This window comes from Thamnophis elegans, chromosome 1 (assembly GCF_009769535.1).
Source record: "Thamnophis elegans isolate rThaEle1 chromosome 1, rThaEle1.pri, whole genome shotgun sequence".
Taxonomy (NCBI): domain Eukaryota; kingdom Metazoa; phylum Chordata; class Lepidosauria; order Squamata; family Colubridae; genus Thamnophis; species Thamnophis elegans.
This window is the reverse complement of record NC_045541.1, coordinates 113,452,092-113,524,180: the sequence shown is the minus strand read 5'-3', so window position 1 is coordinate 113,524,180 and position 72,089 is coordinate 113,452,092. Positions and strand designations below refer to the sequence as shown.

The 72,089-nt window shown below is 42.3% G+C and overlaps 3 protein-coding genes and 2 pseudogenes across 3 annotated transcripts; all 5 read left to right on the top strand.

Annotated features, from left to right (window-relative positions):
* The first annotated feature begins 3,897 nt into the window (after positions 1-3,897).
* Positions 3,898-6,086, top strand: LOC116505832 (annotated as a pseudogene).
* Positions 6,087-33,444: 27,358 nt separating this feature from the next.
* LOC116512939 (disintegrin and metalloproteinase domain-containing protein 20-like) lies at positions 33,445-38,446 on the top strand. The gene is made up of 2 exons (XM_032223643.1): positions 33,445-35,475; positions 36,338-38,446. Exons 1-2 carry the CDS (start codon positions 34,398-34,400, stop codon positions 37,444-37,446), a joined length of 2,187 nt encoding a protein of 728 aa, XP_032079534.1. The 5' UTR covers positions 33,445-34,397; the 3' UTR covers positions 37,447-38,446.
* Positions 38,447-42,667: 4,221 nt separating this feature from the next.
* Positions 42,668-44,851, top strand: LOC116505825 (annotated as a pseudogene).
* Positions 44,852-51,907: 7,056 nt separating this feature from the next.
* Positions 51,908-54,010, top strand: LOC116505817 (disintegrin and metalloproteinase domain-containing protein 20-like). The gene has a single exon (XM_032213236.1). It carries the CDS (start codon positions 51,908-51,910, stop codon positions 54,008-54,010), a length of 2,103 nt encoding a protein of 700 aa, XP_032069127.1.
* Positions 54,011-59,537: 5,527 nt separating this feature from the next.
* Positions 59,538-61,721, top strand: LOC116505811 (disintegrin and metalloproteinase domain-containing protein 20-like). The gene has a single exon (XM_032213222.1). It carries the CDS (start codon positions 59,538-59,540, stop codon positions 61,719-61,721), a length of 2,184 nt encoding a protein of 727 aa, XP_032069113.1.
* Positions 61,722-72,089: the final 10,368 nt, after the last annotated feature.

The window sequence follows — 72,089 nt, the reverse complement described above, 5'->3', positions numbered from 1 at the left end:
TCAGAGCTAAATAACAAATCTAACATAATTTTTGATGTTTTGCTGGTAGATTATGGTCTCCTCTTAAATATGAAGATCTGAGGTTAGTTAGACTGACATGTTATTGGCCTGGTTATTTGGTTCATGGATAGTCTAAGAAGCCAATCTGGAAAATTTCAGGAAAGAGTCCATGCTACGAAATCAAACGATGAAGGAACACTCACGGTTGCTTAGAATGCACAACACATCCAGTATAATCACAAGAATTAACTCTCAATTTTTTAAAGGGCACTTGAAATTTCAATGTATTAAATTAAATTAACATGCAGAAAGCTGTACTAGCAAGAAAGTACAATTACTACTTTTATTACTACTTCTGCTAGTATGTTTTTGTTCTCACTAAGAATTAGTCCAGCCAGTCACAATAATAGGTTAAACCAGTTGCTGAAAATCAGAACATTTCTTTTCAGGATTGGTAAAAAATTTGAAGGATGCTTGTTCGTGTCTATTCTATCATGGATCATTCAAATAATAGAGCATCTCAACTATCTTTCAAACAAGCAAGGTCTCCGGCCTGTATTGGCCCATTTATGGATTGTTTCCCACCTTCCTGTAATGGAGGGGGCTCAAATTCAAAATTTAGCAATGAATTAACTATTCTTTGGCTGTCAGTTTTTGTTCTTGCTCTATTAAACTCCATTATATTCCAAAGAATTCCATTTATTGTTACTATAGTCAGAATCTTTCAACTTGCGATTCGTACACATCCTTCCTTACTTTTTCTCTAGCCCACAAAAGTTATAGTGGACTCTCTTTCCACGAATAAGGTGTCAGAGGTTCTACTTTGATGGGTTTCTTTCTCTCGATGGGAAATGGATATGTATATTTCATGCCTATTTGTGATGCTGTTGAGGAAGAGCTTGGCTGGGACCGTTGAAGAGAGATGGCCTCCAGGCTTTAGGCGTATTTCTTATGAAACAATCATTCCCAGGCAAGTGACACCCAAGTCTGGACATGAGGAACCAGAGCATGTAACCTATTTACTGCAGATTGGAGGGAATAAGCAAGTGGTACATCTCAGACAGAAGTGGGGTTTGGTGCCTAAACATTTCCCTGTGTTCTACTATAATGAAGAAGGAGATCTCCAGATGGAGCAACCTTTCATCAGAGGTGATTGTTTTTATCGTGGCTTTGTTCAGGACAAACCCTCTTCTCTGGTCACCCTCAGCTTTTGCTCAGGAGGACTCAGAGGTATTTTGCAATTAGAAAACAGAACATATGAAATTGAGCCAGTTGAGGCATCTGATAACTTTCAGCATGTTTTATATTCTCTGGAAGAAGAACAAGGTGCGATCTCGATGAGATGTGGACTAACGAAAGAAGAGGAATGGTATCAAAAGGCGATTATGCCAAAAATGGAAAACCTACAGGATAGAAGTGCTTCCAAGTGGTGGCCAAACACTAGACATGCAGAGATTGCTTTTGTGATAGATCATGAACGATATTTGAAATTTAACAGAAATAAAACTCTGGTTGCTATGGATGTAATAGATATTCTTCATATAGCAAATTCAATGTATGAGCCACTGTCTGTTAAACTGTCTTTAGCTAGGCATATTGGAAGCAGATAACATCTTGAATGGAAAAGCCAAAGAGTCAACAAAAAAGGAATACATCAAGAGGGTCTGCAAAATATTAAAATCAAAGCTGAATGCTGGAAACATAATTCAAGCCATTAATAAATGGGCAGTTCCAGTGATACGCTACTCAGCTGGAATCATCAACTGGACTTTGGCTGAACTGAAAAACCTGGACCGGAAAAGACACAAACTTTTGAATATGTACCAACTTTACATCCACGAAGTGACATCGACAGGTTGTATTGCCAAGAAAAATAGGGGGCAGGGGGCTATTGCAAATCCATCAAACTGTAGAAGAAGAAAAATGGAGTTTGAATAAATTATGTGAACCAAAGTACAGAAAAATTGCTGCAGGCTGTGAAAACAGAAAACAGCATAAAAACAACAGAAACAAAGGCAGAATATAAGGAAAATAGCTGGATGACAGATTAAATAGATGGAAAACCAAAGTTTGTATGGACAGCACTTGAAAAACATTGAAGGAAAATGTGATGCCAACTTGACATGGACATGGCTTAGGATGGGCACCCTCAAGAAAGAAACAGAAGGTTTAAAACTGGCTGCTCAAGAACAAGCACTACAAACTAATGCCATGAAAGTGAAGATACAGAAATTCACTGACAACCCAAACTGCCGACTTTGCAATAACAAAGTTGAGGAAATAAATGGAGAGGAAATCTATCTCAAAGGGCAAGATATAGAAGAAGAAAAAATTAAAGAATTTATGGACTATGAAACCTTATCTGCAAAAATATTGATAACACTGCTGACAATAAAAGATAAACGGAACAAAGAAACAGAAAGAGGGCATCAAGATTACATGAGAGATCTTACAAGCAAGGAGTTGCTAAGTCCATACAAAGCTGATCAAGAAGATGTTTAGAAGGTTAATACCACAAATGGCAGAAAACATGAGACTGTTTTGTCATTGGAAAGATACAGGTTGATAAATGGAAGAGTATAATTTAAAACTAGTTAAACCTAGTGAAATTTAGTGATAATAGATATAGTCAAATAAATAATTGATAATGTTACTATTGTATACAATGTGTAGTGTCATGATGAGTAATAATTGGATATGAATATTGAATGGTACCCATGAAAGGAAGATTAGAAATCCCTTTGGATTATATATAAAGGTTAATAAAAAAGAACTAAGTTAGATACAGTTAAGTTTTGATTATTAGGGGGGAAATGTTATGATACAGGATATAGTCAAATAAAGGAGGGATAATGATGACAACCTATATATATGTATGGGTACAATATAAGGAAACTGGATGAAAATTGCAAACAGTTATCTGGAAAGGAGGATTAGAAAAGTTTGCTATTAAATATTATGGAAGTTTAGCTAGAATAGGACATAAGGATTTAGTATTAATGGAGGAATTCAAATAAATTCATGTTTATTTATATCTTCCCCTATGCAGAGCTTCTGTTTAAAGCTCTGAAAACTTGAATGAAATTTCAGTCGTGTCATGATTCTTCATACCAGATGATCAGAACTAAATAGCAAATCTAACTTATAAATTTGATGTGGATTTGAAAATCTGAGATTAGTTAGATTGACATGCTTCCCTCCCTCCCTCTCCCTCTCACACTCCCACCTCCACTCCCTTTCCCTCTCCCTCCCCCTCCCTCTCCCCGATTGCCTGTTCCCTGCCTGACTAGCTGTCTGGTTTATCTTCAATTCAATAAGAATGAAAATTCTTAATTCAAAGATTGGGCCATTTGGTATGTAAAAAGCCTCAGTACTCCCCCCCCCCCCCAAATGACTTTTGTGCATGGAGAAAAAATTAAATGACCTTGAATTTGAAATTAGAAGGTTCAAATTTTTGGTTTTGAGCTCTTACAAAGCTACACCTCTTATAATTTGATAGGCTACTTCACTTGAACTAATTGACTTCAATTCACACCCTCAGCCAACCAGAAAAAATATGCAGTTCATTCCTGCTAGATAAACTAGACAAAAGTAGGATACAAACAGAAATCAAGCTGTTTGGAGTTAACCTGGGAACTTCAAGTAATTAAACAATGAGTCATCATAATAACATTTCATACATCTTCCTTTGCTCTTGTATTCTACATTTGTTTGTTTAAACTCCACCCACATTCCAGAATATTTCATTTTCTGTTGCTATATACAGAATCCTCATTTTCAAATGTTTGAGTCTGTCCTAACATCTCTCTTACACAGACACTCATAATTCCCCTATAACGATCTCTGTTGAGATTCCTTTCTAAGAATTGTGTCAGTTTCTATTCTTTTTCTATGAAAATGAGTACCTGTCTGATATTGTTGAGTGTGATATTGCTTAAGATTGTCCAAAATGCAGCTTCTGGACAGGCACCTCCTCAGGGCTTCAGATATGCCTCTTACGACGTGATCATCCCAAGGAAGCTGTCTCCCAAGTATGGGCAAGAAGAACCCCAGGATGTGAGCTACCTCCTGCCCATTGAAGGAAATCCCCATGTGGTATTCCTCAGGCAAAGAAGGAACTTCATCCCTAAGGTCTTTCCTGTCTTCACCTATAATACATCGGGAGATCTCCAAGTGGATCATCCTTTTATCAAGGATGATTGTTTCTACCATGGATTTATTCAGAGAAAGTCCCCTTCTTGAGTCACCCTCAGTACATGTTCAGGAGGCCTGAGAGGTCTCATACAAATGGAAAATAAGACCTATGAAATTGAACCAGTCCAGGAATCTTCTACCTTTCAACACGTGGTGTTTCGGTTAGAAGTAGAGGAAGAGGCTCTCCAAATGACTTGTGGAGTTGGAGAGGAAGAGCAGAGCCATCAAGAGGACATAATACTTGAAACAGAGAATGTTGCCACCAAGGATATTTTTGGTAAGTCCTGGTGGCCACATATAAGATATATCAAAGTGGCAATTGTGATTGATTATGAACTATATTTGAGGTTTCACAGAAATGAATCTTTTATTACGATGCAAGTTCTAGATATTGTCCACACTGCAAATTCATTCTATGATCCACTTTCTGTTCATCTGTCAATAACAGGCTTAGTGATCTGGTCACAAAACAACCCCATAAACATTACCTCTGCAGCAGGTAGCACACTTTCACAGTTTAATATTTGGAGAAGAGATCATCTGCTTAAAATTTTAAAAAATGATGTTGGTCACTTATTATCATATAAGTATTTTGGGGGAACAGTAGGACTTGCTTATGTTGGAACAATATGTAGCGGTCACTGGGCAAGTGCTATTGAATCCTATAGAACTTCCAGTTTGTTTTTAATTTCTGAAATATTTGCCCATGAACTGGGACACGTGCTTGGAATGCAACATGATGAACAATTTTGTTATTGTGAAAAGAGTAAATGCATTATGGCAGCCGAAGCAGTAGAGACTGATAAATTTAGTAACTGCAGTTACAAGGATTATTTCCGCCGTAGAAACACTGGGTGTTTATTTGTCCCACCAGACACTAACACAACATTTAAGTTTGAATCCTGTGGTAACAAAAGAGTGGAAAAGGGAGAGCAGTGTGACTGTGGGTCACAAACACAATGCAAGTCAGATCTGTGCTGCCAAGCTAATTGTATATTGCGCCTGCGGCTGTTTGTGCCTTTGGACTGTGCTGTGCTAACTGCCAGTATTGTCAACGTGGAACTGTTTGCAGAGAGAAGATTAGCAGTTGTGATCTCCCTGAATATTGCAATGGGACTTCAGAGCACTGCCCAGAAGATGTGCATGTGCAAGATGGTGCTGTATGCAATGATGGCGCGTATTGTTATCATGGGAAGTGCACGACTCATGATATGCAGTGCAAAATGATATTCGGTAGTGGAGCAACAGTTGCTTCTGAAGCTTGCTTTAGACAAGTGAATAATAAAGGTGATCGCTTTGGCAACTGTGGCCTTAAACATGGAATTTACAAGAAATGTGATACTGGGGATACCCTCTGTGGCCGTATCCAGTGTAAAAGTGAAGAAATTCCTTCTTTGGAGGATCACACTACAATAATTCATACTTCCATTGGAGATAATCAGTGCTGGGGTACTGACTACCACACTGGGATGAAGGTAGATGATATTGGAGCCGTGAGAGATGGCACCCCTTGTGGCAATAACACGTTGTGCATTGAGGGGAGTTGTGTCAATGTGTCCATTCTGAAATATGACTGTAATGTCACAATGTGCCACAATCGGGGAGTTTGTAACACTCTCAAACACTGTCACTGTGATATTGGATGGGCCCCTCCAGACTGCAGCAATATAGGTTATAGAGGTAGCATAGACAGTGGGCTACTTCCCATTTCAATAGAGGCTAACGGTATTGTGAAAATCTCAGCTATAGCTGGAATATTCTGTGCCTTTTGTCTCACAATTGTTTCTATTGTTCTGATTATCTGGTTCAAAGATAGGCTGAGAAACCAATTTGGAAAATTTCAGGGAAGAGTCCATGCTACAGAATCAAATGATGAAGGAGCACCAATGTAACTCACCCTTGCTAAGAATGCACAACCCATCCAGAATAAGCACAGGAATTAATAGTCAAATTGAAAAACAAAAAAATTGAAACTTCAATGTTTTAAATATATTTCCCTGTCATTTCTTTGAAGGTGAAGAAACCTTGTGATATAGTCTGTGAGAATGAGTTGAGTAAATCTCTGATTTGTAATGAAAAATAACTCCCCAAGACAGCCTTGAAAACGAAGCGTCTGAACTGAAGATAACCTCAAGCATTAGCCAACTATACCAACTGTACATTGGATGTGAAACAAAGATCAAGAGGCATTGTTGATTATAGAGAATTTGGGCTGTCAACAGAGCACTGCACATCGACCCTTCTCTAATTCTGCCCTGTTCAGATTAATGATGAAATTATTATGGACGTTTAGTATTGTGAAGCCACTCAATGACTACTGGAGAAAGACATCTCCAACATGGCCCTCTGCGTTATTCAGTTACAAGTGGTCTCATCTGTTCCACTATGATTGATCTGTTTTAAATAAAAGGTTGTTTAGGTTTTAGCCTAGCTCTTAGTGTCATCAGTGTGCCCAGCTACCCTTTCTCACACACTGCAAAAAACACACTGACACGAGAGAGAGGGAGGGAGAGAGGGAGAGAGGGAGGGAGAAAGATTCATATAAACGAACTCTCATAGAGAGCTACGTCTGGTAGAAGAGCCCTTCATTCATCCACCACCAATTCCTCCTCTGGCTCACAGCTACAAGAAACATCAGTCACTTTATAATGATAATAACTTAGCAAAGAAATAGAGCCATGTTGCTTCTTCCTTCTTCTTCCCTTCTCAGGACACCTACATGGCACTTGCTCTTGATAAGTTATTCCAAAAACATACTCAAACTCAATGCACCAGTGAAGACAGCCCCAGTGTGTGTCCCCCCCCCCCCCGCTTTTCCTCCTTATTGACAATCTTAACTGGACAAACTCTCTCTTTTCCAAGAGAGATTTTCCATCCAAAACATCTCACACTAATTAAATGAAATGGTAATAAGGGACCCAAGAGATGATTTCTTTCTCTTTTAATGTTATTTCCTTTGGCTAAACTGTTATTATGTGGAATTAGGTAGGGTTGCTATCTAACATTTTGGATAGGATAGAATTGTTTATTGGCCAAGTGTGATTGGACCAGTGGTGGGTTTCAATTTTTTTGGGAACCTACTCTGTGCGTGTGGCCTCCTTTGTGGGAGTGGCTTGCCGGCCATGGGACCTGGTAGGAGTGGCTTGCCAGCCATGTGTTTTCTTTCTTTCTTTCTTTCTCTCTCTCTCTCTCTCTCTCTCTCTCTCTCTCTCTCTCTCTCTCTTTCTCTCTCTCTTTCCTTCCTTTTGTCTCTCTGTCCCTTTTTTCTTTTTTTCTTTTATCTCACTCTTTTTCTTTCTTTTTTCTTTTTTTATTTATCTATTTCTTCCTTTCTTTCTCTTTCTCTCTCTCTCTGTGTCTCTCAGTCTGTCTCTCTCTGTGTGGGGGGGACAGTGGTGTGTTTCAAAAATTTTTGGAACCTCTTCTGTAGGTGTGGCCTGATTTTCGGGTACACTAGTGGAACCTCTTCAGTAGATTTGACGAACCGGTTCTACCGAATAGGTGCGAACTGGTAGGAACCCTCCTCTGGATTGGACACACAAGGAATTTGTCTTTGGTGCATATGCTCTCAGAGTACATAAAATGAAAAAGAAAGGGAAAAAATACATTCATGTGGTTGGTTGGCCACCAGGTGGCTGGTTGGCCACCAGGAGGCGCCTGAGCCTTGAACCAGTGGGGAGGAGACAAGGGAGTGTGATCCTGACATCATGCGTTTGAGCAGTGGGGAGGAGACAAGGGAGTTGGTCCTGGATGCCCAGCAACGGAGAGCTAATAGGCGTAAGGAACAGTTACACAGTTACAGGAGATAATTGCACTCAGCTGGTGTTAATTACGCTCCTCTCAAGACTATAAAAGGAATGATTGTGCGCACGCTCAATGCAGGAGTCAACATATTTACTAGAACTGGAGAACTCTTGTGGCTAGCTTGGCTGGCTGGATTGCTGCCAAGGACTGGTCTGTGCTGGATTGCTGCCAAGGGCTAGTCTCTGTGTTAATAAATCCTTGAAGTATCTTTATAGCAATAGCAATAGCAGTTAGACTTATATACCACTTCATAGGGCTTTCAGCCCTCTCTAAGCAGTTTACAGAGTCAGCATATCGCCCCCACAGTCTGGGTCCTCATTTCACCCACCTCGGAAGGATGGAAGGCTGAGTCAACCCTGAGCCGGTGAGATTTGAACAGCCGAGCTGCAAAACTGCAGTCAGCTGAAATAGCCTGCAGTGCTGCATTTAACCACTGCGCCACCAGGGCTCTTTATCTCGGCGTGCTTTGGTGTAGGACGGGGGGGGGGGGGGGGTCAGAACAACGAGCCATGATGAAATTCACAATTTTTGTGACATTTTTGAGGACATCTTCAAATTTTTTGCTGCTTTCCCTGGCACAAAGAGCTTCTTGATGTATAATACAATGGAACTGGATGACTATGCAGTTTATTTCTTTAACAAACAACTGTATGAAACCAGATGTTGCCCGCACCATAGAAGGTGCTCCATCAATAGTAATTGAAACCACTTTTTCTGGTCTTATGTCTTGTGACGAAAAAGCCTCCATCATAGCATTGTAGATATCTATCCCTTGTGTTCTTTCAGGCAAAGACACCAGTTTCACCAGCTCTTATCTCATGATGTCACCAACAGCATAATGCAAAATTACTGCTACCCTTGCATGAGTATTTACATCAGTGCTTTCATCCAAGCACATGGAGTAACAGGCTGCCTTTTGTAAGTAAGAGGTGAGTTGCTGACTAACATCAGTTGCCATGCGCTGGATTCGAACTTTAACAGTATTTCTGCTAAATAGAACCTCAGAGATGCACTTCATAATTTTATCCTTGCTTGGGAAATCCTGAAAAAGGGAATCACTTCCAGACAACATGGCTGTTTTGATAATATCCCCATCAGAGAGGGGCCATGTTCTGCTTAGGCACAGTGAAATTTGAAAACTGGCAGTTGTCAGATGATTTGTTCTGGGCAGAAAATTGGAAAAACTAAGAGTCTGGGAATGATAGTTCCTCGCTTTTCTTTCAATAAACTCTTTTCTTTTCTTTCAATTGCACCACTTTTGTGGTTGGTGTCAAAGTGCTGTCTGACACGTGATGTGCGACACACAACATTTTCATTGCACAAAGTACATAATGCTTTCCCACTGTGTTCAATCACTCCAAATGACTCTGTCCCGGCCTCTTAGAATGATCGTCCACTATCTGATTATTATTATTTTTTGCTGTGCTTATTTTCAGATATTCAAGACTTGGAGTGTACAAAAACACATTATTTTTAAAAAAAATGAGGGATCCAAATCAAACCTATCCCTGTACTAAAAATAGCTCACACTATTAGTTAATACTGAAGAAATTCCCTGAATCAACCAATCTACAGCAGTGATTCCCAGCTGGGGGTTCTTTTGAATTTGCTGAATAGGAGAAAGCAATTTCACAGAAGAGGGGATGGAGAGGTTCGTGGGATGGTTTGTCTGGGGAAATTCTCACTCACTCCCAGACCCCTTTGGGATCAAGCAGAACACCCGCAGCCCTCCCCTGTGTCCTCAGGCATTGGAACATTAGGGGGGGGTGCTTTTCAAGGAGCCACAAGGGGGCTGAGAGCTGGTTTTTATCCCACAAGTAAGATTTGGTCCAACATGAAGGTCTTTTATTTGCTCCTTGTACTCTTTGTCTTTGCATTTTTATCAGTCTTTTAATTCCAGAAATCAGGCTCTGGATTAAATGGTACTCTAGACAAAAGATGGAGAAGAGTATCTTGCTTTTAGACATGATAATAGCTGTCTGTCATGCCTATCTGCCAGCAGCTCCTTTGGGGGAAGGAGAAGAAGAGTGAGAAGTCAGGAAAGGGAGGAGACGACCAGGAAAGGGAGAGAGAACCGGAGAAAGAAAGGCTGGGAGGAGGGAGGGAGGGCTGAAGGGTGTGTGTGGAACTCATTTGTGAATATTAACATGTGTGCTCTGAGCGGAGACAGACATCCCAGAGGCACTGAAGCAACCGCCGCTCTTCCCTCCGGGCAAATGAGGGGTTTCCTTGCTATAACTTTCAATGACCCAACAGCTGCATGGAAGCCAGATGTTGGGAAATCACTCCTTGCTCGGTCCTCTACAGAGCAGGAGCCTCCCACCCGCACTACTGAATCAGTGATCTCCTTCGAATAGCACCTGGAGGCTGTTAGGGGCTGGATGGGGAGCAACAGGTTGAAACTGAATCCTGGGAAGATCGTGTGACTGTGGGTTTAGGGCACTTTGGTCCATGGACAGTTGCCATTTATGGTCTAGGAGGGTGTGGCACTTCCCCAAATACACCCACTGCATAATCTTTGAGTTCTCCTGAATTTGTGACCTGCTGAAAGAGCAAGTGGCAGTTTTGGGGAGAAGGACCTTTGGACAACTACGAGCTGTGCACCAATTACACCCTTTCCTGGACCAACCATCCCTACTCTCTATCACTCATGCCTTAGTCACTTGTCTTGACAATTGCAATGCGCTCTACATGGAGCTGCCCTTGAAAGCCCTCCAGAAGCTCTAGTTGATTCAAAATGAAGTGACCCACATGGTTTTGTGCAGATTTCTACATGCACATGTGTTACAGGAGCTGCATTGTTAGCCAACTTGGCTCCAGGTTTAATTCAAGGTGCTGGTTATCACCTTTAAAGCCTCCTATCAATACAGGGTCTTGGGGATCACGGGGTAGTGGCCTCAGGATTGACCTGACCACAGGTTTTAAGAGGCTGCTATGGGATAACAGGTGTATCTTTCATAGCAGTCGGGGCAATTTTAATTGCACTGTGACCAGGTTGATAATCTTCACTATGGGTAATGGCCCCAACTTTTTGCTGGGGAGTTTTAACTTCAAGTCTTTTGTGGAGAGGTAGACCTTTCCCCCCATCTGGAATGGCCATTGTGGGGTTCAGTGTTCATCTGCCTGTTTCTTATAGGTCTGTGCTGCTTTAGTAGTGCTTTCTTGACATTTTCCAATGCTTCTTTTAGCATTGACAGCTAGTCTGTGAAGCTGATTGAGGAGGGGGGGAATCCCTTGGGTATTCTAGCATTGGGACAAAGTCCATGCCACTCACTACTTTGAACGAAGTTGGTCTCATGCTACTGTGAACAGCATTATTATACGCGATCTCAGTGAAAGGCAGGAGGTTTGCCCAATTGGACTGCTGATAGTTTGCCTGACACCTCAGGTATTGCTCTACCATGGTGTTCAGACGTTCTCATTATTAGCTGGATGAAAAGCTGAGCTAAGCCACTGGGACACACCTATGTACCGCAGGAACTCCCTCCAGAACAACCATGAACTGGACCTCTCTGTCTGAGATGATTCTTTGTGGCACTCCATGCAGGTAGTAATGTGCTTCAGGAACAGTTTGGTTAGCTGATGGGTTGAGGGTAGGCTGCTGCAGGGTATGAAGTGTGCCTGCTTAGAGAATAAGTCTAGCACAATCCAGATCACAGTGTCCCCCCTCAACTCTTTGCCAACTCCACTATAAAGTCCACTGCAATTTCCTCCCATGGCCTCGTTGGCTCTGCCACTGGTTGTAGCAGTCCGGGGGGAGGGGTCTTGTTCCTGTCAGTGTTCCAAATGTCATCCAGAATTAAATCAGAGTTCAAGGCATAGCTTTCATCAACATTCCAATTTGATAAGAGAGACATGTTGGTACATCTGAGGAAAACCTGATCCTGAAAGCTTCCTGGGTTTACCACCCAGTTGAAAGTTCATCCTCTTCCCCCACCCCCACAGGTCCATCACATGGTCCAATCTTCCATTGCCATGCTGGCATTTCCACCCATCTAGTTCCGGTCAATTGCAGAGGTGCAGAGACAAAGAATGACCTTGGGCTTCTAGAAACAAATGTTTTATTTTGACAATACATTCTACTCCTTACTATTCCTCCTCCCAATTCCCCACTAATGAAACAGCGTGGTAAAATAATAGAGAGTGTGGCAGGCCAAAGATCCTAAAAGGAATATGAGTGCATGCCTGGTGTTCCCCTTAGTGAATTATGCCCATCAGGCTTCTAGGTGTTTCAGCAGCTGAGCCCAGGGCAGGGGCGGGGGGGGTTATTAGGGAAAGTCTCGGACCTCAGGAAGTCACTATGCCTCAGGCGGGTGTGAGTCCCTTTTTGTGAAATGGGACCTTGGAGTTCAGGTGGGCCTTTTTGTTATGTACCTGTCTCCCTGCTACGTTTCATCGGCCCTGCTGGAGCTGCTGGATGTGTTAGCTGGATTGGCGGTTGATTTCCCCAGGCTTATGATCCTGGGGGATTTCAATCTGCCTTCCATTGGCAAGACACCTGAGTCAGCTCGGGAGTTCAGGGCTTCCATGATGGCTATGGACTTAACTCAGTTAATTCAAGACCCCACCCATAATGGGGGACACACACTCAACCTGATTTTTGTCTCTGGGCAGTGGATGAATGATCTAGATTTAGGGGATATTTCTATCCAACCCTTGTCATGGTCGGATCATTTCCTCATCAGGCTTGACTTCCATACTGCTACCCCTCACCGCAGGGAGGCAGAACTGACTAGATGGTTCCGCCCCAGGCGCCTGATGGACCCTGAAAGGTTCGTGATGGACCTTGGGACTTTTCCTGAATCCCTTGCTCACAACTCGACCGAAGCCCTAGTGGAAGCCTGGGATAGGGTGGCTACTGGGGGTTTGGATCGTGTTGTGCCTTTGCGGCCTCTGACCCAGTGTCGATCCCGGGTAACTCCCTCGTTTACCTAGGAGCTCCGGGAGATGAAACGCTGGAAAAGACACCTGGAGAGCGGTTGGAGGGCCAGCCAGTCCGAATCTGATCGAACACTAGTAAGAATTCATATTAAATCCTACTTAGTGGCGATAAAAGCGGCAAAACGGCAACATTTTTCTGCTCTTATTGCAGATAACTGCCCAGCCACCCCGTTTAGGGTGACCCGCTCCTTACTTAACCAAAGAACTGGGAAAGGCCCCTTGCAGGGTAGGGCTGAAGAATTTGTTCAGTATCTACAGGATAAAATCACTCAAATCCAAACAGGCTTGGACTCTGACTGGGTAGATTTGGGTGAGTCGACGGGGATGAATCTGGTGGAGACCATCTGGGATGAGTTTGACCCTGTGACCCCCAAGGGCATGGACAGGCTTATGGAGATACTCAGTGCTGCCACTTGTGTGCTGGACCCTTGTCTCTCTTGGTTAGTCTCAGCTTCCCGGGAGGTGACACGAGGCTGGCTCCAGGCGATTACCAACACTTCATTGAGAGAGGGGTTCTTTCCCACCACCTTGAATGAGGTGGTGGTGAGGCCCCTCCTTAAGAAGCCTTCCCTGGACCCAGCTTCTTTAGCCAATTATCATCCGGTCTCCAACCTTCGCTTAGTGAAGGTTGTTGAGAGTGCGATAGCATGTCAGCTTCCCCAGTTCCTGGATGAAGCTGTCTACCTGGATCCATTTCAGTTGGGTTTCAGGCCCGGATACAACACAGAGATGGCATTGGTCACATTGGTCGATGATCTCTGGTGGGCTCGGGACAGGGTCTGCTCCTCTGTCCTGGTCCTGTTAGACCTCTCACCCGCTTTCGATACCATCGACCATGCTATCCTACTGTGACGACTCAGGGGGTTGGGACTGGGGGGGCACCATTTTACGGTGGTTCTCCTCCTACCTGTCGGATCGGTCGCAGTTTGTATTGACTGGAGGGCAGGAATCGACCCCGAGGTGCGTCACTTGTGGGGTGCCCCAGGGGTCGGTTCTCTCACCCCTCCTGTTCAACATATATATGAAACCACTGGATGAGATCAGCCGTGGTTTTGGGGTACGGTATCATCAATATGCTGATGATACCCAACTTTTCATCTCTACCCCAAACCACCCAAATGATGCCCTTGACGTGATGTCCTGATGCCTGGAGGCTGTGCGGATCTGGATGGGGAGGAACAGGCTCAAGCTCAATCCCTCCAAGACTGAGTGGCTGTGGTTTCCGTCATCCCGATTTGTGCATCTTGCTCCATCTTTGATTATAGAGGGAGAAATTCTAGCCCCCTCAGAGAGGGCCCGCAATCTGGGTGTCCTCCTGGATATGCAGCTTAGTTTAGAAAAACACCTGACGGCCATGACCAGGGGGGGCCTTTTACCAGGTTTGCCTGGTATGTCAGTTGCGCCCCTTCCTGGATCGGGATGCTCTGTGCACAGTCACTCATGGCCTCGTCCTTTCTCGCCTGGACTACTGTAACACTCTCTACATGGGGCTGCCCTTGAAGAGCACCCAGGGGCTTCAGCTGGTCCAGAATGCGGCTGCGCAGGTTATCATGGGGGTACCTAGGTGCTCCCATGTTACACCCCTTTTAGGCAGCCTGCACTGGTTGCCAATTGTCTTCCGGGTGCAATTCAAGGTCCTAATTATGACCTTTAAAGCGCTCCATGGCTTAGGCCCAGGATACCTGCGAGACCACCTACTGCCACCGGTAGCCTCCCACCGTCCAGTGCGATCCCACAGAGTTGGCTTCCTCAGGGTGCCGTCGGCCAGACAGTGTCGGCTAGCGACCCCCAGGGGGAGACCCTTCTCTGTGGTAGCGCCTTCCCTCTGGAATGAACTGCCCCCGGAACTTCGTATAATCCCCGACCTCCGGTCCTTCCGATGTGCCCTAAAAAGATGGCTTTTCCAGCAAGCCAGCCTGGCCTGAACAAAACAAAATAAATTATTGATCATTGTTAATTTTAATTCGATTTTTTTTTTTAAAATGTTATTGTTAATTCTAATTGGGTTTGTTTGGAATATTCTATTTAATTTTCTTAAACTTTTGTATTATGTGTTTCTTTTAATGTTGTATGCTGCCCTGAGTCCTTGGGAGAAGGGCGGCATATAAATCTAATAAACCAAACCAAACCATTGTGGTGCAAATGGTGCACTTTTCACATAACTGTCCAAATCTTTCTTCCCGCCAGACCACCAGAGTTGCCCCCCGTACTAAATGTAAAGTCTTTAAAAAGTTTAAGAACTTCCTGGGATGAGCTTGCTGGTGGAGGCAGCAAAAAATCAGCTGCCTCCGAATTCCTGGCTACGTACCTGTTTAGAGGATCTTCCATCTGACGTCTTATCAGGTTTTCTTATCCTTCAGGCAAGAAGGAAAGAAGAAACTGTTTTGCTGGCAAATGCTCTTCGATTTTTGCAGCTTTTGTGCTTGCAAGGAAAGGGGGGCTAGCCCAAGGCAGAACGGCTGTCCGTGCTGGGAACTTCAAACTGCCTTGTGCAGGGACAAAGTAAGTCTCCCCCACTCTGCTCAAAGTTTTGTTTGATTTAATCTTATCACGAGCTGAATCCGTTTACTGCGTGGACAATAATTGTTTATCAACATTTTAGCTTCTTTTCTTTTTCTCCTCCGAAAAATTATTTACTTAGAGGCTTTTAAAATGGCGCCGAGCAGGCTGGTTTCTCCGGTAATAACGAACACTTTTTGCTAATCCTCACAAGAATTCAAAACAAAAGAGATTGCTTATCATATGTTTTGGTTTCACAATAGAAGAATTTTACTCCTTCATTAACTTTGCTTATTTGGAAGTTAAATGGTGATGAATCTGCTGAACGGTTTTGATACAATGTTTACTCACTGAAAGTTTTGCCAAGCCTTAAACTTCAAAATAAAAGCCTCTTTACTTAAAGCTGCATATTCAGGCAATAGAGTTCTACTAACTGCAGGCAGATAAATTTTGAAATGGCCTCAAAACCAAATATTAACTTGAAGTCGTCACCCTCTACTTCCAGGGGCACATCTTCAGTGCCTGGCACAAAGCTGCAGCCTCCGCTTCCTACGCCCCCTGCTGGGGATGTGTTAACGAAAGAATTTTTCCTGAGTAATCTAAGCGAGGCTCTTAATGCACAGACAATTAAAATGGAAGATAAGTTTAGAGATAATAGAGAGGAGAGAAAAGAGGAAATAAAAGAAATGAAAGAAGAAATTAAAAGTGAAATAAAAGGACTTAAACAGGAGCTGTATGAGAAATTTGATGCTAAGGTTGATAAAATTAGAGACGACATGCTGAGTCTTGTAACTGTATTAACAGAACATATTTCTGGAATGGAAGATACTCTAGAGGTTCTTAATGATGCCAATGCTAACTTGACATTGAAAACAGAGGTGGTGGAACAAAAAGTGGAAAATGCTGAAAAAGAAATTATTATGATACAGTACCGACAAATGGAGTTCGCATTAAGAGTAAGGGGGCTGCGTGAGGAGAAACAGGAGAAACAGATCCTATCGGAAGCTTTTGATCGCCTGATGGGAAGACCAGGGACCAACCAAGACTGGCAAATTGACAAAGCTTACCGCGTTAACTCCTGGCTGGCAAAGCAGAAGCAGCTTCCTCGAGACATCGTTATATATTTTACTACAAGAGAGCTTAGAAATATGGTACTGCAAGCGTCTTATAACACTAAGCTTCAAATTGGCGGTCAAGACCTGGCTGTTTTGAAAGAGATACCACCTCAAATGTTAAGAGCCAGGAGAGACTACGCTTTTTTGGTCGAAGAACTCAGAAATCGTCAGATACAGTATAGATGGGATGCGCCATTTGGCATCATATTTACATTTGATAAGCAAAGGTACCACCTCAACTCTGTATGGAAAGCCCGAGATTTTTATTATAATATATTGAAGGCCGGACACCCTGCACCATCTGGACCCAGAGAAAGACCACAAGAAGGACAGGATAGACAGCAAACTACACAACCACCAGACAAGATGGAGCATCTCTCTTCTCTAGAAGTGCAAGGTGCTATGGAACTAAGACCTAGCCGCATGACTACTAGACGTATGGAGAAACAAGCTAAAAAGCAACAGCATCAACAATCATCGGCCATCGATCAAGGAACTACAATAACAAATCTGGAAGCAGTGGGAGGAGCTAGACCTAAGGTTAAACAGGCCGTGCAGGAAGCTCTAAAAATGCTTCAACCAACCAAAGATGACAACTAAGATTTTAACATGGAATGTCAACGGACTGAATTCTCCACAGAAGAGGAAGAAAATATTTCATTATCTCAAACAGTTTAAGAACGATGTAATTTGTTTGCAAGAAACTCATATCAAGTCAACTGATCAAAAATATTTGATCAACTCAAAACTTGGTCAACATTTTGCAGCTTCTGCTATGGAAAAGAAGAATGGTATAGTTGTATACTTAAGAAAAGATATGAAAGCTGAATTAATAGAAGCAGATCCCTTCGGAAGATATATTGCTTTAGACTTAATCTTAGAAGGGAAAAAGACATTACTTTTGGGAATTTATGCTCCCAATCAACAGCAAGATAGATTCTATAGAAATCTTCATGCTAAATTAGTACAGTGGGACTATAGTTCCTGTATACTATTGGGTGACTGGAATGGAGTGATAAGAAGAGAGATAAGAAGATTTCCCGCCTAAATACCAAGACGCGAGCAAAGTTACCCAAATCTTTCTTTGACATTATGGATGATTTTGAATTGAGAGATATTTGGCGAGAAAGAAATGCAGAGGAATATGACTTCACTTTTTTCTCGGACAGGCATCAATCCCTTTCAAGGATTGATTTTATCCTAACCACTAATGATTTGCTTTCTAGGGTCAAGAAAACAAAGATTGCAGCTAGGGTCCTTTCGGACCACAACCCAGTTTGGATGGAGTTGGGAAGGGTAGTGCAGGCAAGAAGGTCTTGGAGATTGAATGAAAACTTATTTAGATATGAAAAGTATATTAATGATTGTAAAAAATTACTATCTGAATATTTTGTTTTGAATATGAATAAGGGTACATCTATGGAATTTGTATGGGACGCAAGCAAAGCGTATATGAGAGGAGTTTTGATGAATATAAATAAAACACATAGAAATAAGCAAGGGTTAAAACGAACAGAACTGGAAGAGGAAATTAAGAGAAAAGAGCTGGAGTTAACAATGAACCCAGATGATACAAAGGTTAAGGAAGCTATTAACATATTAAAATCTCAATTTGACATGTTGATCTCTGACCAGGTAGCTACTAATTTATTATATGCAAAACACAATACTTTTTGTAATGCAAACAAACCTGGCAGATGGTTAGCTTATCAGATTAGGAAAAAAAGGAAAACTCGAAATATATCTAAACTGATTTACAGAGGGAAGGAGGTGTTTCAACAGGAAGAGATTCAAAAGGCTTTCTGGGAATTTTTTACAGAACTGTATAAAGGGGATAAAATTAATGGTTTAGACATAGACAAATATTTAGACAAAGAGAAAATACCTTCAGTTAGAGAAGAACACAGGCAAAAATTGAATCAACCAATAACCTCGGGGGAAATCCTGCAGGTAATTAAGCAATTAAAGTCAGGGAAAGCACCAGGTACAGATGGCTTGACAGCGGTTTACTATAAAAACTTACAGTTAGAAATGGTAGAACCTCTTAGAGAATTATTTAATATGATTCAAACGGAAGGTAAAGTCCCTCCATCTTGGAAGACAGCGTTTATATCTTTGATACCCAAAGAAGATCAAGATACTACTCAACCCAAAAATTATAGACCTATTTCATTAATGAATGTAGATTATAAAATTTTTACTAAAATATTAGCAAATAGGTTAATGTTGGTCATTCAACAATTGATACATATGGACCAAACAGGTTTTATACAAGGGAGACAGATGAAAAGTAATGTTAGATTAATTATTAATGCATTAGAATATTTGGGAAAGAACAACCAGATCCCTGCTGCGTTTATATTTTTGGATGCTGAGAAGGCCTTTGATCGAGTTAACTGGCAATTTCTGCTGAAGATACTGCAAAAAATGCAGATAGGAGATAATTTTTTACAGTCAATTAAAGCAATATACCAACAGCAAACAGCACAAATTATAGTCAATGGAAATTTAACAGACTCTTTTCAAATTGGAAAAGGTACAAGACAGGGCTGTCCTTTGTCCCCATTATTGTTTATTATAACTTTGGAAGTATTGTTGAATAAAATACGGGGCTTGGTTGGTTTAAAAGGGATCAAGATTAGGCAGCAAGAATATAGAGTCCGTGCTTTTGCGGATGATTTGGTCATAATATTGGAACAACCGCAGGAATCCAGTATGGTTTTAATGAATACGATTAATCAATATGGTCAAGTGTCGGGTTTTAAAATAAACTTAGGAAAAACCAAAATATTAGCTATAAATATGAATATTAAACAAAAGGAAGAATTAGGAGTGATGCTAGGATGTGAGGTAGTTAAAAAAGTCAAATATCTTGGAGTTAACATTTTAACTTCAAATGGGAAATTATATAAGCATAATTATGAACCACTTTGGCATAGCATACAGACAGAGATGAAAAAATGGGAGAAATTGCACTTATCTTTGCTGGGTAGGATAGCGGCAGTGAAAATGAACATTTTACCAAAATTTTTATTTCTTTTCCAAATGTTACCTATACTTAAAAAAGATGCGAACCTTTTAGAATGGCAGAAGGGTATCAACAAATTTGTGTGGGCAGGAAAGAAGCCGAGGGTAAAGATGAAAATAATGCAAGATGTACGTGAGAGAGGAGGATTGAAACTACCTAATTTAAAACTATATTATGATGCAGTGGCATTATCTGTAATTAGTGATTGGACTCATTTAACCAATGATAGAATATTGAATATTGAGGGACACGATCTGGTATTTGGTTGGCATGCTTACCTGTTATTCAACAAAAAATTGGATAAGAATTTTAAAAGTCATATTTTAAGAAATGCTTTATTGCGGGTTTGGAAGAAATACCAATATAAATTAAATGACAAGATACCCATGTGGGCAATTCCTAGACACGCAATTGAAAATATGAATACAGCACAAAAACAGGACAGAACTACTTACAGACAGCTTCTTACCTCGGAAAGGGGGGTATTACAATTAAAATCTTTAGAGGTATTAAAAGAGGAGAAGGTAGTTCAAACATGGTTCCAGTATGGGCAATTACAGGCTAGGTGGAAAATAGATCAAAAAATTGGTTTTATCCAAGTTGAGGATAATCTGTTTAAACAAATAAGAGATCAAAACTTAATGCATATAAAGAGGATATATAATGTATTAATACAGATGGATTCGGAAACAGAATTAGTTAAAGATTGTATGATAAAATGGGCTCAAAATATTGAGGAACCAATAATGTTGGATACATGGGAAAGAATCTGGGTAAGAAATGTGAAATTTACACAAGCTCAAAATCTGAGAGAAAATTTTTACAAGATGTTCTATAGATGGCATTTAGATCCTAAAAAGTTGGCTTCTATGAATCCGAATGTACAGCCTAAATGTTGGAGGTGTGGTTCTCTTGATGCTACATATTATCATATATGGTGGACCTGCCAAAAGGTTAAGGCATTTTGGATAAAAATATGGTGGGTCATGCAAAATGTTTTTAAAAGAAGGATAAAGTTTATTCCTCAGTTATTTTTACTAGGTATATGTACTGACTTTACAGTGGTAGAGACCAATTTGATTCTGCACCTGATAACTGCAGCAAGACTGTTGGTGGCGCAATATTGGAAGAAGGAAGACTTGCCTACAATCCAAGAATGGACATTGAAAGTAACAAACTTAGCCGAGATGGCTAAAATATCGGCATATCTCAAAGATCATTCAAATGAGATATATAAACGAGACTGGAAAAAATGGATTGACTATATACAAAATAAATACGGGACTAAGAAATTCCAGTTAGCCTATGCTTAAGATCAGAAATGATTTAAACTGTTAAAAGTCAGTTCAGTAAGAAGAAGCTAAGGTCAATCTAGAATGTCATTAATTTCTTTATTTCTTTTTTCTCAATAGATTTTAGACTGTGTTAGTTAAAAATCCATACCGTGTACGGGTTCTGGGAAGTCGGGGGGTGGGGGAAGGAGGAGGGGGGGTGGGGGGTGGAGGGAGGGAGGGGCACACACAACAAAAAAAAATTGTACTTCAATGTCTTAATGATTGACAAATGATGACATATTTGTGTTTTTTTTTAAAGAAAAAAAAAAGTTCTGTTTAAAAAAAAAACAAAAACCCAAAGTGGCCCGCCAATTTGATGTTGTGGCTCTTCCTCTGCATAGGAACTCTGGGATGTAGAGTTTTGTCCCCTTTTTGTCAAGATATGTTGGTTGTCATGGAAGTAGGGGTCTGCTAGCGGTTCAATTTTGTGTTCAATGGTTAGATCACTTGCTGTTCAATCTTGCCAGTCACGGTGTTGTCATCTGGTGGTCACTTGGGCTTCTGTTTGAGTTGGGGATATGATAGCTACCTACTCCCATTCGCATTTCTACTGGCGTATGCAGGAGAGGGCATCAGCTAGGAAATTCCTCCCCCTGGGATGCATTTCAGCATGAAGTTGAAATGGCTGAAGTATTGAGCCCAATGGACTTGTTTGACCAATAGTTTTCATGGGGTCCTAAGGGACTCCAGATTTTTGTGGTCAGTCGAGACTTCAAATGTTTTCTCTCCTCCTGCCCCACTTCCAGCATGTGGCACCAGGTTAGCAGTGCCCATCTTACAGCAAAAGCTTCTTCTTTTTCCCTTGAAGTCCAGTGCCTCTCTGTGTCCATAAGTTTGTGGGAAGTGCAGGGCTGTAATTTTCCTTGGCTATTTCTTGGGAGTAGCACTGCTCCCACTGCCATGTCACTGGCATCTGCTTGGATAATGAAGGGTTGTTTGGGATGAGGAGGTTTCAGCAGTGGTTCCTTTGAAAAAAGTTCTTTTAGTGTTTTGAATGACTTTTTGCAGGTCCCACTGTTGGGGTTGTCCCGGGCAGGGCTTCCTCCCTGGGCTCCCTGTCTTTAGGAGGTCTGTCATGGGTTTGGCAATCTTTGCAAAGGAGAGGATGAATTGCCTGTAAAAGTTTGTGAAACCTAGGAAGCTTTGTAGCTGTCTGTAGTTGCAAGGAGGCTGCCAGTTTAAGATGGCTTGTACTTTGGCTGGGCCCATCTCTATGCCCTCATTTGACATGTGGTAGTCCAGGTTGTCTAGCTGTGTGCAGTGAAACCCAGATTTTGACAGCTTGGTGTACAGGTTTGCCACCAGACGTTTTTGCAGTACCTGGTGGACTAGGGGTGTGTGGTCCTCCATTGTCTCAGTGTAAATGAGGATGTCATTCAGGTAGACAAGGACCCCCTTATAGAGGTGCTCATGCAGCACCTTGTTTATTAACTGCATCAACACCACTGGGACCAGCGACATGTGGTGAGGTTTATAGCTGGTGAGGCACTGACGTCATCACCCAGATGCTGAGGAACAGAAACATTTTACATTTACAAAATATAACAAATACATTTCAGTACTTCAACAGCACACAGGTAGTCCTCAACTTACAACTGTTCATTTAGTGACTATTCAAAGTTACCCCACTGAAAAAAGTGACTTAAAACCGTTTTTCACTTATGACCATTGCAGCATCCCCATGGTCACATGATCAAAATTCAGATGCTTCGCAACTGGTTCATACTTTTGATGGTTGCAGTGTCCTGGAGTCACATGATCACTTTGTCCAACCATCTTACATTTTGCAACCTTCTGACAGTAGATAAGCAAAGTCAATGGAGGAAGCCAGATTCACTTAACAACCGTGTTACTAACTTAACACCTGCAGTGATTCACTTAACAACTGCAACAAGAAAAGTCGTAGAGTGGGGCAAAATTCACAACTGTCTTACTGTGCAAAATAAAATTTTAGGTTTGATTTTTTTTAATTAAAACTTTTAATGAGTTTTACAATTATATACCTTCCCTCCCTCCCCCTCGATCCCTCATCCCCTCCCTCTTCCCCCCCACAACCTCCCAATGCAAATACAGGGTATAAACATTTAGCAACCATATACTAAAATAAACTAACTAACTTTAGCGTCATCCCTCGCTTGTACTTTAACTCCCCTTTTGTAAAGCTAACTTTAAATAAGTTGTAACATTCCTTGCTCATTCATTCATAAGCTATCTGAAGTTTCTTAGGCCCATATTTATTTTGAATGTAATCAATCCATCTTCTCCATTCCAGCTTGTATTTCCCATCTGAATAATCCTTGAGATATGCTGATATTTTTGCCATCTCTGGTTTGTTACTTTTAACATCCATTCTTCCTTCTTCCAGTACTGCGCCACCAACAGTCTTGCTGCCATTGTTAAGTTCAGAATCAAATTAGTCTCTATAACTGTGTAATCTGTGATTATACCTAACAAGAATAACTGAGGAGTAAACTTTATCCACTTTTTAAGAATATTTTGCATAATCCACCATATTTTTATCCAAAATGCTTTGACCTTTTTACAAGTCCACCATATATGATGATATGTAGCATCAGCACAATCACATCTCCAGCATTTAGGTTGTAAGTTCGGAGACATACAAGCTAATTTTTTAGGTCCTAATGCCATCTATAAAACATCTTGTAGAAATTCTCTCTCAGGTTTTGGACTTGCGTAAATTTTAGGTTTCTTACCCATATCGTTTCCCATGAACCATTATTGGATCACTTGTTGTATAACTAACATCAATCTATTTGCTAATATTTTAGCAAAAAATTTATAACCTGTATTGAGTAGTGATATAGGCCTATAATTTTTTGGCTGGCTAAGATCATGAGCTTCTTTTGGAATCAGGGAGATAAAGTCTGTTCTCAAAGATGGAGGTACCCTTCCTTACAATTGGATTCTATTAAATAGTTCCTTAAGAGGTTCTACCATTTTTATAATAAACCACTGTCAGTCCATCTATACCAGGTGCCTTCCCAACTTTTAATTGTTTAATTACCAGGAGGATTTCCTCCGAGGTTATTGGTTGATTCAATCTCTCCCTTTGCTCATCCGTAACTATAGGGATTTTCTCTTTCTCCAAGTACCTATCTATGTCTAAACCTTGTATTTTATCACCAGTGTACAATCTCGTGTAAAATTCTAAAAAAGCCTTTTTAATCATATCCTGTTGATAAACTTCTTTACCTTTATAATCAATTTTTTCTATAGTACAAAATTTTTGTTTTTTCCTCGTCATATATGCTAACCATCTACCTGGTTTATTTGCATTGCAAAAAGTATTATGTTTAGCATAAAATAAATTAGTAGCCACCTGATCTGACATCAACATATTAAATTGCACTCGTAGTAAAGTGATTGCCTCTTTTGTCTTATTACCTGGGTTAGATCTTAGCTCCTGCTCTTTCTTCTTTATCTCTTCCTCTAATTCCTTTCATTTTGCCCCCTGTCTATGTCTATAGAGATTATTTAAGTTTATTAAAACTCCTCGCATGTACGTTTTACTTGCATCCCAAACCATTTCCATAGATGTTCCCTTATTCATATTAAGAGCAAAATATTCTTCCAACAGTTTTTTACATTCATTGACATTTTTCTCATATCTAAATAAATTTTCATTTAACCTCCAAGACCTTCTAGGTTTCTTCCCTTATTCTGGTTCCATCCAAACTGGGTTATGATCTGTTAAAGCTCTCAAGCGTATCTTTCTCTTCTTTACCTTAGAAAGAAAATCATTTGTGATTAATATAAAATCAATCCTAGAAAAGGATTGATGCCTATCAGAGAAAAATGTAAAGTCCTGTTCTTTAGCATTCCTTTCCCGCCAGATGTCTCTTAGCTCAATATCGTCCATCATATCAAAGAAAGACTTAGGTAATCTTGCACGTGTTTGAATATTTTGCAATGGACCCTTCTTGTCTTTCTCAGTATCCAATACTCCATTCCAGTCACCCAATAATATATACGATCTAAATCCCATTGTATTAACTTGGTATGGAGCAACTTATAAAATTTTTCTTGTTGTTGATTGGGGGCGTATACCCCCGTTAAGAGTATCTTTTTATCTGGTAATTCCCATCTAATTACCAGTATGGGCAATTACAGGCTAGGTGGAAAATAGATCAAAAAATTGGTTTTATCCAAGTTGAGGATAATCTGTTTAAACAAATAAGAGATCAAAACTTAATGCATATAAAGAGGATATATAATGTATTAATACAGATGGATTCGGAAACAGAATTAGTTAAAGATTGTATGATAAAATGGGCTCAAAATATTGAGGAACCAATAATGTTGGATACATGGGAAAGAATCTGGGTAAGAAATGTGAAATTTACACAAGCTCAAAATCTGAGAGAAAATTTTTACAAGATGTTCTATAGATGGCATTTAGATCCTAAAAAGTTGGCTTCTATGAATCCGAATGTACAGCCTAAATGTTGGAGGTGTGGTTCTCTTGATGCTACATATTATCATATATGGTGGACCTGCCAAAAGGTTAAGGCATTTTGGATAAAAATATGGTGGGTCATGCAAAATGTTTTTAAAAGAAGGATAAAGTTTATTCCTCAGTTATTTTTACTAGGTATATGTACTGACTTTACAGTGGTAGAGACCAATTTGATTCTGCACCTGATAACTGCAGCAAGACTGTTGGTGGCGCAATATTGGAAGAAGGAAGACTTGCCTACAATCCAAGAATGGACATTGAAAGTAACAAACTTAGCCGAGATGGCTAAAATATCGGCATATCTCAAAGATCATTCAAATGAGATATATAAACGAGACTGGAAAAAATGGATTGACTATATACAAAATAAATACGGGACTAAGAAATTCCAGTTAGCCTATGCTTAAGATCAGAAATGATTTAAACTGTTAAAAGTCAGTTCAGTAAGAAGAAGCTAAGGTCAATCTAGAATGTCATTAATTTCTTTATTTCTTTTTTCTCAATAGATTTTAGACTGTGTTAGTTAAAAATCCATACCGTGTACGGGTTCTGGGAAGTCGGGGGGGGAAGGAGGAGGGGGGATGGGGGGGTGGAGGGAGGGAGGGGTACACACAACAAAAAAAATTGTATTTCAATGTCTTAATGATTGACAAATGATGATATATTTGTGTTTGTTTTTTTTTTAAAGAAAAATAAAAAAAGATTACATTTTCTTGCAAGAGTATCTTTTTTCCTTCTAATAGTAGTTCAATTGCAATATAACTTCCTTGAGAGTCTGCTTCAATTAATTCCGCCTTTAAATCCCTTCTTAAGTATATAACTATACCATTTTTCTTCTCCAGGGCAGAAGCTACAAAATGTTGTCCCAATCTTGCATTCATTAAGTATTTCTGATCATTTGTACATCGTTTTTAAATTGTTTCAAATAGTGGGGTTTTTTTCCCTTTTTTGTGGTGAGTTTAAGCCATTTAAGCCATTTAACATTCCAGGTTAAAAATTTAATTGTCATCTTCAGCTCCCTGAAGCTTTTTAAAAGTCACCTGGAAATCCTGTAGTTTGATCTTCGGCCTGGCTCCCCCCACGGCTTCTGTGTTAATGTTTATAGTTTCTTGAGTTGTTGTCTGGGCTTGTTGCATCTTTAATTCTTGTTCCTTGTGTTTGGTAGCCGCTCGGGTTTGTCTTTGCTCCATAATTCCTTCTGTCTCCATAAGAAGATTCAAAGCTTGGGCCACATCCTATGATCCTTGGGTATCTTGCTGTCTGGCCTCTCCTGCTTGCTCCCTTTCTCTGAATCCTGGAGGGTAACCAGCTTTTAATACGTTGCTGTAAAAATCTCTGGCCTTCCAAACTGAATTGAGACGATGTTTTTGCCCCAAGTAATTCACACTAATCCGGCTGGAACTTGCCATCTATATTGTATCTGGTGGTTTTTAAGTTCATCCACTAGGAATGCATAGTCTTTCCTAGATTTCAACATTTTTGGTGGAATTTCCTTCAAAACGATCACCTCCTGACCTGCAATCTGCAACTTGGTTTTATAGGACCAAGTAGTATCAGGTTCCTTATATTCCTAGTAGCAAAGTAGACTACAATCTCTTGTTAATTGTTTCTGTCTGGCAATCCATGAATTAACGCAGTATATTTTGTCCATTTGCCAATCATACTCAGCTCTTGGTTAACCAATTAATTGGTCAAAAGCTTCTGCAAGAATCTCTTTCAGATTTTTTTGGTTATTCTCTTTCAGGCCTCTTATTCTCAAAGCAAATTCCATCACTCTATATTGTATCATTGTAATTTCTGCTTTTGACTTATCAGTCTTCTTTTGAACCTCTTCAACTTTACTTTCTAGATTGACATTGGACTGGTTAATTTCTTCCACTCTATCATCCAATGAGGATACATAGCTAGTCAAATCTTTAAAGGCTTCTACTATGTCTTCTCTTATTTGCTGGTTACGAGTCTGGTTTAGCTCCTTGATCCCAGATATTTCCTCCGAAACCTCCTTAAAGGCAGATGTAATCTTTTCTTCTATCTTAAGTTCTAAAGCAGAAGCCTGTTCTTTTAAGGCGCCTTGCAATGGGGGGAGGTAATAATGACTGTAATTTGTCGGGTCTGGAGAGCTGCCAGCGCTCTTTGAAGTAGTTGTTCTAACTTGTTTTGAGGCCATTTCAACTATTCAATTAAACTTATCTTCCACCAAATTGTTAAGTCCAAACAAACCACTTAGTCCAATTATTAAGTCTTGTAGCTTATTAGTAAATCAATGCTGTTTTGAGTGATCTTAAACTCTTAGTTCTTTTAACAACTTTAGGAAGCACTTAAGATGTAATAGCTTGTTAAGTTGCGATTCAGCCACACCTTCAATATTCGGCACCATTTTCACTTCAATCTTGTTAGTTTTAACAGAAGGAGTTTTTGTAAAACGGAGTTAAAGTTTTAAAATACCTGCAATTGTGAAACTCTCCAGTATTTGCTCTGCCTGCTTCTTACTCAAATGTAGATCAAACATTGATTGCAGGGGTGGTCGTGGCTCTTTGATCTGTGGAAAGCAGAGCATCCTGAGAGCGGAGTGTGTCGAGCTATAGGGGGGCTCACACCTTCCAAACCCTAAAATTTACTCCTGGGGGGGTTAAGGGAACTCTACCCACGCTTGGCAGCTCTCCTCTTTCCTCTTCACCCAAGGAAAGAGTTTTCAACCTGCCAGACAACTGATTTACACTGTCCAGGCAATGTAACGTGATCTCGGGGCTGGAACGTCTCAGAGGAGACGTTGTCAGAGCAGCACGGTGCCACCGGAAGCCCGGTTCAATTGTGGTCATAGGTTCAGGACTACCTGTCTCCTATTAAAACACGACAAATGATCATCGTGAAGGGAGGACTGTGACCTCTTTGATCTTTTTACAATTGATCATATTTATGATCCATCTGCTGATGGTGGCCGAGGAGACCTTAGCCCCACGGGTGGAAGGCTGGAAGGACACGAAGAGGGCCTCTGATCGTTGAAAGGGAGCCGTGCGCTTCAGGTAGATGCGTAGGGCTCTTCTAACATCTAACTTATGCCAGGATTTCTCCCTCTCCCCAGAGGGATGGGGACAGAAATCCGGAAGGATGATCTCTAACCCTCTGTGGAAGGGGGAGTTGATCTTGGACATGAAAGAGTGGTCTAGTCTGAGGACGACCCTGTTATCTAGGAAAGTGCAGAGGTCTGCTCTGCTGGAAAGGGCGTTGATCTCTGAGACCCTTCTGGCTGAAGTGATGGCTACCAGAAAAACGACCTTAAGGGTCAGAAGCTGGAGGGAAATCTCTTTCAGAGGCTCAAACGGAGTCTCCGTTAGAGCCTGGAGGACTGTGGGAAGATCCCAGGAGGGGAATCGATGGACCGCTGAGGGTTTCAAATTCACCGCCCCTTTGAGAAAACGCCTGAGAACCGGGTGTTGAGATAAGGGGGGAGTGTTCACCCCCCCTAGGACTGTGGAAAGAGTGGAAATCTGACGCCTAAGGGTGCTGGTGGCGAGGCCCTTCTGGTGACCCTCCTGGAGGAAGTCCAGAACCTGAGGAATCGAGGCAGTCGTAGGACAGATGTCTTTACCCCGGCACCAGTCTGAGAAGGCCACCCACGAGGCATTGTAGATGCGGGTGGTGGATTGTCTCCGGGATGCCTCTACCACCTTGATGACCTCCTCGGAGAACTGAGCCTGTCTCAGTTGTTCCCGCTCAAGCGCCAGACGGTCAGATGGAGCCACTCCGGGTCTGGGTGCTCTAGGGATCCCTGGTGGAGCGCCACCTCCCCTGCTGGGATCCTCCAGGGAGGAGCTGTGGACAGGTCCACCAGATCTGCCAGCCAGGGGCGGCGCGGCCAAAAAGGAGCTACCATTATCAGATCTGCCCTCTCCGCTACCACCCTCCTCAGAACCCCGGGGAAGGGGGGGAAGGCGTAGAGAAGACCTGGTGGCCAGCTGCAGCGTAGGGCATCCGTGTCCATGGCTCCTGGGGTCGGGAACCTCGAGACGAACTTTGGTAGCTGGGCGTTGTGCGGCGTCGCAAACAGGTCCACCGTCGGATGTCCGAACCTCTCGCAGATCCTGTGGAAGATCGAGGGATGGCGCTGCCACTCTCCGTTGTCGATCGTTTCTCTGCTTAGCCAGTGTGCTTGATGGTTCTCTGTTCCGGAGATGTGCTCCGCTTTGATGGACGCCAGGTGTTTCTCCGCCCAGTGACCCAGATGCAGCGCCTCGTCGCAGAGCGCCTTGGAGTGGGTGCCTCCTTGTCTGTTCACGTGTGCCTTGGCCGCTACGTTGTCTGTCAGGACTAGGATGTGTTGACCTCTGACCATGTCCTTGAAGTGTCGGAGGGCCAGGTGGATGGCCCTGAGCTCCAACCAGTTGATTTTGTGCCTTAGATCTGTTGGAGTCCACCGACCTTGGGCGATCTGGTTCTCCAGGTGGGCCCCCCAGCCGAAGAGGCTTGCGTCAGTGGTGAGCGTCATCCTTGGTGGATCTCTGAAGAGGCAGCCTCTGTTCAGAGCTGGGGACAGCCACCAGCGAAAGGATAGCAGCACCTGGGGTGATACTCGGATCTTGAAGGTCGCGTCGCTTGTCCCGGCCTTCTGATGTGGTAGCAGGAACCACTGGAGCTCCCTGGCGTGCAGTCGGGCCCAAGGGATGATCCCTATGCACGAGATGAACTTTCCCAGGACCCTGGAAAGAAGAACTACAGGGACAGAGCGTGACTTGCGAACCTCATGAATCATCTTAACGATGCTGTCCTTACAATCCTGAGAGAGGAACACCTCCCCCGCCACCGAGTCGATGATGGACCCTAGGTGAAGCAGCCTGGTGGAGGGCACGAGGTGGCTTTTCTCCAGGTTAATGGAGAACCCCAGGGATCTGAGAGTGTCGATGGTAGTATTCAGATCCCTTGCAGCTGAGGCAGAGGACCTGGCCAGGACGAGTATGTCGTCAAGGTAGCAAAATAAACGGACAGGGAGGGAACGCAGGTGACCAGCAGCTGCAGCTAGCACCTTGGTGAAAGTCCTGGGAGCTGAGGCCAACCCAAAGGGCAGGACTCTGTATTGGAAATGGTTCCCCTCATGGGAGAACCTCAGAAATTTACGGTGCTCCGGGGTGATCCTGATATGCAGGTATGCCTCTGTAAGGTCGATGGAGGCAAGGAAGTCGCCCGGCCGGATGCCCTCCAGGATGGATCTTAGAGAAGCCATTTTAAATTTACGGTATACCACCCTGGAGTTGAGTAACTTAAGGTCCAGGATGGCTCTCCAACCCCCCGAGCTTTTGAGCACTAGGAAGAGGTTTGAATAAAATCCTGACCCTTTTTCCCCCTCTGGCACCCTCTCGATGGCCCTGATGTCGAGGAGATGTTTAATGGCCTTGGTCTTAAGGGCCCTCTTGTTTGGGTCTGAGGAGGAGGAGAAGGTGCGGAACCTACTGGGAGGAAGGGAGCGGAACTCCAGGCGAAGCCCGAGCCTTACCGTCTGGAGAACCCACTCATCCGATGTGATACGCTCCCAGGCATCTGCAAACATGGAGAGGCGACCGCCGATGGGGTGATCCGGGGGCGGATCACTTGAATCTGCGGAAGGGGCGACCGCCTCCTCCACGAAAGGGCCGCTTTCCCTGGTGTTGGCCCCTGAATCTGCTCTGAAATTGTCTATCCCCCTGCCTCTGAAATCTGGGGTATTGGTACCTCTGGCCTTGGCTGTCTCCTTCAGGTGGTCTGTAGGGGGTCCTCCTAGGGTACGGTGCATGGCGGAAATCCGACCGCTTGTTCCTTGACGGGAGGATCTTCCGCTTGTTTCTATCCTCCAAAGGAGAGGATCCAGCGCCGTTCCGAATAACTTGTCCCCGGTGTAGTCCGCGCCGGTTAGGTGCCACTTCATCTGGGATTCCGCCTGCCAGTGGCGTAGCCAGAGTAGTCGCCTAGAAGCAACTGAAGACGACATAGCACGCGACACATACTTTACTGCGTCCAAGGTGGCGTCCGCTGAGAACTGCGTTGCCGCAAGCATCTTGGAGATGTCCTGCAGGAGTCGCACTTCAGAGGCTGGGGTCCTATCCCTCAGTTCCTCCAGCCACAGGACCGTGGACCTATTAAAAAAGGAGGCAGAGGCGGCTGCTCTGATAGCCCAGGTGATGGCCTGGAATGTCTTGCGCAGAACAATGTCTGCTCTCTTATCCTCAGGCTTGAGGCAATTAGCGGTGTCTCCTGCTACGACCGTTGAGGAAGATGCCAAGGTTGCCACCGGGTTATCCACTTCAGGAACCTGCAAGGCTTGGGCAAAGGCTTGGTTAAGATTATAAAACTTTCTTTCATTCCCCCCTGGAGTTGGAAAGGACCCTGGCTTTACCCACTGAGATTTGAGCACCTCCATAAACATATCTGGGGTGGGGATTTCCTCCTTAGCTATGGGGGGCCTATGGAAGGGCCCCTTCTTCCTCTTGCTTTTGCCCTTGCCCGAGGACTCAGCTGCGGGTTGGGGATCCGGGGGTGGGTCCAGATCAGCTGTGGCTACTGCCTTGCGTAAAAGGGAGCTGAATAAGGAGGGGGGGAAAGGCCCACTACGGTGGAATCCTCCTCCGCTTGGGGGGTCTTCATCCTCCGAAAACCCCACATCCTTTAGTTCTCCTTCCTCGAGGTCGGATGCCTCACTAGCCATTGATTGGGAGGGAGACCTGGCTTCCCTTGCAGCCAAGGTGCTAGGGCGATCGCTCAGCCCCCTGGGGGGTTCCTGGGGGGCCCTGCTCCTGGGAGCCTGTGGCTGCTGAGTTAAGCTAGAAGCCATTACCTGGGCCAGAGCTCTGGCAAACATATCCTGAAAGCTGCTGGTTAGATCAGGCAGCGCAGGTTGAAGCTCTGGTGGTTGGGAATATTCCCTGGGCTCAGGGGATAGAGGTGCTAGGCGAGGCCGGGCTGGGCTGGCTGCTCTGCGGCCAAAAGGATCCGCTCTCGAATCCAGTAAGGGAGCAGGGGAGAGAGGAGGAGAAAGGGAGCTGTGCCTTCTCAGAGATCCCCATGGAGAGGCTGGGGATGGTGATCTGTGTGTAGCCCAGGCAGAGGCCCTGCAAGGGGAGCGTGATCTGGGGGGAGAAGGACTGATGGTAGCCCTGTACTCCCTGGCTGAGGCCCTGGTTGCTCTGGCCTCTTTCCTGGGGGATGGATTCTTGGGGGCCCTGGCTTTGTCCCTCCAAGATGGTGATCTGCCTCTGGGAGCAGGGGGACTCGCTCTGGAGGGCCCTTCCTCTGGATCCGGACCCCCCGGGGCTCTGGGCCTAGAGTTTTTGCTCCTAGGCGCCTCCACCATTACTCACGGTTCGTTGCTCACCCACGTGCTCCTTCTGCAGCCGGCTGTAAATAAATTCCCTTCCTAGGGATAGGATCCGCCGCTCTCTAATCGATTGCAGGCTCTGCTGCCGGCAGGCAAGGCCCTGAATTCTCCCCCTGGATCACCGGCGGGGCAGAGCAGAAAGGAAGCCTCTTCCGGCTTCCTACGGCCTCGTGAGCGCTTTCGGCGTCAAAACGCTGTTTACGCGCTCCCATGTGCTCCGAAGATGGCGACGATTCAAAATGGCGACTGCTGGTGCCGTCTGGAGTCTCCTTCCTCCGCTGGAACCCTCTTCGCAATCCTGGAAGGGTTCTGGGTTCTCCGGCTTCCCTGGACTCCTCCGATCGTCGCCTGGAAGTTTTTCAGTGATCCTGGGCCTTCCTTGGGCTTCCACCCCCTTTGGAAAAATCGGGTGGCCCTGCAGGACTCTGAGCGCGCGCGCTGGCAAGCCGAGGCTTGAATGAGTGGCGTGGAGCACAGCAGAAGGCAGGTGAGGTTGCTTTAAGTTGAAATTCCTTGCTGAGGCTTTGTTGAGAGTAAAAAACTCCTGAATCTCGGATAGAAAGGAGAGCAGGAAAAAACACTCCGATCAGGCCGAAGATTGAGGTTAAAGTGGGTGGCCACCGGACCAGCAGGAGGTGTGGCTTCCAAAGATTTTCTCAATCTCCAATAGGCAATCAGATTAGGTTAATACCCAATGGTTACTCCTCCCACACCTTCTCTTCGGAAACCTCCTTAATCCCACAACACATGGACAGACACAACCATAATTTGAATGGGGAAATGGTCATCATCTTAGACCTAGATCAAGCTAATTCTCTACGTGCAAGTGAACTCTTGGAAACTTGGTAGTCAAACAAATGAGCCATCAACAGGCACATAGAGATAAAACAACAATTGCAGACCATTGGAAACAAATAATGAAAAAGGAAGCAAAGATGCCAAAACATTCATGTTGAGCATCTATTTTTAGTAGGCTTTTGATCCCACTGAACATCAGATGCATAGAATTTATAGAACCCAGCACAATCTTTGTTGAAGAGGACAATTGTTCTTCTTGTTGATCTCTCACGTAACATAAAAGAACAGTCTATTCAGCCTTTAAAATTGGGTTTATTTGTGCTAAGAGTCCAACTTTGTGGTCTTTAATAGATTCTCTCCCGCTCCCCAATAACATTCTTACAGCAAAGACTGAGGCACTTGGTATGGAAAAGCCTCAGATCCTTTTATAGTCAAAGATAACCTGTATGAAAGGAGCAAAAGCCAAATAAACATGAATTAGAAATTAGAAGGTTCAGCAGGTTATTGATTTGGAGCTCTTACAAAGCCACACATCGCCTGGTGTGATAGGCTACTTCAATATCCACTCAAATGATTGAATTTCAATTCATACCTTGAGCCAACTAGAGAAAATATCAGTTTATTACTGTTAGAGAGCACTAGGATATGAACAGTAGTTATTCTACATTGGTTGTTTAAACTCCGCCACCATTCCAAAAATCTATTGCATTTCCGTTGCTACTGGTATGTTCAGAATTCTCATTTTCAAATCTTCAAATTCAAAACCCTAAGTCAATCTGTCTGTCTCCCCCACCTCTCCTTCCCTCCCTCCCTTGCTCTCTCCCTTTTCCAGAATAGGGTCAGTTACTACATTCGTTCTGTGAAAATGAGTGTCTATCTGTCACTGTTGATTGTGATATTGCTTAAGATTGTCCAAAATGCAGCTTCTGAACAGGCACCTCCTCAGGGCTTCAGATATGCCTCTTACGACGTGATCATCCCAAGGAAGCTGTCTCCCAGGTATGGGCAAGAAGAACCCCAGGATGTGAGCTACCTCCTGCCCATTGAAGGAAATCCCCATGTGGTATTCCTCAGGCAAAGAAGGAACTTCATCCCTAAGGTCTTTCCTCTCTTCACCTATAATACAGCAGGAGATCTCCAGGTGGACAATCCTTTTATCAAGGATGATTGTTTCTACCATGGATTTATTCAGAGAAAGTCCCCTTCTCGAGTCACCCTCAGTACATGTTCAGGAGGCCTGAGAGGTCTCATACAAATGGAAAATAAGACCTATGAAATTGAACCAGTTCAGGAATCTTCTACCTTTCAACATGTGTTTCGGTTAGAAGTAGAGGAAGGGGCTCCCCGAATGACTTGTGGAGTAAGAGAAAAACAACAGAGCCATCAAGAATTCATTACTCCTGAAACACAGAATCTTGGAAACAAAGAAGTTTTTGGAAAATCCTGGTGGCCACATACAAGATATGTTAAGGTAGCAATTGTGATTGATCATGAACGATATTTGAAGTTTCACAGCAATGAATCTTTTATTACGATGCAAGTTTTGGATATTATTCACACTGCAAATTCATTTTATGATCCACTTTCTGTTCATCTGTCAATAACAGGCTTAGTGATCTGGTCACAAAAAAATCTCATAGACATTACCCATATAGCAGATGACACACTTTTATCATTTAATGAATGGAGAACAAACCATTTACTTGATATTTTAAAGAATGATGTTGCTCACTTATTTGCTTATAAAGATTTTGGGTTAACAGTAGGACTTGCATATATAGGTACTATATGTAACAATTACATGGCAAGTGCTATTGAATCCTATAGAACCCCCAGTTTGTTTTATATGTCTGTCATATTTACTCATGAACTGGGACATGTTCTTGGAATGCAGCATGATGAGCAATTTTGTCATTGTGAAAAGAGTGAATGCATTATGGCAGTGGTCCCCAACCTTTTTATCGCCGCGGACCAGTCAGCCTTTGATAATTTTACCGTGGCCCGCTGAGCGCGCGCAGGGGCACACAGGGCTCTCTTCCCTGGAGCCTTTGCGCACGGCCCAGGAGCTTTTGCGCACGGCCCAGGAGCATTTGCGCTGCAGCCTGGTCCTTCGCCTCCCCCCCCCGGAGAAAGCCGGTCCGGAGAAAGCCAGTCCCCACGCCTCTCACTCCCACACGCGCCACCTCCGAGCGTCACAGCCCCCACCAGCCCCGCATAGAGCGAGCGAGCAGCTCAAGGTCACCTCCGGACAGCGGCAGTGGCCCCTTCCAGAAAAACCTGCAGCAAAGGCGCCAGTTAACCACCACCTGCTTACCAGGGTTGGATGCCTCGGGCGCTTGGGCAAAAGTGGCCCCGAGGAGGCGGACGCGCACAGCTGACGCGCGTCTTTCCGAGCTCCACAAAAAACCCCAACGGCCCCCTTTCGGTGCGGGCTGGAAGCCAGGCGGGAAGTTCCCGTTCTCTTACCTGGGCTGTGACGACTATTGGGGAAGTGTGCAGCGCCTCAGAAGTAAAGCTGCCACCGCTGACGCCGTTCCTTGGAAGCGACGGAGTGGCTGAGGCAGGAAGGCGCGCGGTGGTGGCAGCTGTTCAGCCAGCCGCCTCGCAGGAGAAGAGCCGCTCTTGGGTTTCGCAGGGGGCGGCGGTGGCGGCGGTACCAGCAGCGCCCGGGGATTCCACCAGCGCGTGCGCGGACCTTTGGGCAGCTGTTCATGTCCCCCGGCCGCTGCGCGGCCCGGTGCCAGGTACTCCACGGCCCGGCACCGGTCCGCGGACCGGGGGTTGGGGACCACTGCATTATGGCACCATTTGCAGCAGAGACTGATAAATTTAGTAACTGCAGTTTCCAGGATTATTTCCATTATAGAAACACTGAATGTTTATTTGTCCCACCAGAGACTAACACAACATTTAAGTTTGAATCCTGTGGTAACAAAAGAGTGGAAAAGGGAGAGCAGTGTGACTGTGGGTCAGAAACACAATGCAAGTCAGATCCCTGCTGCCAAGGTAATTGTACGTTGCGCCCCACGGCTGTTTGTGCCTTTGGACTGTGCTGTGCTAACTGCCAGTATCGCCAACGTGGAACTGTTTGCAGAGAGAAGATTAGGAGTTGTGATCTCCCTGAATATTGCAATGGGACTTCAGAGTACTGCCCAGAAGATGTGCATGTGCAAGATGGTCCCGTGTGCAATGATGGCGTGTATTGTTATCATGGGAACTGCACGACTCATGATATGCAGTGCAAAATGATATTCGGTAGTGGAGCAAGAGTCGCTTTTGAAGTTTGCTTTAGAGAAGTGAATAATAAAGGTGATCGCTTTGGCAACTGCGGCCTTAAACATGGAAAATACAAGAAATATGATACTGGGGATAGCCTGTGTGGCCGTATCCAGTGTAAAAGTGAAGAAATTCCTTCTTTGAAGGATCACACTACAATAATTCATACTTCCATTGAAAATGATAATTGCTCTGGCACTGACTATCACACTGGGATGAAGGTAAATGATATTGGAGCCGTGAGAGATGGTACTCCTTGTGGCGATAAAATGTTGTGCATTGAGGCTAGTTGTGTCAATGTGTCCATTCTGAAATATGACTGTAATGTCATAATGTGCCACAATCGTGGAGTTTGTAACACTCTCAAACACTGTCACTGTGATGTTGGATGGGCCCCTCCAGACTGCAGAAATAGCGGCTATGGAGGTAGCATCGACAGTGGGCCACCTCCAGTTACAGTACTGTCTAAAGCTGAAATGACAATCTTTTCTGTACTTGCAATACTCCTTGTTTTTGATCTCACAATTCTTTTTCCTGATGTAGTTATCTGGTTCAAGAATGGGCTGAGAAACCCTTTTGGAAATTTTCAGGGAAGAATCCATGCTACAGAATCAAAAGATGAAGGAACACCAGTGTAACTCATCTTTGGTAAGAATGAAAAACCCATTCAGTATAAGCCCAGGAATTAACAGTCAATTTGAAAAACAAAGACTTCCAAAATTTCATTGCTTAAAGTTGTCTCCCCAGACACATTTTTTGAGGTTGAATTTGGCTACTTTGGAGGGGAAGAAACCCCCAATCTATGTAAAGTAGAGTTAAAGCAAATCTTTCATTTCTAAATAATAATAAATAGTTTTAATTTTAGATCTCAAAACTTCAAGTTCAAAGTGGAAAGAAGAGATAATTCAGAGGCAGCTTGTCCCAGTGTGATGGTTCCTAGTTTCTATTAACTGGCAGAAAGTTGTAGTAGCAAGAAAGTGCAATTAAAACCCACCATCAGTTTTTTATTACTTCTTCATTTTTCTGCTGGAATGTTTTTATTCTCCCTAAGATTTAATGCAATGAGTCATCATAATAGATTAACTAGTGTCTTCTCTCTGGAAGTCAGAGAATTTATTTTCAGGATTAATGAAAAACTGCTTGCTCCTATCCTACCAAAGCCATTGACTGAAAAAACTGCTACATATACAATGATAGGTGGCTTTCTCTGTAGCCCAATAAATACTTTTATTAACCCTTCAGTAAACTCTTCAATGAATTTTAGAATCATCTGAAGCTGCTGATTGAGTCTGCTTCTGGACTGACCTGCAGTGATCATCAATCGGCCACTGAAGAGAACTCTCCAGAATAGGCTTGTAAATGAAGCATGTATGAGATGCAGATACATTGACTAATACACAGCTATGCCAACAGTACATTGGATGTCAAGGAAAGATCGAGAAGCATTGTTGATTATAGGTAATTTGGGCTGCCAACACAGCACTGCACATCGATCTTTCTCTAACTCTGTCCCAGTAAGATTAATGATGAAATTATTATGGACGTTTAGTATTGTGGAGGCACTCAATGACTACTGGAGAAAGACATCTCCGACATGGTCCTCTGTGTTATTCAGTTATAACTTTTCTCATCAGTTCTACTATGATTGATCTGTTTGAAATAAATTGTTTTTTAGGTTTTTATCCCACTGGAAACATTAGCTTTCAGTGTCATCTGTGTACCCATGTACCAATTCCTCACACACTGCAAAACACACACAGACAGAAACATACATTCAGAGATAGAGAGAGAAACAGAGAGACAAAGAGAACAACACATTCATATAACCAACTCTCAACTCCCTGCTGCTCTTCATCTGATAGAAGGTTACCTTCATTCAATTACCACCCAGTTGTCTTCTGGCTCTTACCCAGAACCAAGAATCAATCAATTTTTAATGGTACCTGAAACAAAGAAATGCAGCCATGTTGATTCTTCCTTTCTTCTTCCTGGGGACAGTCCCAGTGTGGCTCCCTCTCCATTCTCCACCATAATGGGAATGTTAACTGGACAGCCCTTCCTTTTGCTTCCAAGGCTGGTCAATTGTGCTTGTGTTCAGCCGAGATCCAGACTACTGTACCAACAAGGAGAAAGTCCACCAGTGAGTCAGCTCCAAATGCAGTGGATGTCCTTGCACAAAGATCTATTCCTTCCTTGATCCATTGCTCTGTGACTCCACTTGTGGTGTTTCTTCTTTTTTTTAAAGCCACCTTGTGAGTCTTTGGTGACCAAGATCCCAATACGACTAGGTTTAACTGCCAGTCCTTCTCTGTCTTGTGCTCTACTGATGCATTTTTAACTTGGGGGGAAACAGGGTGTCACATCCAAAACATGTCACACTAAGTAAATGAAATGGTAACAAGGGGCCCAAAAGATGATTTCTTTCTCTTTTAATGTTATTTTCTTTGGCTAAACTGTTATTGTGTGGAATTAGGTGGGGTTGCTATCTAACATTTGTGCAGCTTCCAAGAGGGAAAAGATGTCCTGTTCTACTTTCTGCTCCCATTTTACCCCTTATTTATTCTGGGACATGATAGGAATGCTATCCACAAAGATTATTCAGATGTAAGAGAGTGACTAACATGTCTTTCTGTATATTTCAAAGCATGATGAATGTCTGAAGGACGCTCATTAATCTAACGTGGAGTCAAACAGGTTTAATCCCACTTAACTGGGTCTTAATTTCTCTGACCAGGTGAACTGATACCACTGACTACTATAACAACAGGGTATCACCATTAGCGCACTAAATAAACTAAAGGCCTCCAAAACACCTTAAGTAAAGTGGAAAAGTAGAAAGGCTGAGAGCGGAGAAATTGGAAAGGTACAGGTTGATGAAACAGAGAAGAGGAGGTGGATGATTTATGACTGTGTGTCTTCCCTGGACTCACCTGAATTTCAATGAACTACCTTTTGTGTGCTGTGATCAATTGGAGCCAAGGCCCAACAGCTATCTCCTCCTGGGGAAGGAGGAGACTCTGGTCCACCTGAAGGGGCACACTGAGAATTTTGTGGATTTTCTGGATGACAACATCACTCAACTTTGTTCCTAGTTAGAGACTGGCATGATTGCTGGTCCACTGGAATATCCTGGGGCAGGTTCTTGCCGTGTGTTTTGGGAACATTTCACTGGTGGGTTTCAAAAATTGTTTGAACCTACTCTGTGGGTATGGCCTCCTTTGTGGGAGTGGCTTGCCGCCCATGTGACCGGATATGAAGATGCCGACGACACTTGTCAGAACCACCTTAAATTACCTCACACACAGCACTACCATGCATAAGAATATGATGTAAACTTGTTTTTTAAAAGGCATCTTTGGTTTGCGTTAAAACAACTTCAACAACGCAATGTTCTAATTACACCACAAATGCAGCAGTCATCCTTACTTTTCACAGAGACACTGAGTTTTATAAATATGAGCATGATAGTGTAGAATAATCATATCCAAGGACCAGTGGTGGGTTTCAAAATTTTTGGGAACATCTTCTGTAGGTGTGGCCTGCTTTCCGGGTCCACTGGTGGAACCTCTTCTAACCGGTTCAGTAGATTTGATGAACCGGTTCTACCGAATAGGTGCGAACTGGGAGGAACCCACCTCTGGAACATTTCCATTCTTGCTCCTGAGGAAGTGGAAGGTTCTTGGGGTGTTTGAGCGCAAGCATTTTTGTTTTAGACCCATGCTTCCTCCAGGCTTATGAAAGGGAAGTGATATGTGGGGGGATTCTGCTGATGATCAATACTTCCTTATAGGATGGGGTAGCTCCCCAGCACTTTAAGTAGGCTGAGGTCTGCCCTCTTCTTAAAAACCATCGCTGGATTCACCCTGTTGGATAATTTCTGACCAGTCTCCAATTTCCCCTTTTTGGGGAAGGTTATAGATAAGGTAGTTGTGTGGCAGCTCCAGAGGGTTTTGGGTGAAATGGAGTATCTAGACCTCTACCATTCAGGCCTGGATATGGGACAGAAACACCATTGGTCTCATAGTTGGATGGTTTCTGGCAAGAAATGTGCATCCATCCTTGCTCTACCTGACCTCTTGGCTGCTTTCGATACCATTGACCTCGGTATCCTTCTGGAGTGACTTCGGGAGTTGGGAGTAGGGGTCTGTGTGGTATCCTGGTTCACTTCCTCCCTCTGTAGCCACTCCCGGTGTTAATAGGAAGCAAGAGGTCCAGCCCTTGTGCACTGTCTTGCGCAGTTCTTCAGGGCTCGGTACTCTCTCCGCTTCTATTTTACATCAACAGGAGGCCATTGGGTGAGATCATCCATCACTATGGACTGAGATATCATCAATATGTTTACGATACACAACTACATATCTCAGTCCATGGTGAGTTACGTGATGCCCCGATCTCCTTCTCGCAGTACCTGGAGGCCATTAGGGACTGGTGGGGGAACAACAGGTTGAACCTGAACCCTGGTAAGATTGGGTGGCTCTGGGGTACTTTGGTCCATGGGCAATTGCCATCTTTGATCTTGGATGGGGTGGTTCTGCTCCAAACAGACCAGTAAATAAATGGGATTCTCCTAGATTTGCGATTCCTGCTTGAAAGAGCAGGTGACAGTTGTAGCCAGGAGGGCCTCTGCACAATGTAATTTATGCACCATTTACATCCTTTCCTGGGCCAACAATCCCTGTTCACGGTTATTCAGGCCTTATTCACCTGTTTTGACTATAGCAATGTGCTCTATATAGCGCTGCCCTTGAAAAGCCTCCGAAAGCTTCATTTGTTTCAGTATCCATTGGCCTGCATGGTTTTGTGCAGACCTCTATGTGCACATATGATACCTCTTACATGGGAATTACATTGGTTGCCAATTTGCTTCCGTGTGCAATTCAAGGTACTGGTTGTCCCCATTAAAGCCCTTCATCCTTGGGACCAGGTTATCTGAGTGACCGTCTCTTGCCGATCACATACAGCTGACTCACTAGAGTGTGGAGGAAAAGAATGTTGTGTGTCCTGTCCTCTATGGAAGTTCATCTGTTGGGACCCAGAAGAAGGGCCCCTTTAGTGTCTCTCTCTCTCTGGAACCTTATCCCTCAAAAAATTAGACTGGCGCCCACCCTGAGACTCTTTCATAAGGAACTGAAGATATGGTTTCACCAGCAGGTTTGGAGAACAGAGAATGGGGTGCAGCCCTTTAAAAGGCTGATTTGAATATGTGTAGTCACTGAGGGGGCCGGGGAGTTATTATTTTATTTTAATTTTATAATTATTTTTTATACATTTTCTATTATCTGTAAGCCACCTAGAGTCACTGTGAACTAGTAGGCTGCTATATACATTCTCATAAATGAATGAATGAATGTGGTCTCCTCTTAAATATGAAGATCTGAGGTTAGTTAGACTGACATGCCCCCACCATCTCTCTCTCTGCTTGCCTGCCTCTCTGTCTCCTCAATTCAATAAGGTTGCAAATTCTAAGGCAAAGAGTCTCAATAATTTTTATACCTAAAAATGTGGTTTGTTAATACAGGAAAAAATCAAATGAGCTCTTACAAAACTACACCTCTTCTAGTATGATAGGCTACTTAACGTGAACTAATTGACTTCAATTAAATAAAAAGTCATCATAATAACATTTCATAAATCTTGTTACGCTTCTCTATTCTCTATTTTGATTCTTTAAACTCCCCCTACATTCCAAACTCTATTGTATTTTCTGTTACTAGGTACAAAATTCTCATTTTCAAATGTTTAAGTATGTCCCAGCATCTCTCTCCCCCCCACACATAAATACACTCAATTCCCATGTGCCCACCCAAACTGGGATTCCTTTCCTAGAATAGGGTCAGTTTCTACCCTCATTCTGCGAAAATGAGTTCCTGTCTGTCATTGCTGAGTGTGATATTGCTTAAGATCATCCAAAATACAGCTTATAGACAGGCACCTCCTCAGGGCTTCAGATATGCCTCTTACGACGTGATCATCCCAAGGAAGGTGTCTCCCAAGTATGGGCAAGAAGAACCCCAGGATGTGAGCTCCCTCCTGCCCATTGAAGGAAATCCCCATGTGGTATTCCTCAGGCAAAGAAGGAATTTCATCCCTAAGGTCTTTCCTGTCTTCACCTATAATACAGCAGGAGATCTCCAGGTGGACAATCCTTTTATCAAGGATGATCGTTTCTACCATAGATTTATTCAGAGAAAGTCCCCTTCTCGAGTCACCCTCAGTACATGTTCAGGAGGCCTGAGAGGTCTCATACAAACGGAAAATAAGACCTATGAAATCGAACCAGTTCAGGAATCTTCTACCTTTCAACATGTGGTGTTTCGGTTAGAAGTAGAGGAAGGGGCTCCCCGAATGACTTGTGGAGTAGGAGAAAAACAACACACCCATCAAGAAGACATTACTCCTGAAACACAGAATCTTGGAAACAAAGAAGTTTTTGGAAAATCCTGGTGGCCACATACCAGATATATTAAGGTAGCAATTGTGATTGATCATTCACAGCAATGAATCTTTTATTACGATGCAAGTTTTGGATATTATTCACACTGCAAATTCATTTTATGATCCACTTTCTGTTCATGTGTCAATAACAGGCTTAGTGATCTGGTCACAAAAAAATCTCATAGACATTACCCATATAGCAGATGACACACTTTCATCATTTAATGAATGGAGAACAAACCATTTACTTGATATTTTAAAGAATGATGTTGCTCACTTATTTGCTTATAAATATAAAGATTTTGGGTTAACAGTAGGACTTGCATATATAGGTACTATATGTAACAGTTACATGGCAAGTGCTATTGAATCCTATAGAACCCCCAGTTTGTTTTATATGTCTGTCATATTTACTCATGAACTGGGACATGTTCTTGGAATGCAGCATGATGAGCAATTTTGTGATTGTGAAAAGAGTGAATGCATTATGGCACCATTTGCAGCAGAGACTGATAAATTTAGTAACTGCAGTTTCAAGGATTATTTCCATTATAGAAACACTGAATGTTTATTTGTCCCACCAGACACTAACACAACATTTAAGTTTGAATCTTGTGGTAACAAAAGAGTGGAAAAGGGAGAGCAGTGTGACTGTGGGTCAGAAACACAATGCAAGTCAAATCCCTGCTGTCAAGCTAATTGTACGTTGCCCCCACGGCTGTTTGTGCCTTTGGACTGTGCTGTGCTAACTGCCAGTATCGCCAACGTGGAACTGTTTGCAGAGAGAAGATTAGCAGTTGTGATCTCCCTGAATATTGCAATGGGACTTCAGAGTACTGCCCAGAAGATGTGCATGTGCAAGATGGTGCCGTGTGCAATGATGGCGTGTATTGATATCATGGGAACTGCACGACTCCTGATATGCAGTGCAAAATGATATTCAGTAGTGGAGCAACAGTCGCTTCTGAAGTTTGCTTCATAGAAGTGAATAATAAAGGTGATCGCTTTGGCAACTGCGGCCTTAAACATGGAAAATACAAGAAATGCGATACTGGGGATAGCCTGTGTGGCCGTATCCAGTGTAAAAGTGAAGAAATTCCTTCTTTGGAGGATCACACTACAATAATTCATACTTCCATTGAAAATGATAATTGCTCTGGCACTGACTATCACACTGGGATGAAGGTAAATGATATTGGAGCCGTGAGAGATGGTACTCCTTGTGGCGATAACATGATGTGCATTGAGGGTATTTGTGTCAATGGGTCCATTCTGAAATATGACTTTAATGTCACAATGTGCCACGATCATGGAATTTGTAACACTCTCAAACATTGTCACTGTGATGTTGGATGGGCCCCTCCAGACTGCAGAAATAAAGGCTATGGAGGTAGCATCAACATTGGGCCACCTCCAGTTACAGTACTGTCTAAAGCTAATATGAAAACCTCATCTGTAGCTGCAATACTCTCTGCTTTTTGTCTCACAAATGTTTGTGCTGGCCGGGTTATTTGGTTGATGGATAGACTAAGAAGCCAATCTGGAAAATTTCAGGAAAGAGTCCATGCTACGAAATCAAACGATGAAGGAACACTCACGGTTGCTTAGAATGCACAACACATCCAGTATAATCACAAGAATTAACTCTCAATTTTTTAAAAGGCACTTGAAATTTCAATGTATTAAATTAAATTAAATCGTTTTAATTTTTTTAGTTTTAAATTCCAAGTTCAACTTTGGGAGGAAGAGTTAATTCACGTTGTCCCAGGCTCCTAGTTCCTATCAACATGCCGAAAGCTGTACTAGCAAGAAAGTACAATTACTACTTTTATTACTACTTCTGCTAGTATGTTTTTGTTCTCACTAAGAATTAGTCCAGCCAGTCACAATAATAGGTTAAACCAGTTGCTGAAAATCAGAACATTTCTTTTGAGGATTGATAAAAAATTGGAAGGATGCTTGTTCCTGTCCATTCTATCATGGATCTTTCAAATAATAGAGCATCTCAACTATCTTTCAAACAAGCAAGGTCTCTGGCCTGTATTGGCCCATTTGTGGATTGTTTCCCACCTTCCTGTAATGGAGGGGGCTCAAATTCAAAATTTAGCAATTCTTTGGCTGTCAGTTTTTGTTCTTGCTCTATTAAACTCCATTATATTCCAAAGAATTCCATTTATTGTTACTATAGTCAGAATCTTTCAAGTTGCGATTCGTGCACATCCTTCCTTACTTTTTTTCCAGCCCATAAAAGTTATAGTGGACTCTCTTTCCCTGAATAAGGTGTCAAGAGGTTCTACTTTGATGGGTTTCTTTCTCTCGATGGGAAATGGATATGTATATTTCATGCCTATTTGTGATGCTGTTGAGGAAGAGCTTGGCTGGGACCGTTGAAGAGAAATGGCCTCCAGGCTTTAAGCGTATTTTTTATGAAACAATCATTCTCAGGCAAGTGACACCCAAGTCTGGACATGAGGAACCAGAGCATGTAACCTATTTACTGCAGATTGGAGGGAATAAGCAAGTGGTACATCTCAGACAGAAGTGGGGTTTGGTGCCTAAACATTTTCCTGTGTTCTACTATAATGAAGAAGGAGATCTCCAGATGGAGCAACCTTTCATCAGAGATGATTGTTTTTATCATGGCTTTGTTCAGGACAAACCCTCTTCTCTGGTCACCCTCAGCTTTTGCTCAGGAGGACTCAGAGGTATTTCGGAATTCGAAAATAAGATAAAGGTTCGCATATATGTGCTAGTCATTCTGGACTCCAGGGTGTGTGTGGTCATCTCCCTTTCAAATCTGAAGAGCCAGTGCTGTCACAAAATGTCTCTGTGGTCATGTGGCCGGCATGACTAAACGCCAAAGGTTCATGGAACACTGCTACCTTCCTACCAAAGGTGATTCCTATTTTTTCTACTTGCATTTTTACATGCTTTCGAACTGCTAGGTTGGCAAAAGCTGGGACAAGTAACAGGAGCTCACTCTGTTATGTGGAGCTAGGGTTTTGAACTGCCAAACTGCTGATCTTTCTGATCGACAAGCTCAGCGTCTTAGCCACTGAGTCACCGTATCCCTAGAAAATAGAACATATGAATTTGAGCCAGTTGAGCAATCTGCTATCTTTCAGCATAAAATTCTAGTTGCTATGAGTGTAACAGATATTCTTCATATGGCAACTTCATTATATGAACCACTGTCTGTTAAACTGTCTTTAGCTGGACTGGAAATCTGGACCCAAGGGAGTCCCATAAACCTTAAGTGGGACATACATAAGACTCTTAGATCTTTCACTGATTGGAGAAGACGATCACTACAAAGACGTCTAAGGAATGATGCTGCTCATTTATTTGCATTCAAGAATTTTAATGAGCTAGATTAGCATTCACAGGAGGAATTTGTAGAGATGACTATGGATCTGCTGTTGAACAATACATAACCACCAGCCTGTTCACTATATCTTTAATATTTGTTCATTAGCTAGTACATAATCTCGGAATGAGCCATGATAAAAAATATTTTTGAAAATATTTTTTATTATTTACATTATTATTATATACTTTATTCATTAAACATGAAACTCAGCCAACTGAACATTCAGAAATGCATTACAAATACCAGTGAGTGGTGCTAATGGTTGATACGGGTTGCTGCCAGGTATCCTAGGTATCAACCAAATACCTTTCAAAATATATGATGTTCCAAGTAGTGTAGTTTTTTTGCAGTTCCGCTGGTGTTATTGCAGGAAGCTGCAATTTGTTGATGTACCTTAGTATTGTATTCTTAGACATGGTGCCAAGTGCCCCGATGACAATGAGTATCACTGTTACATGCTTCATCCATAGCCGTGTAGTTTCGATGGCTAGGTCGCGATATTTCATTATTTTTTCTAGTTCTTTTTCTTTTACTCTGGCATTTCCTGGAACAGCAATATCAATAAACTGTACACTTCAGCTCTCTCCATCTATGATATTGTTGTGCTCCAAATGACGATCCATTTGTATTTGAAAGTCCCACAAGATCTTCACCTTCTCATTTTCGATAAGTTTTTCCACTTTATGTTCCCATGACTTTCTGGATACAGGTAAACCATATTTTTTACATTATGACCATTGGATTAATTTAGCAACTCCGTTGTGTCCAGCTTTGTAATCAGTTTGTGTGATTTTGCTGCATTCATATATGAAATGTGAAACAGTTTCGTCTTTGTTATTGCAAAGTCGGCAGTTTGGGTTGTCAGTGAATTTCTGTATCTTCACTTTCATGGCATTAGTTTGTAGTGCTTGTTCTTGAGCAGCCAGCATTAAACCTTCCATTTCTTTCTTGAGGGTGCCCATCCTAAGCCATGTCCATGTCAAGTTGGCATCACATTTTCCTTCAATGTTTTTCAAGTGCTGTCCATACAAACTTTGGTTTTCCATCTATTTAATCTGTCATCCAGCTGTTTTTCCTTATATTTTGCCTTTGTTTCTGTTGTTTTTATGCCGTTCTCCGTTTTCACAGCCTGCAGCAATTTTTCTGTACTTTGGTTCACATAATTTATTCAAACTCCATTTTTCTTCTACAGTTTGATGGATTTGCAATAGCCCCCTGCCCCCTATTTTTCTTGGCAATACAACCTATCGATGTCACTTCGTGGATGTAAAGTTGGTACATATTCAAAAGTTTGTGTCTTTTCCGGTCCAGGTTTTTCAGTTCAGCCAAAGTCCAGTTCATGATTCCAGCTGAGTAGCGTATCACTGGAACTGCCAATTTATTAATGGCTTGAATTATGTTTCCAGCATTCAGCTTTGATTTTCATATTTTGCAGACCCTCTTGATGTATTCCTTTTTTGTTGACTCTTTGGCTTTTCCATTCAAGATGTTATCTGCTTCCAATATGCCTAGGTACTTTTAACCATCATCCTTTGCTAATGCTTTCACTATATCTCCATTTCCCAGTTCCATTCCTTCTGTATTTTTCACTTTTCCTCGCTGCATGGATAATATAGCACATTTTTCATGTCCAAAGATTCATCTCTGCCAGCATCTTGGACTGTTGGAGATGCTGGACTGTGCTGAACACACTCTCCTTCCTTTCCTGTTCTCCTCTCCAGCTGTTTCTGCTGCTACTCTAAAAACCGACCCATTAAATATGCCATGGTTAAATCCTGTCCTTGCATGGACTCTAGACTAGTCATAAGAACATCCCATGAACTGTCCAAAGACCTAAGCACCACATATGTCTTGTGTGCTTCAGTAAAAGTCATTCTCTTTTCTTCCAACGTAAGCAATGTCCTTCTCATATTCTGCAAATATGTGGAAATACACTCTCCTGGCTTCAGCTGTGCCTTATACAGTTTCCAAGTCAGCAACACCTTGCTACCTGCAGACTCTCTCACATAAACACTACACAACTCCTCCCAGCACTGTTTTGCAGATCGTTTTTTAAAATGTTTTTAATTAGATAAACATTAAAAATATTGGACATAGTGCGACAATTCTTGCATAAGCATTTCCATGTAGTTTTTGAATCTTACAGCAATTACAGTTTATATCTATTACATAGGTATGTATAGTCAGTCAAATTACCTGCCCATTAATCCCCTTTTTATATAAGTACTAACCATACAAATACATATCCAATTGCTACTATCACACAATCTTAATACCATCTTGGAAACTTGGGTTTCAAACAAATGAGCCATCAACAGGCACATAGAAATAAAACCACACGAGAGGCAGGGCCGAAGTCACGACGACACGAAGTGTGATCTCAATGCTCAGAGATCGCAGTCAACACTTTTGCCACTGGGGGGTCCAAATGGATATAAACTGTCCCGAAGAGACAGTGAACAGGAAGAATATGTCTTGCTGATATGGGGATATCGCAAAATCCCCGAAAGAAGCAAGAGAAGTTCTTCAAGCCGGTGACAAAAATTCCAGCCGAGGCTGATGAGGTTGGGGCTTTTGGTTGGGGCCAAAACTGAAGGAATGGAAAGTGAAAGTGTTTCCAGCTGGTGAGGATTTTTTACCATTTTAAAAGAGACTGCCTATAAAAACTTAAAAATTGATTTAAATTGAAAAATAGAAGACTCAAGCGGCAAAATTAAACTTTTAATGGTTCTGGGTAGCAGTTATCTCACGTTTTTTAAATACTATCTTTATGGATGGAATCTTTACAAGCCTTTTAAATGCCAGAGTAAAAGAAAAAGAACTAGAAAAAATAATGAAATATTGCGACCTAGCCATCGAAACTACACGGCTATGGATGAAGCATGTAACAGTGATACCCATTGTCATCGGGGTACTTGACACCATGTCTAAGAATACAATACTAAGATACATCAACAAATTGCATAAATTGCATCCATAAAATGGATGGATTAAGTCTTCTTTTTCTACTTTTTCTCTGTGAATCTCTGTGATTTAAAGACCAAAGCTTTCCTCTTTCATTGCTGTGGGTATTTTTTTAAATTCATTTAAAGATTGGACCTCTTTTTCTAATTTGAAATACAAAATAGATATAAAAAAGAAACATCGTAACAGTGCTGCACTGCTCAAATGCTGACAGGTTTTGTTGATTGGAGCTGTATTCAAGTGGAACCTTCTCCTTTCTTCATGGTTTGTTTTGATGGCTCATTACAGAGCGATAGGGGTAAGCCAGATGTCCCTTTGAAGTGTGTTTTCAACGAGAGAAGAGGGGAAAAACGGCTTTTGTGAATTCATGTTTTAACTTTAATAATTTTCCAAGCGAGGGCAGCTGTGCTTGTTAAGATGGCACAATGTCAAGAAAATATAGAGATCGTAAGCTTGCAGACAATATTTTCAGAATTACTAAAACTATCAAATACATATGAAAGAATAGAACAAAAACTGGAATATTTAGAGCAGCTTACAGTAAAATATGATGGGAAAATTGAAGATGTTTATCAAATGCAAAATGAGGGGATTGAAACCCAAAAAATTGAAGTGGAAAATGAATATAAAGAGATTAAACTTGCTGATATTTATGGCAATTGGTTTGTTTTTGAAAATGCAAAGAATGGAATATTGAAAGAGGAAATAAATGGAGAGGAAATCTATCTCAAAGAGCAAGATATAGAAGAAGAAGAAAAAATTAAAGAATTTATGGACTATGAAACCTTATCTGCAAGAATATTGATAACACTGCTGGCAATAAAAGATAAACGGAACAAAGAAACAGAAAGAGGGCATCAAGATTACATGAGAGATCTTACAAGCAAGGAGTTGCTAAGAGAAGTCCATACAAAGCTGATCAAGAAGATGTTTAGAAGGTTAATATCACAAATGGCAGAAAACATGAGACTGTTTTGTCATTGGAAAGATACAGGTTGATAAATGGAAGAGTATAATTTAAAACTAGTTAAACCTAGTGAAATTTAGTGATAATAGATATAGTCAAATAAATAATTGATAATGTTACTATTGTATACAATGTGTAGTGTCATGATGAGTAATAATTGGATATGAATATTGAATGGTACCCATGAAAGGAAGATTAGAAATCCCTTTGGATTATATATAAAGGTTAATAAAAAAGAACTAAGTTAGATACAGTTAAGTTTTGATTATTAGGGGGGAAATGTTATGATACAGGATATAGTCAAATAAAGGAGGGATAATGATGACAACCTATATATATGTATGGGTACAATATAAGGAAACTGGATGAAAATTGCAAACAGTTATCTGGAAAGGAGGATTAGAAAAGTTTGCTATTAAATATTATGGAAGTTTAGCTAGAATAGGACATAAGGATTCAGTATTAATGGAGGAATTCAAATAAATTCATATTTATCTGTATCTTCCCCTATGCAGAGCTTCTGTTTAAAGCTCTGAAAACTTGAATGAAATTTCAGTGGTGTCATGATTCTTCATACCAGATGATCAGAACTAAATAGCAAATCTAACTTATAAATTTGATGTGGATTTGAAAATCTGAGATTAGTTAGATTGACATGCTTCTCTCCCTCCCTCTCCCTCTCACACTCCCACCTCCACTCCCTTTCCCTCTCCCTCTCCCTCCCCCTCCCTCTCCCCGTTTGCCTGTTCCCTGCCTGACTAGCTGTCTGGTTTATCTTCAATAAGAATGAAAATTCTAAATTCAAAGATTGGGCCATTTGGTATGTAAAAAGCCTCAGTACTCCGCCCCCCCCCCAAATGACTTTTGTGCATGGAGAAAAAATTAAATGACCTTGAATTTGAAATTAGAAGGTTCAAATTTTTGGTTTTGAGCTCTTACAAAGCTACACCTCTATAATTTGATAGGCTACTTCACTTGAACTAATTGACTTCAATTCACACCCTCAGCCAACCAGAAAAAATATGCAGTTCATTCCTGCTAGATAAACTAGACAAAAGTAGGATACGAACAGAAATCAAGCTGTTTGGAGTTAACCTGGGAACTTCAAGTAATTAAACAATGAGTCATCATAATAACATTTCATAAATCTTGCTTTGCTCTTGTATTCTACATTTGTTTGTTTAAACTCCACCCACATTCCAGAATATTTCATTTTCTGTTGCTATGTACAGAATCCTCATTTTCAAATGTTTGAGTCTGTCCTAACATCTCTCTTACACAGACACTCATAATTCCCCTATAACGATCTCTGTTGCGATTCCTTTCTAAGAATAGGGTCAGTTTCTATCCTTGTTCTATGAAAATGAGTACCTGTCTGCCATTGTTGAGTGTGATATTGCTTAAGATTGTCCAAAATGCAGCTTCTGGACAGGCACCTCCTCAGGGCTTCAGATATGCCTCTTACGACGTGATCATCCCAAGGAAGCTGTCTCCCAAGTATGGGCAAGAAGAACCCCAGGATGTGAGCTACCTCCTGCCCATTGAAGGAAATCCCCATGTGGTATTCCTCAGGCAAAGAAAGAACTTCATCCCTAAGGTCTTTCCTGTCTTCACCTATAATACATCGGGAGATCTCCAAGTGGATCATCCTTTTATCAAGGATGATTGTTTCTACCATGGATTTATTCAGAGAAAGTCCCCTTCTCGAGTCACCCTCAGTACATGTTCAGGAGGCCTGAGAGGTCTCATACAAATGGAAAATAAGACCTATGAAATCGAACCAGTCCAGGAATCTTCTACCTTTCAACACGTGGTGTTTCGGTTAGAAGTAGAGGAAGAGGCTCTCCAAATGACTTGTGGAGTTGGAGAGGAAGAGCAGAGCCATCAAGAGGACATGATACTTGAAACAGAGAATGTTGCCACCAAGGATATTTTTGGTAAGTCCTGGTGGCCACATACAAGATATATCAAAGTGGCAATTGTGATTGATTATGAACTATATTTGAGGTTTCACAGAAATGAATCTTTTATTACGATGCAAGTTCTAGATATTGTCCACACTGCAAATTCATTCTATGATCCACTTTCTGTTCATCTGTCAATAACAGGCTTAGTGATCTGGTCACAAAACAACCCCATAAACATTACCTCTGCAGCAGGTAGCACACTTTCACAGTTTAATATTTGGAGAAGAGATCATCTGCTTAAAATTTTAAAAAATGATGTTGGTCACTTATTATCATATAAGTATTTTGGGGGAACAGTAGGACTTGCTTATGTTGGAACAATATGTAGCGGTCACTGGGCAAGTGCTATTGAATCCTATAGAACTTCCAGTTTGTTTTTAATTTCTGAAATATTTGCCCATGAACTGGGACACGTGCTTGGAATGCAACATGATGAACAATTTTGTTATTGTGAAAAGAGTAAATGCATTATGGCAGCCGAAGCAGTAGAGACTGATAAATTTAGTAACTGCAGTTACAAGGATTATTTCCGCCATAGAAACACTGGGTGTTTATTTGTCCCACCAGACACTAACACAACATTTAAGTTTGAATCCTGTGGTAACAAAAGGGTGGAAAAGGGAGAGCAGTGTGACTGTGGGTCAGAAACACAATGCAAGTCAGATCCATGCTGTCAAGCTAATTGTATGTTGCGCTCTGCGGCTGTTTGTGCCTTTGGACTGTGCTGTGCTAACTGCCAGTATCGTCAACGTGGAACTGTTTGCAGAGAGAATATTAGCAGTTGTGATCTCCCTGAATATTGCAATGGGACTTCAGAGCACTGCCCAGAAGATGTGCATGTGCAAGATGGTGCTGTATGCAATGATGGCGCGTATTGTTATCATGGGAACTGCACGACTCATGATATGCAGTGCAAAATGATATTCGGTAGTGGAGCAACAGTCGCTTCTGAAGTTTGCTTCATAGAAGTGAATAATAAAGGTGATCGCTTTGGCAACTGCGGCCTTAAACATGGAAATTACAAGAAATGTGATACTGGGGATAGCCTGTGTGGCCGTATTCAGTGTAAAAATATACAAATGCCTTCCTTGGAGGACCACACTACAATAATTCATACTTCCACTGGAGATAATGAATGCTGGGGTACTGACTACCACACTGGGATGAAGGTAAATGATATTGGAGCAGTGAGAGATGGTACTCCTTGTGGCGATAATACGTTGTGCATTGAGGGTAGTTGTGTTAATGTGTCCATTCTGAAATATGACTGTAATGTCACAATGTGCCACAATCATGGAGTTTGTAACACTCTCAAACACTGTCACTGTGATGTTGGATGGGCCCCTCCAGACTGTAGAAATAGAGGCTGTGGAGGTAGCATAGACAGTGGGCCAGCTCCATTGATAGCACAGTGTAAAACTAATATGAAAATCTCGTCTGTAGCTGTAATACTCTTGGCTTTTTGTCACACAATTGTTTGTGCTGATCTGGTTATCTAGTTCAAAGATAGACTAAGAATCCAATTTGGAAAATGTCAGGCAAGAGTCCATGCCACAAAATAAAAATAAAATGAAGGAATACCAGTGTAGCTTATCCTTGCTAAGAATCCACAGTGCATTCAATATAAGCAAAGGCATTAATAGTCCATTTGAAAAACAAAGAGATATCAAATTTCAATATTTTAAAGGTGTTTCTGAGACACATACCCTTTTGAAAAATCTGGCTTGTTTGAAGGGGAAGAAAACCTCCCATATATGCAAACTAAGTTCTGTGAGAATGAGTTCAGAAAATCTCTGATTTGTAATGAAAAATAACTTTCTGGGATAGCCTTCAAAATGAAGTGTCTGAACTGAAGATCCCTTAACTAGTAGCTGGCTATATCAATAGTACATTGGATTTTAAATAAAGATTAAGAAGCATTGTTGATTATAGATAATTTTGGCTGTCAGCAGCAGCGCACACTGACCCTTCTCTAATTTTGCTCTGGCATGATTATTGATGAAATTATTATGGACATTCGGTATTTTGAAGCTACTCAGTGATAATTGGAGAAAGACATATCCAATGTTGTCCTCTGTGTTATTCATTTACAACTTTTCTCATCATTTCTACTATGTTTGATCTGTTCAAAATAAAATATTCTTTAGGTTTTCATCCCACTGGAAAAATTAACTATCAGTGTCATCAGTGTATCCAATTATCATCAGAGCCAAGGTGGCGCAGTGGTTAAATGCAGCACTGCAGGCTACTGCTAGATCAGCAGGTCAGCGGTTCAAATCTCACCGGCTCAGGGTTGACTCAGCCTTCCATCCTTCCGAGGTGGGTAAAATGAGGACCCAGATTGTTGGGGGCAATATGCTGACTCTCTGTAAACCGCTTAGAGAGGCCTGAAAGGCCTATGAAGCGGTATATAAGTCTACTGCTATTGCTATTGCTATCATTTCCTAACCCACCGCAAAACACAGACACATAGAGAAGGGGTGAGGAAGAGAAGGAGGGAGGGGAGAGAAAGAGAGGGAGAGGGAGAGGGAGGGAGGGAGGGAGGGAAGGAGGGAGGGATATATATATATATATATATATATATATATATATATATATATATATATATATATATATATATATATATATATATATATATATATATATATATAAACGTATAAATAAACTCTCATAGACTCACTTCCCTGCTCCTCCTCTGTAGAAGGGTTTCACCCAGAAGAGAGAATCAGTCAATTTTTAATGGTACCTCAACAAAGAAATGGAGCCATGTTGCTTCTTCCTTCCTCCTTCTTTTCTTTTTGGGACACCAACAGGACACTTTTCCCAGATAAGTTATTCCAAAAAATTTACCGCACAAATGAGGACAATCCCAGTGTGGCTGCCTCTGCCTTCTTCACCTTAATGGCAATTCTTCTCTTTTGCTTTCAAGGCTGTTTATGTTCAACAGAGATCTGGCAAAGAAGAAAGTCCACCAGTGAATCGGCTCTGAATGCAGCAGATATTCTTGCATAAAGATCTGTTTCTTCCTTGATCCATTACTATGTTATTCACCTTGTGGTTTTTCTTTTTAAAAAGCCACATGGTGACTCTCTGGTGACCACGATCCCGATACTACTAGGTTTAATTGCCAGTCCTTAACTGCATTATGCTCTACTCACGTGTTTTTAAATGGTGGAGAAACAGGTTGTCATATCCAAAACATGTCACACTAAGTAAATGAAATGAAAATAAGAGACCCAGAAGATGATTTCTTTCTGTTGAGCTGAGATGGCACAGTGGTTAGGATGCAGTACTGCAGGCTAGTTCAGCCGACTGCTACCTGCAATTTGCCGGTTCAAATCTCACCAGGCTCAAGGTTGACTCAGTCAGTCTTCCATCCTTCCGAGGTGGGTAAAATGAGGACCCAGATTGTTGGGGGCAATAGGCTGACTCTGTAAACTGCTCAGAGAGGGCTGTAAAATGAAATGGTATAGAAGTCTAAGTGCTGTTGCTATTGTTTTAATGTTCACAGGTGTCAAACTCATGGCATCATATTGCCATCATGTGACGTATCGTGATGTTTCCCCCCCTTTGTGGAGCTGGGGTGGGCGTGGCCTGCACATGACGCATCCAAACTGTGGGACACCAGTTTGACACTCCTGTTATAGCCTATGGCTGCCCTATCTAAACTGTTACTATATGGAATTTGGTAGTGTTACAATGTAACATTTCTACAGCTTCCAAGAGGGAAAAGATGTGCAGTGCTACTTTCCATTCCCATTTTACTCCTTATCTATTCTGGGGAATCTCAGGAATGATCTCCACAAAGATTATTCGGATATATAGAAAGAGTAATACGTTTTTCTGCTAATTTTAAAAAAAAAACCTGATGCCTGGAAGAAGCTCACTCATCTATCATGTTGGGGGAAGCAGGAGTGGATGATGCAAACTTGGCACTGGCGGTAAGCGTGTTCCGATAGCTGGTTCCGGAACAACTATTCCTACTCATGAAGAGCTGGCGGGTGAATATGGAATTTAGTAGAAGCACTAGTACGTGCCAGTCTATTCTTCTGGTGAATGAACATTTGGGCAAGCGTATGGCTTAGGATTCGGTCCTAATCTTTGCAAGGGAATTCTTGAAAAATTGGTATTCAGAAAAGTCAGCCATCAACAGGCACATAGAAAAAATATATATTTTTACAGTCCCCAGTTCCACCAGGAACTGGGGACATAACAGCAGATCTGCTGCATAATCTTGCTGTTCTCCTAATTACTGTAATAGAAAGGTGATCAAGGCTCTGGATCGGATTGCGTCCATGTGCCCTCTGCTCACCCATTGATCCTCTCTAACCTCGGGGGTATACAGAGGAACCGAGATGGATGAAAGGGATTAAGAGATGTCTAGAGCACTGCTGGCAGAAGATAAGGGATGAATTTGACCGAACATGGGTAAGAGCTGCTACTGTGGCCTACCCTGTAACCATTTGTGTAGGAAGTGTAAATATTTCCCCACACTAATTGCATCTGCAGATAATTTATCAGCACCACTCTTTAAGGTGAGCTGTCTGCTCCTGGAGAAGGAGGAGATTGAGGTTCACCTGAAGGGGTGCACTGAGGATTTTCTGTTTCATTGTTAGCCAATTTGGCTCCGGGGACAATTCAAGGTTCTGGTTGTCACCTTTAAAGCCCTTTATGCTTGGGACCAGGTTGTCTGAGCGACCGTCTCTTGCCAATCACATCCAGCTGACCCATTAGAGTGTGGAGGAAAAGAATGTTGCGGGTCCTGTCCTCTAAGGATGTACATCTGGGGGGACCCAGAAAAAGGGCCTTCTCCATAGTGGCTCTCTCCCTCTGGAACATTATCTTTCCAGAAATTAGACTGGGCCCCCACTCGGAAACTCTTTTGTAAGGCCCTGAAGGCATGTTTCACCAGCGAATGTGGAGAACCTGGGATGGAGCCCTTTAAATGGCTGATTTAGTGTGTATAGTGGCTGAGGTGTGTGTGTGTGTGTGCGTGTGTGTGTGTGTGCGTGTGGTGGCTGAGGGGGGTGGATTTACTATTTTTTAATTATTTTTAATACATTGTTTATTTATCTGTAAGCTATCTAGAATCACTTTGAGTAAATAGGTGATTATAAACATTCTGTAATAATAATAAATAACAAATAATAAATAATAAATAACAAATAACAAACAACAAACAATAAACAATAAACAATAAACAATAAACAATAAACAATAAACAAACACTTAAACACATAAACACATAAACACAAACATTAAAAGATAAAAGATAAAAGATAAATAACTGAATAAATGAATAATGATAATAAATAAATAAATAAATAAATAAATAAATAAATAAATAAATAATAAGCAAGCAAGCAAGCAAGCAAGCAAGCAAGCAAGCAAGCCAGAAGACCCAGTAGCCCCAAAAGAAAAGGGAAAAAATTAGGAGTCCTCTACAATATACACGGTAAGGATTGTAACAGCCACTAGGTAGGATAGGCAGCAGAAAACCAGCACAACATATCCATGAATATCAACACTCAGTGAGATGACACAATGAAACTCCTTAGTCACACAACACACAGATCAACTCGACCATTCGGATGGGGAAACAGTCAGCATCCTCGACCAAGTTAAATCCCAAAGTGCAAGGAAATCTTGGCATACTTGGTATTCAGACAAGTCAGTCATCAACAAACACATCAAGAAGTTTAAAAGAAAGCTAAAAGAACAAAACATTCATTTTTGGAATCTAATTTTAGTAGGCTTTTGATCCCACTTAACAGGAGGTGTATAGACTCTGCAGTATCCGATGCAATCTTTGTTGAACAGGACAATTTTTTGTCTTGTTGCTGTTTCATGTAGTTTAACACCACAACATTTTAAACATGACACAAATATTTGCCGTTTTTCTTGCTCTTGTATCTTGGTTCACCCTTTCAAAAATGAAGAAGAGTTCAGACTGAACAGCCGTTTAAAGGGGGTTTTTTGTGCTAAGAATGCAAGCTTATGGTCCTTAATACAGTTTCACCCCACAATACTTGTAAATTTCATCAGGTACAAGCTTTAGGGAAAAATAGTATCGGAATTGTTTTCTACAATCGCCATACAACTTCCATTGCCAAACCTTCCCTTGGTTACTGTCAATCATTCCAAGCATTATTCCTTCCTATTGCTAAATCAACAGGAGATTAGGCAATACATTCATATTTATCTATATCTTCCCCTATGCAGAGCTTCTGTTTAAAGCTCTGAAAACTTGAATGAAATTTCAGTGGTGTCATGATTCTTCATACCAGATGATCAGAACTAAATAGCAAATCTAACTTATAAATTTGATGTGGATTTGAAGATCTGAGATTAGTTAGACTGACATGCTTTTCTCCCTCCCCCTCCCTCTCCCTGTTTGCCTGTTCCCTGCCTGACTAGCTGTCTGGTTTATCTTCAATTCAATAAGGATGAAAATTCTTAATTCAAAGATTGGACCATTTGGTATGTAAAAAGCCTCAATACCTCCCCCCCCACTAAAAATGACTTTTGTGCATGGAGAAAAAATTAAATGACCTTGAATTCGAAATTAGAAGGTTCAAATTGTTGGTTTTGAGCTCTTACAAAGCTACATCTCTTCTAATTTGATAGGCTACTTCACTTGAACTAATTGACTTCAATTCACACCCTCAGCCAACCAGAAAAAAATATGCAGTTCATTCCTGCTAGATAAACTAGACAACAGTAGGATACGAACAGAAATCAAGCTGTTGGGAGTTAACCTGGGAACTTCAAGTAATTAAACAATGAGTCATCATAATAACATTTCATAAATCTTGCTTTGCTCTTGTATTCTACATTTGTTTGATTAAACTCCACCCACATTCCAGAATATTTCATTTTCTGTTGCTATGTACAGAATCCTCATTTTCAAATGTTTGAGTCTGTCCTAACATCTCTCTTACACAGACACTTGTAATTCTCCTATAACGATCTCTGTTGAAATTCCTTTCTAAGAATAAGGTCAGTTTCTATCCTTGTTCTATGAAAATGAGTACCTGTCTGCCATTGTTGAGTGTGATATTGCTTAAGATTGTCCAAAATGCAGCTTCTGGACAGGCACCTCCTCAGGGCTTCAGATATGCCTCTTACGACGTGATCATCCCAAGGAAGCTGTCTCCCAAGTATGGGCAAGAAGAACCCCAGGATGTGAGCTACCTCCTGCCCATTGAAGGAAATCCCCATGTGGTATTCCTCAGGCAAAGAAAGAACTTCATCCCTAAGGTCTTTCCTGTCTTCACCTATGATACAGCAGGAGATCTCCAGGTGGATCATCCTTTTATCAAGGATGATTGTTTCTACCATGGATTTATACAGAGAAAGTCCTCTTCTCGAGTCACCCTCAGTACATGTTCAGGAGGCCTGAGAGGTCTCATACAAATGGAAAATAAGACCTATGAAATTGAACCAATCCAGGAATCTTCTACCTTTCAACATGTGGTGTTTCAGTTAGAATTAGAGGAAGGGGTTCCCCGAATGACTTGTGGAGTAGGAGAGAAACAGCAGAAACATCAAGAGGACATCATTCCTGAAACAGAGAATCTTGGAAACAAAGAAGTTTTTGGTAAATCCTGGTGGCCACATACGAGATATGTTAAGGTAGCAATTGTGATTGATCATGAACGATATTTGCAGTTTAACAGCAATGAATCTTTTATTACAATGCGAGTTCTGGATATTATCCACACTGCAAATTCATTTTATGATGCACTTTCTGTTCATCTGTCAATAGTAGGCTTAGTGATATGGTCACAAAGCAACCCCATAGAGATTACCACTTCATCATATGACACCCTTAAATTGTTTAGTACTTGGAGAAAAGACCACTTGCTTAAAATTTTAAAAAATGATGTTGGTCACTTATTTGCATATAGGAATTTTGGGGTAATAGTAGGACTTGCTTATGTTGGAACTATATGTAGCAGTCATTGGGCAAGTGGTATAGAATCGTATAGAACTTCCAGTTTGTTTCTTATTTCTGAACTATTTGCCCATGAACTGGGACACAATCTTGGAATGCAACATGATGAAAATTATTGTCATTGTGGAAAGCCTGTTTGCATTATGGCACCCTATATAACAGAGACTGATAAATTTAGTAACTGCAGTTACAAGGATTATTTTCACTATAGAAACACTTGGTGTTTATTTGTCCCACAAGACACTAGCATAACGATTACATATTGTGGTAACAAAAGAGTGGAAAATGGAGAGCAGTGTGACATTGGGTCAGAAACACAATGCAAGTCAGATCCATGCTGTCTACGTAATTGTCGTTTGCGCCCCACGGCTGTTTGTGCCTTTGGACTGTGCTGTGCTAACTGCCAGTATCGTCAACGTGGAACTGTTTGCAGAGAGAAGATTAGCAGTTGTGATCTCCCTGAATATTGCAATGGGACTTCAGAGCACTGCCCAGAAGATGTGCATGTGCAAGATGGTGCCTTGTGTAATGATGGTGTGTATTGTTATCATGGGAAGTGCACGACTCATGATATGCAGTGCAAAATGATATTTGGTAGTGGAGCAACAGTCGCTTCTGAAGCTTGCTTTAGACAAGTGAATAATAAAGGTGATCGCTTTGGCAACTGTGGCCTTAAACATGGAATTTACAAGAAATGTGATACTGGGGATACCCTCTGTGGCCGTATCCAGTGTAAAAGTGAAGAAATTCCTTCTTTGGAGGATCACACTACAATAATTCATACTTCCATTGGAGATAATCAGTGCTGGGGTACTGACTACCACACTGGGATGAAGGTAGATGATATTGGAGCCGTGAGAGATGGTACTCCTTGTGGCAATAACACGTTGTGCATTGAGGGTAGTTGTGTCAATGTGTCCATTCTGAAATATGACTGTAATGTCACAATGTGCCACAATCGGGGAGTTTGTAACACTCTTCAACACTGTCACTGTGATATTGGATGGGCCCCTCCAGACTGCAGCAATATAGGCTATGGAGGTAGCATAGACAGTGGGCTACTTCCCATTTCAATAGAGGCTAACGGTAGTATGAAAATCTCAGCTATAGCTGGAATATTCTGTGCCTTTTGTCTCACAATTGTTTCTCCTGGTCTGATTATCTGGTTCAAAGATAGGCTGAGAAACCGATTTGGAAAATTTCAGGGAAGAGTCCATGCTACAGAATCAAATGATGAAGGAGCACCAATGTAACTCACCCTTGCTAAGAATGCACAACACATCCAGAATAAGCACAGGAATTAATAGTCAAATTGAAAAACAAAAAATTTGAAACTTCAATGTTTTAAATATATTTCCCTGACATTTCTTTGAAGGTGAAGAAACCTTGTGATATAGTCTGTGAGAATGAGTTGAGTAAATCTCTGATTTGTAATGAAAAATAACTCCCCAAGACAGCCTTGAAAACGAAGCGTCTGAACTGAAGATAACCTCAAGCATTAGCCAACTATACCAACTGTACATTGGATGTGAAACAAAGATCAAGAGGCATTGTTGATTATAGAGAATTTGGGCTGTCAACACAGCACTGCACATCGACCCTTCTCTAATTCTGCCCTGTTCAGATTAATGATGAAATTATTATGGACGTTTAGTATTGTGAAGCCACTCAATGACTACTGGAGAAAGACATCTCCAACATGGCCCTCTGCGTTATTCAGTTACAAGTGGTCTCATCTGTTCTACTATGATTGATCTGTTTTAAATAAAAGGTTGTTTAGGTTTTAGCCTAGCTCTTAGTGTCATCAGTGTGCCCAGCTACCCTTTCTCACACACTGCAAAAAACACACTGACACGAGAGAGAGGGAGGGAGAGAGGGAGGGAGAAAGATTCATATAAACGAACTCTCATAGAGAGCTACGTCTGGTAGAAGAGCCCTTCATTCATCCACCACCAATTCCTCCTCTGGCTCACAGCTACAAGAAACATCAGTCACTTTATAATGATAATAACTTAGCAAAGAAATAGAGCCATGTTGCTTCTTCCTTCTATATTCTTCCCTTCTCAGGACACCTATATGGCACTTGCTATTGATAAGTTATTCCAAAAACATACTCAAACTCAATGCACCAGTGAAGACAGCCCCAGTGTCCCCCCCCCCCGCTTTTCCTCCTTATTGACAATCTTAACTGGACAAACACTCTCTTTTCCAAGAGAGATTTTCCATCCAAAACATCTCACACTAAGTAAATGAAATGGTAATAAAGGACCCAAGAGATGATTTCTTTCTCTTTTAATGTTATTTCCTTTGGCTAAACTGTTATTATGTGGAATTAGGTAGGGTTGCTATCTAACATTTAGGATAGGATAGAATTGTTTATTGGCCAAGCGTGATTGGACCAGTGGTGGGTTTCAATTTTTTTTGGAACCTACTCTGTGGGTGTGGCCTCCTTTGTGGGAGTGGCTTGCCAGCCATGTGTTTTCTTTCTCTCTCTCTCTCTCTCTCTCTCTTTCTCTCTCTCTTTCCTTCCTTTTGTCTCTCTGTCCCTTTTTTCTTTTTTTCTTTTATCTCTCACTCTTTTTCTTTCTTTTTTCTTTTTTTATTTATCTATTTCTTCCTTTCTTTCTCTTGCTCTCTCTCTGTGTGTCTCTCAGTCTGCCTCTCTGTGTGGGTGGGTGGGCAGTGGTGGGTTTCAAAAAATTTTGGAACCTCTTCTGTAGGTGTAGCCTGCTTTTCGGGTACACTAGTGGAACCTCTTCAGTAGAGTTGATGAACCGGTTCTACCGAATAGGTGCGAACTGGTAGGAACCCACCTCTGGATTGGACACACAAGGAATTTGTCTTTGGTGCATATGCTCTCCCAGTACATAAAACGAAAAAGAAAGGGAAAAAATACATTCATCAAGAATCACAAGATACAACACTTAGTGATAATCATAGGTTACAATCATACTAGGAAACAAACAGAACAATATAAACCGTAAAAATACAAGCAAGTGGTTATAGTCCTAAGTGGGAGGAGATAGGTAATAGAAAGGATGAGAAGAAGAATAGTAATATAGTCTTTATTTCCACTATAGAAACACTGGCTGCTTATTTGTCCCACCAGACACTAGTACAAAATTTAGTTTAAATCCTGCACTGTCCCTTTCTATCTTCTCAAGTGTTTCCCGCAGGTCACAGAATTTATTTTTCCACATGGAGCTTTCTTGAAATTCAATAGGTCCATTTCCACATTTCCTAAGTCTAACCAGTGTAAACAGATAAGATCGAGTTCTTTAAATTTGGCTTTATCTGGAGAAGTAAGAAAACACAGCATTGTCTCCATCTTACGGAACTGTAAAACTCTGTCACCAAAATTCAACTTTGGAGCTGCTACAATGCTAGAAAATTCCTTATTGATTTCCTGATGGCTTGTAGGATTGTCTGCAAATGTTGTAGAATTTTCTAAATGCATTTTTCGATTTGAAAAATATTTCAGCTGCCCACTTTCAAGGTCTCTTTCAAAAACTTCCAGTTTTCTCTCAAATGTTTTGATATCACAAAAGATCCTTTCTGCTGTTTCCCCAAAACCTTTTAGTTGTTTGTTCACTCCATTGAAGAATACTGTAAAATCTGTTAAAAAAAAAAAAAAAAAGTGAGGTTGGTAACCAGGCCATATCATTCCTGCCCTTTTTCATCCATAAACAGCCTAATTTCATCCAAGCAGGCTACAAAACTCTGCAGGACTCATCTTCTGCTGAGCCACCGGACATTACTGTACATAAGTAAACAATTATACTGTGCCTGAACTTCCTCAAGGAGTTCTTTAAACTGTCGATAATTCACAGCACGGGCTGTTGTAGCCCAGCAGAAGCTGTTGGAGCTGCCACCAGACTCCGACAGCGAGGGGCCCTATGAGTCTGCTCTGGAGGATGCGGAGGACCCGGACAAGGTTCCAACTCTGAGCAGGACGCAGAGAGGCTGGTTGGCCACCAGGAGGCGCCTGAGCCTTGAACCAGTGCGGAGGAGACACGGGAGTGTGATCCTGACATGTGTTTGAGCAGTGGGGAGGAGACAAGGGAGTTGGTCCTGGATGCCCGGCAACGGAGAGCTAATAGGCGTAAGGAACAGTTACGCAGTTACAGGAGATAATTGCACTCAGCTGGTGTTAATTACGCTCCTCTCAAGACTATAAAAGGAATGATTGTGCGCACGCTCAATGCAGGAGTCAACATATTTACTAGAACTGGAGAACTCTTGTGGCTAGCTTGGCAGGCTGGATTGCTACCAAGGACTGGTCTGTGCTGGATTGCTGCCAAGGACTGGTCTTTGCTGGATTGCTGCCAAGGACTGGTCTGTGCTGGATTGCTGCCAAGGACTGATCTGTGCTGGATTGCTTCCAAGGGCTAGTCTCTGTGTTAATAAATCCTTGAAGTATCTTTATCTCGGCGTGCTTTGGTGTAGGACGAGGAGGGGGGGTCAGAACAACGAGCCATGATGAAATTCACAATTTTTGTGACATTTTTGAGGACATCTTCAAATTTTTTGCTGCTTTCCCTGGCACAAAGAGCTTCTTGATGTATAATACAATGGAACTGGATGACTATGCTTTATTTCTTTAACAAACAACTGTATGAAACCAGATGTTGCCCGCACCATAGAAGGTGCTCCATCAATAGTAATTGAAACCACTTTTTCTGGTCTTATGTCTTGTGACGAAAAAGCCTCCATCATAGCATTGTAGATATCTATCCCTTGTGTTCTTTCAGGCAAAGACACCAGTTTCACCAGCTCTTCTCTCATGATGTCACCAACAGCACTTTGGTCCATGGACAGTTGCCATTTATGGTCTAGGAGGGTGTGGCACTTCCCCAAATACACCCACTGCATAATCTTTGAGTTCTCCTGAATTTGTGACCTGCTGAAAGAGCAAGTGGCAGTTTTGGGGAGAAGGACCTTTGGACAACTACGAGCTGTGCACCAATTACACCCTTTCCTGGACCAACAATCCCTACTCTCTATCACTCATGCCTTAGTCACTTGTCTTGACAATTGCAATGCGCTCTACATGGAGCTGCCCTTGAAAGCCCTCCAGAAGCTCTAGTTGATTCAAAATGAAGTGGCCCACATGGTTTTGTGCAGATCTCTACATGCACATGTGTCACATCTATCACAGGAGCTGCATTGTTAGCCAACATGGCTACAGGTTCAATTCAAGGTGCTGGTTTTCACCTTTAAAGCCTCCTATCAATACAGGGTCTTGGGGCTCACCGGGTAGTGGCCTCAGAATTGACCTGACCACAGGTTTTAAGAGGCTGCTATGGAATACCAGGTGTATCTTCCATAGCAGTCGGGGCAATTTTAATGCACTGTGACCAGGTTGATAATCTTCACTATGGGTAATGGCCCCCTGAACTTAGATCCCAACTTTTTGCTGGGGAGTTTTAACTTCAAGTCTTTTGTGGAGAGGTAGACCTTTCCCCCCATCTGGGATGGCCATTGTGGGGTTCAGTGTTCATCTGCCTGTGTCTTATAGGTCTGTGCTGCTTTAGCTAGCACTTTCTTGACATATTCCAATGCTTCTTTTACCATTGACAGCTAGTCTGTCAAGCTGATTGAGGAGGGGGGGGAAATCCCTTGGGTATTCTGGCATTGGGACAAAGTCCATGCCACTCACTACTTTGAACGAAGTTGGTCCCATGCTACTGTGAACAGCATTATTATACGCAATCTCAGTGAAAGGCAGGAGGTTTGCCCAATTGGACTGCTGATCGTTTGCCTGACACCTCAGGTATTGCTCTACCATGGTGTTCAGACATTCTTCTCATTATTAGCTGGATGAAAAGCCGAGCTAAGCTGCTAGGACACACCTATGTACCGCAGGAACTCCCTCCAGAACAACCATGAACTGGACCTCTCTGTCTGAGATGATTCTTTGTGGCACTCTATGCAGGTAGTAGATGTGCTTCAGGAACAGTTTGGTTAGCTGGTGGGTTGAGGGTAGGCTTCTGCAGGATATGAAGTGTGCCTGCTTGGAGAATAAGTCTAGCACAATCCAGATCACAGTGTCCCCCCTCAACTCTTTGCCAACTCCACTATAAAGTCCACTGCAATTTCCTCCCATGGCCTTGTTGGCTCTGCCACTGGTTGTAGCAGTCCGGGGGGAGGGGTCTTGTTCCTGTCAGTGTTCCAAATGTCATCCAGAATTAAATCAGAGTTTAAGGCATAGCTTTCATCAACATTCCAATTTAATAAGAGAGACATGTTGGTACATCTGAGGAAAACCAGATCCTGAAAGCTTCCTGGGTTTCCCACCCAGTTGAAAGTTCATCCTCTTCCCCCACACCCACAAGTCCATCACATGGTCCAATCTTCCATTGCCATGCTGCCATTTCCACCCATCTAGTTCCGGTCAGGTTGAGAGGTGCAGAGACAAAGAATGACCTTGGGCTTCTAGAAACGAATGTTTTATTTTGACAACAATACATTCTACTCCTTACTATTCCTCCTCCCAATTCCCCACTAATGAAACAACGTGGTAAAATAAGAGTGTGTGGCAGGCCAAAGATCCTAAAAGGAATATGAGTGCATGCCTGGTGTTCCCCTTAGTGAATTATTCCCCCCAGGCTTCTGGGCGTTTCACCAGCTGAGCCCAGGGCAGGGGCGGGGGGATGGGGGTGGTTATTAGGGAAAGTCTCGGACCTCAGGAGGTCACCGTGCCTCAAATAGGCAGGTGTGAGTCCCTTTTTGTGAAATGGGGCCTTGGAGTTCAGGTGGGCCTTTTTGTTACGTACCTGTCTCCCTGCTACGTTTCATCGGCCCTGCTGGAGCTGCTGGATGTGTTAGCTGGATTGGTGGTTGATTTCCCCAGGCTGATGATCCTGGGGGATTTCAATCTGCCTTCCATTGGCGAGACATCCAAGTCAGCTCGGGAGTTCATGGCTTCCATGATGGCTATGGACCTAACTCAGTTAATTCAAGACCCCACCCATAATGTGGCAGTGGATGAATGATCTAGATTTAGGGGATATTTCTATCCAACCCTTGTCATGGTCGGATCATTTACCTAGGAGCTCGGAGAGATGAAACGCCGGAAAAGACACCTAGAGAGTGGTTGGACGGCCAGCCAGTCCGAATCTGATCGAACACTAATAAGAATTCATATTAAATCCTACTTAGTGGCGATAAAAGCGGCAAAACGGCAACATTTTTCTGCTCTTATCGCGTCCGCACATAACTTCCCACCCGCCCTGTTTAGGCTGACTTGCTCCTTACTTAACCAAGGAACTGGGAAAGGCCCCTTGCAGGGTAGAGGTGAAGAATTTGTTCAATATCTGCAGGATAAAATCACTCAGATCCAAACAGGCTTGGACTCTGACTGGGTAGATTTGGGTGAGTCGACGGGGATGAATCTTGTGGAGACCATCTGGGATGAGTTTGACCCTGTGACCCCCAAGGGCATGGACAGGATTATGGAGATACTCAGTGCTGCTACTTGTGTGCTGGACCCGTTTCTCTCTTGGTTAGTCTCAGCTTCCCGGGAGGTGACACGAGGCTGGCTCCAGGCGATTACCAACACTTTGTTGAGAGAGGGGTTCTTTCCCACCACCTTGAATGAGGTGGTGGTGAGGCCCCTCCTTAAGAAGCCTTCCCTGGACCCAGCTTCTTTAGCCAATTATCGTCCAGTCTCCAACCTTCGCTTTGTAGCGAAGGTTTTTGAGATGCAATAGCACGTCAGCTTCCCCAGTTTCTGGATGAAGCTGTCTACCTGGATCCATTTGAGTCAGGTTTCAGGCCCGGATACAGCACTGAGATGGCATTGGTCACGTTGGTCGATGATCTCTGGTAGGCTCAGGACAGGGTCTGCTCCTCTGACCTGGTCCTGTTAGACTTCTCAGCGGCTTTTGATACCATCGACCATGCTATCCTACTGTGACGACTCAGGGGGTTGGGAGTGGGGGGCACCTTTTTACGGTGGTTCTCCTCCTACCTGTCGGATCGGTCACAGTTTGTGTTGACTGAAGGGCAGGGATCGACCCCAAGGTGCATCACTTGTGGGGTGCCTCAGGGGTCGGTTCTCTCACCCCTCCTGTTCAACATATATATGAAACCACTGGGTGAGATCATCTGTGGTTTTGGGGTACGGTATCATCAATATGCTGATGATACCCAACTTTTCATCTCTACCCCAAACCACCCAAACGATGCCCTCGACATGATGTCCTGATGCCTGGAGGCTGTGCGCATCTGGATGGGGAGGAGCAGGCTCAAGCTCAATCCCTCCAAGACTGAGTGGCTGTGGTTTCCGTCATCCCGATTTGTGCATCTTGTTCCATCTTTGATTATAGGGGGAGAAATTCTAACCCCCTCAGAGAGGGCCCACAATCTGGGTGTCCTCCTGGATATGCGGCTTAGTTTAGAAGAACACCTGATGGCCATAACCAGGGGGGCCTTTTACCAGGTTTGCCTGGTACATCAGTTGCGCCCCTTCCTGGATCGGGATGCTCTGTGCACAGTCACTCATGCCCTCGTCCTTTCTCGCCTGGACTACTGTAACGCTCTCTACATGGGGCTGCCCTTGAAGAGCACCCGGAGGCTTCAGCTGGTCCAGAATGCGGCTGCGCGGGTTATCATAGGGGCACCTAGGTGCTCCCATGTTACACCCCTTTTAGGCAGCCTGCACTGGTTGCCGGTTGTCTTCCGGGTGCGATTATGACCTTTAAAGTTCCCCATGGCTTAGGCCCAAGATACCTGTGAGATCACCTACTGCCACCGGTAGCCTCCCACCGTCCAGTGCGATCCCACAGAGTTGGCTTCCTCAGGGTGCCGTCGGCCAGACAGTGTCGGCTAGCAACCCCCAGGGGGAGAGCCTTCTCTGTGGGAGCGCCTTCCCTCTGGAATGAGCTGCCCCCGGAACTTCGTATAATCCCCGACCTCTGGTCCTTCCGACGCGCCCTAAAAAGGTGGCTTTTCCAGCAAGCCAGCCTGGCCTGAACAAAACAAAATAAATTATTGATCATTGTTAATTTTAATTCGATTTTTTTAAAAAAAATGTTATTGTTAATTCTAATTGGGTTTGTTTGGGATATTCTATTTAATTTTCTTAAACTTTTGTATTATGTGTTTCTTTTAATGTTGTATGCTGCCCTGAGTCCTTGGGAGAAGGGCAGCATATAAATCTAATAAACAAAACCAAACCATTGTGGTGCAAATGGTGCACTTTTCACATAACTGTCCAAATCTTTCTTCCCGCCAGACCACCAGAGTTGCCCCCATACTAAATGTAAAGTCTTTAGAAACTCAAAGTGGCCCGCCAATTTGATGTTGTGGCTCTTCCTCTGCATAGGGACTCTGGGATGTAGAGTTTTGTCCCCTTTTTGTCAAGATATGTTGGTTGTCATGGAAGTAGGGGGTCTGCTAGCATTTCGATTTTGAGTTCAATGGTTAGATCACTTGCTGTTCAATCTGGCCAGTCACGGTGTTGTCATCTGGTGGTCACTTGGGCTTCTGGTGGTCATGTGGTACCAGGTTAGCAGTGCCCATCTTACAGCAAAAGCCTCCTTTTCCCTTGCAGCCCAGTGCCTCTCTGTGTCCATAAGTTTGTGGGAAGTGCAGGGCTGTAATTTTCCTTGGCTATTTCTTGGGAGTAGCACTGCTCCCACTGCCATGTCACTGGCATCTGCTTGGATAATGAAGGGTTGTTTGGGATGAGGAGGTTTCAGCAGTGGTTCCTTTGAAAAAAGTTCTTTTAGTGTTTTGAATGACTTTTTGCAGGTCCCACTGTTGAGGTTGTCCCGGGCAGGGCTTCCTCCCTGGACTCCCTGTCTTTAGGAGGTCTGTCATGGGTTTGGCAATCTTTGCAAAGGAGAGGATGAATTGCCTGTAAAGGTTTGTGAAACCTAGGAAGCTTTGTAGCTGTCTGTAGTTGCAAGGAGGCTGCCAGTTTAAGATGGCTTGTACTTTGGCTGGGCCCATCTCTATGCCCTCATTTGACATGTGGTAGTCCAGGTTGTCTAGCTGTGTGCAGTGAAACCCAGATTTTGACAGCTTGGTGTACAGGTTTGCCACCAGACGTTTTTGCAGTACCTGGTGGACTAGGGGTGTGTGGTCCTCCATTGTCTCAGTGTAAATGAGGATGTCATTCAGGTAGACAAGGACCCCCTTATAGAGGTGCTCATGCAGCACCTTGTTTATTAACTGCATCAACACCACTGGGACCAGCGACATGTGGTGAGGTTTATAGCTGGTGAGGCACTGACGTCATCACCCAGATGCTGAGGAACAGAAACATTTTACATTTACAAAATATAACAAATACATTTCAGTACTTCAACAGCACACAGGTAGTCCTCAACTTACAACTGTTCATTTAGTGACTATTCAAAGTTACCCCACTGAAAAAAGTGACTTAAGACCGTTTTTCACTTATGACCATTGCAGCATCCCCATGGTCACATGATCAAAATTCAGATGCTTCGCAACTGGTTCATACTTTTGATGGTTGCAGTGTCCTGGAGTCACATGATCACTTTGTCCAACCATCTTACATTTTGCAACCTTCTGACAGTAGATAAGCAAAGTCAATGGAGGAAGCCAGATTCACTTAACAACCGTGTTACTAACTTAACACCTGCAGTGATTCACTTAACAACTGCAACAAGAAAAGTCGTAGAGTGGGGCAAAATTCACAACTGTCTTACTGTGCAAAATAAAATTTTAGGTTTGATTTTTTTTAATTAAAAGTTTTAATGAGTTTTACAATTATATACCTTCCCTCCCTCCCCCTCGATCCCTCATCCCCTCCCTCTTCCCCCCCACAACCTCCCAATGCAAATACAGGGTATAAACATTTAGCAACCATATACTAAAATAAACTAACTAACTTTAGCGTCATCCCTCGCTTGTACTTTAACTCCCCTTTTGTAAAGCTAACTTTAAATAAGTTGTAACATTCCTTGCTCATTCATTCATAAGCTATCTGAAGTTTCTTAGTCCCATATTTATTTTGAATGTAATCAATCCATCTTCTCCATTCCAGCTTGTATTTCCCATCTGAATAATCCTTGAGATATGCTGATATTTTTGCCATCTCTGGTTTGTTACTTTTAACGTCCAATCTTCCTTCTTCCAGTACTGCGCCACCAACAGTCTTGCTGCCATTATTAAGTTCAGAATCAAATTAGTCTCTATAACTGTATAATCTGTGATTATACCTACCAAGAATAACTGAGGAGTAAACTTTATCCACTTTTTAAGAATATTTTGCATAATCCACCATGTTTTAATCCAAAATGCTTTGACCTTTTTACAAGTCCACCATATATGATGATACGTAGCATCAGCACAATCGCATCTCCAGCATTTAGGTTGTATGTTCGGAGACATACAAGCTAATTTTTTAGGACCTAATGCCATCTATAAAACATCTTGTAGAAATTCTCTCTCAGGTTTTGGACTTGCGTAAATTTTAGGTTTCTTACCCATATCGTTTCCCATGAACCATTATTGGATCACTTGTTGTATAACTAACATCAACCTATTTGCTAATATTTTAGCAAAAAATTTATAACCTGTATTGAGTAGTGATATAGGCCTATAATTTTTTGGCTGGCTAAGATCATGAGCTTCTTTTGGAATCA

Bases quoted from the DNA above. Each gene is read 5' to 3' on its own strand.
- LOC116512939 (XM_032223643.1), top strand. From the start codon at position 34,398: ATGAGTGTCTATCTGTCACTGTTGATTGTGATATTGCTTAAGATTGTC. The intron at 35,476-36,337 runs TGGTCCCCAACC...GCATTATGGCAC, and splicing joins GAGTGAATGCATTATGGCAG to CATTTGCAGCAGAGACTGAT.
- LOC116505817 (XM_032213236.1), top strand. From the start codon at position 51,908: ATGAGTACCTGTCTGCCATTGTTGAGTGTGATATTGCTTAAGATTGTC.
- LOC116505811 (XM_032213222.1), top strand. From the start codon at position 59,538: ATGAGTACCTGTCTGCCATTGTTGAGTGTGATATTGCTTAAGATTGTC.